The following is a 72,089-nucleotide window of genomic DNA, read 5'->3' on the forward strand; positions in this document are numbered from 1 at the left end:
TTTGTTGTCTCTGTGCCTCCATCTCTCTCATCTGAGAAATGGGGACAGAATAACTACGAGTAGCTTGTGAGGAAGATTGAGTTAACCTACTGAATGCATTTAGAACAGTGCCTGGCACCTAGTAAGTACTTGATGAATACCAGCTGCTAGAGGTCAGTCCTTTGCCCTTCACCTTCTAAACCCTCAAGTCTGATGCGAAGATAAATTCATCTGGCCTTAGGTTCTACAAGCTGGCTTCTCATTCTTTAAAACTCATCTCAAAAACAGAACCTCACCTCTGGCACTTCTGTAAAAAATGTTTATGCTAAATCTAATAATGAGAAAGCATCAGACAAAACCAACTTGAGCGACATTCTACTAAATAACTAGACTATGCACTTCAAGAATGACAAGGTCAGGAAAGACAGAGAAACCAGGTTAGACTGCAGGAGACTGAACACCTACCACAACTGAGTGCAGTACGTGAGCCGGGAAGTTCTTTTGCCATAAAGTGCACATTGGGACAGTTGGTGAGATCTGAGTAAGATTTGAGGTAAGATAGTATTAGAATAGTGTTAATTTTCTAAGTTTGCTAATTGTAGGCTCTAGAAGAGAGCCTTTGGATTTCAGAAACACACATTCTAGTATTTAAGAGTAAAGGGGACATATTCTCTGCAAGTTACATTTAAATTGTTTAAAAAAATGTGTATCTAATATAAAATATTAATGTGCTAACTTAGAAAAACCCCTCATGACCACTGCTTAGATGACTGCTTATGACTTTCTATACTTTTCAAGGATGAGTGCTCTTTTGAGGACTTACCATTGGTGTTTCTGGATACCATAGAAATATTTTGTACTTTCTGGAGTGTGTCCATCCTAATATAACAAAATATAAATTGCTTATTTACTAAAAAATTAAAAATGAGTATTTGTTTATAAACATTTATCATATTTATGAGAGAGCATATTTTGATATAATAACATTTGTTGTTGTTGTTCAGTTAGTTGCTCAGTTGTGTCCAACTCTTTGCAACCCTGTGGACTGCAGCAAGCCAGGCTTCCCTGTCCATCACCAGCTCCTGGAGCTTGCTCAAACTCATGTCCATCGAGTCGGTGATGCCATCCCATCATCTCATCCTCTGTTGCCCCCTTCTCCTCCTGCCTTCAATCTTTCCCAGCCTCGGGATCTTTTTCAATGATTCAGTTCTTTGCATCAGGTGGCCAAAGTATTGGACTCTGTCTAGGTATTTTATTCAAGGGAATCCCACTGTATGTGCTCAAGGCTAAATGTTTTGTAGTAAAAGAAATATTTATTTGTTACAACAAAGTCCCTGGATGCAAACCTTGATTTCCTCTGGTGTGCAACTGAACCAACAGCAATCTGATCTGAAATTGGAGGCAGAACTGACTGTAAGAGCATTAAGGAGAAACTCTGTGTATGTGTGTGTATTTCCTACTTGTTTCCTTTTTATGGATATTGTTGGGATTTTGTTAAGGTCTGGTTTGTCTGTATACAATGGGTTCATGTTGGAATGTAGTATCATAAAGATGCACCTCTTCCTTTGCTTGTGATCTCCATGTTAATTTGCTCTCATTAGAGGGTGTGCATTGTGGTCATCAGTTCACACTATTTTTATCTGATGCTAACTTCCAAGCTAGATATTTTGCCATTTGACCAAGATAACAATGCAACAGGAAATCAGTATAGTGTTTATCTTTCCTAGAAGCCATACAGGCCTGTCTAGAAAAATTTCAAGTGTGTGCACTCAACTCAGGGAAAGAACTCAGGTACAGATGGTAACAAATTTCTAACCAAGCCAGGTCTCCTACTGAGGTTCTTTATAACCTGGTGGATTAAAGCCATAGCATACATTGAAGCCATAGCATACATAGATCAGAATTGAATCTCTGTGAGGAAGAAAAATTGGGTGAGGAGGATCTGGTCAGTATGAATAGATGAGGAAAAAGTGTAACTCCCCTGACCTCAAAAATAACTCCCTCACACATCCTTCCAAATCAGACACACACGGAATAATAGATTCTCCTGAAAGCTGCCAGGGAGGTTAAGCCTCCTACCACGAATACTGAAAAGCAGCCTGTTTTGATCAGGCACTTGACAGCTTCTCCTTTAACACGTGGCTGAGAAGATGGACTGGTTAGTGGTCATGTTTTGAAAGAAACCTGAGAAGGAGGAGAAAAGGGCAATTACAAAGCAAGGGCTATTTTGGTAAAGGTGCTGACCAGGAGGCACGTGCTGAAGTGAGATGCTTGGGATAGCTGCACACAGTGTCCTGGTCCTTTGAAGTTGAGCATCAGAGACAGGGAGAGGAGTGGAAATGGCCATGGTTCCAGAGAGAGAAGGATGAAGTAGCTGAAACTGACACAGTGGTGGCAAGAATCCTTCTTACATCCTGCTGAGCAACACACAAGTCATGGTTGTGCAGTTGTCTGCCTTGAAGAATTACCTGACTTGTTTCCTCCCGAAGAATAAACTGTCTTATGCATCAGTGATTATCTGAGAATGGAGTATCCCCATGAGACTGTTCAATAAACACTCAGCTACTTAAAGCTGTAATGTTCTTGATGCTTTTACCATACCTACTGATGATTGTCCAGGACCTTACCACCTGGAACTTGATTTCTATCAAAGTTTGCAAAGTCCTTGGCCAAAACTAACTTCAACTGAACTTTAAAAATAAAATAGACCCATTCTAGAGCAACCACTCGAGTAATTCTGCTATGTGAACCATCAGGCTAAATGGCTCATTTATCTAAATGGCATTCAATCTCATGTGGGCATTCAAGAGTTTTAACACAGACCACAGCAATTTCTCCAGAAAAGTCCCAGAAAACAGGGGCAGCAGGCAGAAAGCTTTCATCCTTGTCAAAATCAGTCTTGACTTCTGTGCATCACTGTGGTTGTGTGTCAGTGTCACATTCTTGTTCACTCAGGCAGACGTGTCTGGGCCACTAGCCCATCATTCTAGATACAAAACCAAGAGCCGGAGAGCAGTAAAGGTCAGAGCTCCAAACAAGGAAGAAAGAAGCCAAGAAGTGAGGATGAAGAGGTCAATGATCATAAGGAAACTGATCTTGCCAAGGGCGTTGTTGGGAGGGAGAGAATGGGAGACCATCCCAGGAACTGAGTAGTCGGTCACAGCAGGGCACACATTTTTGCAGCTTTCCTAGTTATTTGTCCTCTGCTGCCAGATCTTCCCTGAGAAACTCCCAGGATAACTTCTTAGAGGAAATATACTCTTTTTATTTATTTTTTTTTGGTGGGGGGGGAGAACAAAGTTTAAATCAGGTGGATGAATAGATTTAAAGGCCACTCTGATCCATCTCAGCTGCTGCTGCCTGTATTCACATTCCCATTGTCTCAGATATGCAGATGACACCACCCTTATGGCAGAAAGTGAAGAGGAACTAAAAAGCCTCTTGATGAAGGTGAAAGTGGAGAGTGAAAAAGTTGGCATAAAGCTCAACTTTCAGAAAATGAAGACCATGGCATCCGGTCCCATCACTTCATGGGAAATAGATGGGGAAACAGTGGAAACAGTGTCAGACTTTATTTTTCTGGGCTCCAAAATCACTGCAGATGGTGACTGCAGCCATGAAATTAAAAGACGCTTACTCCTTGGAAGGAAAGTTATGACCAACCTAGATAGCATATTCAAAAGCAGAGACATTACTCTGCCAACAAAGGTCCGTCTAGTCAAGGCTATGGTTTTTCCTGTGGTCATGCATGGATGTGAGAGTTGGACTGTGAAGAAGGCTGAGTGCCGAAGAATTGATGCTTTTGAACTGTGGTGTTGGAGAAGACTCTTGAGAGTCCCTTGGACTGCAAGGAGATCCAACCAGTCCATTCTGAAGGAGATCAGCCCTGGGATTTCTTTGGAAGGAATGATTCTAAAGCTGAAACTCCAGTACTTTGGCCACCTCATGCGAAGAGTTGACTCATTGGAAAAGACTCTGATGCTGGGAGGGATTGGGGGCAAGAGGAGAAGGGGATGACAGAGGATGAGATGGCTGGATTGCATCGCTGACTCGATGGACGTGAGTCTGAGTGAACTCCGGGAGTTGGTGATGGACAGGGAGGCCTGGCGTGCTGCGATTCATGGGGTAGCAAAGAGTCAGACATGACTGAGCGACTGATCTGATCTGATCTGATCTGTGACTACTGTGGTGTTGGAGAAGATTCTCGAGAGTCCCTTGGACTGCAAAGAGATCCAACCAGTCCATCCTAAAAGAAATCAGTCCTGAATATCCATTGGAAGGACTGATGCTGAAGCTGAAACTCTGATACTTTGGCCACCTAATGCAAAGAACTGCCTCCTTGGAAAAGACCCTGATGCTGGGAAAGATTGAAGGCGGGAGGAGAAGGGGATGACAGAGGATGAGATGGTTGGATGTCATCACTGACTGGATGGACATGAGTCTGAATACACTCTGGGAGTTGGCGATGGACAGGGAGTCCTGGCGTGCTGCAGTCCATGGGCTTGCAAAGAATTGGACACGACTGAGCAATAGAAGTGAACTGTTACTATTGATATTTCTTGCATTGCTCTGCCTCTCCTGCCTCACCCCAAGCCTTAAAAGTCAGTCCTTACTCTGTTACAGGAAAACATTTTCCAAACTCAAGTATTACTTGACAGCCCTGCTTCAAAGCTTTCTGTGACTTTCCAATTTCTGCGGAATAAACCTCAAAGTTTGTAGCGGAAAGAACCTTCATATTCTATTCCTCCAACCTTCTCTTTCGTGACTTCCTTTTATTAATTCTAGCTTCACACAGTTTTTACAATTTCTATCTACAGTCTTTGTATTGTTTGACCTATCCGGCCTCTGCCAGCAAGCGCTCATCGTGTGTCCACCCGGCTTCCAAGGCTTGCAGGCCTCTCCCACTAAGCACGCTGGCTTCTCTGCGCGAATGGAAAACGCAGTTCCCTTCAGCACTCAAGCCCCAGGAGCTCAGCCTCCTCAGAACCAACCAGGTAGGCTTGTCCAGCAGGCCTAGCCACGTGGGACCAGCAGATACTGCTTCTCCCGACGGCACGGCAGCCGCTGACACTGCCAGCGCTCACCCCCTTAATGCGGCTCTGGCCCACGTGACACGACCGTGATCCGAGACCACGCCGACGGGAGGAACGCGCGTGCTCAGGCGGCAGTTACAATCCCGTCATGCAGCGGCCTGCGGTAGTGGCTGGTCAGGGCGCCGTCCAGCGCTCACCCCTTAGATGTGGGTCTGGCCCGCGTGACGCAGCAGCAGCCTGCGGCACCATCTCCTCCGGAAGAATAAACCTCGCCTGTCCTCGTGGGAGGCATCTCCACCTGTGAGGTGCCCTCCTCTCAGGCCGTGGGCTCCCCTCAGCGGTCCGAGCGCGTGGAGAATGCACCTCCGCGGGCGCCCTGGTGCACGCCGCCCCTCCTGCCGCTTGTCCGTCAGGGGCGAGGCGGCTGCCAGCACCACCGGGGAGCGGCAGCAGCAGACGACCGTCGCCCCACGGTCAGCGTCGTCCTCATCAGCAGCGGCACGGACGAGGAGGAGGCGCAGAAGCGCGCGCGCCCCATGTGAGGCCGCGCCACCTTTCTTCAGGCGCCCCGAGGAGCCGAGGCGGGGGTGCGTGCGTTCCGGCCCAGAGACCGTCGTGGGTGCGCCTGCACCCCTTCTCGTCGTCCAAAGTGGCGATCCCTCTCTCTCCTGGCCCCTGAAATTCTGGCCTTGCCTTCCCTGGAGCCCTAAAGTGATTTCAACAGAATGTCAAACAGATTTGGTTTTCCTTGGTGGCTCAGTCGGTAAAGAATCCGCCTGCAATGCAGGTAGGAGACGCGGGTTCGATCCCTGGATCGGGAAGATCCCCTGGAGAAGGGATAGACTAATCCACTCCAGTATTCTCCCCTGGAGAATTCCATGGACAGAGGAGCCTGGCGGGCTGCAGTTCATGGGGTCACAAAGAGTCGGACACCCGAGTGAGTAGCTGCTCCACTGTGTAGAGGCAAAATCAAGTGTTTCCTCATCTTTGGAGGCCCCCTCCTCATTGCCCCACCTCCAGACTCCAAAAGATCAAATTGAGTGTATTCATGGATGTTGCCAGTTTTTCGGGTATACACATTTATGTAGCATACACCTACTGTAGGTGTGTATACTTATCTCTCGTACTGGATTTTGACTTTCTTCGAGGTTGATACCTAATGTATTTATTTTTATAGATCTAGGATATGGCACATAATAAGTGCTTAACAGTTGTCTACTGGATAAATGAAGTTCTCAAGCATAAACTCCAGTGTTTAATCAGTTACTCAATAAGTAAAACTGAAGACAGCTTATCAGGAGTCGGCTCAGTACTAGGCTAGGTCACCTGTCAGGGTGGAAAGTGAGACAGGCACCGGTTGGAGAGAAGGTTTTGGGCCAGTTCAGGTGTCAGTTCACTTTGTAGGGAAGGTAAATGTAGACATACAGTAGCTGGTGGGAGGGTAGTTATTACTGGACGGGGGAGATAAACAGGATATTTGGGGAAAACATTGTTAGGTTAAGTGATACGAATGGAAAATGTATCAGATGTGTACCTATTTGGGGATAGGAATGAAATGTACTTAAATAGCCAGAATTGGATGAACATGAATTGGTCAGTGAGAGAATTCGTGTTGTGGTAGGTAGGGGGCTGTTACAGGTATGGTGATGGCAGGGGGTCTATGGCTCTGAGAGGCTGTCAGCTGTATCAAGAAGGAGAGGGAGGCAAAGATGGGGTCTGGGGCATTTTGTGCAGAGAACAAAGGCTGCGATCATGTTTTTCACTGTGTCAGGACTCTCCTCCTTCGATCTGAGGAACCTTCCCACGCCAGACAGCAAAGTCTCAGTGATGATGAGCAATAAAGATTCATGAATTTTCTAGTTACTGGTGCTGTAGCAGCTGCTACCGTCAGAGGCTCACAGCTTGGTATCTCAGCTGTATACAACTTTCTGACCCAGCGTGTGGCTCTTATGAAAAATATTTCATAATGAAAATTTCTAAATAAATAAAAATAGGGAGATTGCACCCTTGTCCCTATGACCTACTTTCAACAAAATCAATGGTTTGGGTCCTTTTTGATAGATATATTTTAGAGCAAATTCTAGACTCATAGCGCCTCACACATCTGTACATAGGGACATCAGCATGTATCTCTATCTGATAAGGATATTAAAAATAATATAACCACCAAGGAATTATCACATCCAGGGTTGCTTTAATATGCTTAAGGGACTGGCTCCCTCCCTTCCACCTCATCTCACTCCTCTATCAGGGGGTACATACTATTATTCCCAATTGTGCCTGAAGCTGTTGTCTTTCTGGGAGAAGGACCAGTCATTTTACCCGCTTTCCTTGTGCCAGAAGAGTCTTCTATTTGCAGAACACCATCTACAAAGAATGAAATTTCCTGTCCCGTGCCTTTGTTCAGCTCACACCTGATATTTTAAAGAGACGAGAGATGTGTCCAGTCTGAAATGCATGTAGCATTATTTCTTTTTTTTTTAAATCTTAAATCACATTTTATTTTTAATATAAATTTATTTATTTTAATTGGAGGCTAATTACTTTACAATATTGTATTGGTTTTGCCATACATCAACATGAATCTGCCATTATTTCAAGTGTCACCCCTCCCTATTATGTCAAAAGGATTCACTTTAAAAAATCCTGGCTTGAGAGTTCTTAGAGAAACACGAGCAAAGCAGGTATGCCAAGGGTTTATAGATGCTCATGGAGTTGCCTGTTATGCTTTTCAGTTTGCTGGGGAAATAAACTCATTCATGTATACACACTATGTATATAAAATAGATAACTAGTAAGGATCTGCTGTATAGCACTGGGAACTCTACTCAGTACTCTGTAAAGACCTATATTGGAAAAAAAATCTTAAAAAGTGGGTATATGTATATATGTAACTGATTCACTTTGATGTACACCTGAAATTAACATTATAAATAAGCTATACTCCAATAAAAATTAAAAAAAATACTTTGTTGCTGAAAAATAATAACTATCCTCTGAAAAAAAAAGAAGCTCCTCCACCTAGTGACTTTCCAAGGTAGTTTGAGATTGCAGCATTCATGGCAACCATCTACCTAGTTTCTGTCTTTGTCCTTCTTTGCTGCCAGAGAAGGTCAAAGCCATGTATATGGAGTAGGATTCATCAACAGAGTGGATACAAGAAACTGTGGCCTTCAAGTATTTATGATCTACTTGGGAAGGTAAATTATTCATATATGTAAAGATCTAACTATGCAACTCAGCAGTGGCCACAGGACTGGAGAAGTTAAGTTTTCATTCCAATCCCAAAGAAAGGCAATGCCAAAGAATGCTCAAATTACCGCACAATTGTACTCATCTAGTACAGTAATTTTGAGCTAGTAAAGTAATGCTCAAAATTCTCCAAGCCAGGCTTCAACAGTACATGAACTGTGAACTTCCAGATGTTCAAGCTGGTTTTAGAAAAGGCAGAGGAACCAGAGATCAAATGGCCAACACCCACTGGATCATCGAAAAAGCAAGAGAGTTCCAGAAAAATATCTATTTCTGCTTTATTGACTATGCCAAAACCTTTGACTGTGTGGATCACAATAAACTGTGGAAAATTCTGAAAGAGATGGGAATACCAGATCACCTGACCTGCCTCTTGAGAAATCTGCATGCAGGTCAGGAAGCAACAGTTAGAACTGGAAATGGAACAACAGACTGGTTCCAAATAGGAAAAGGAGTACGTCAAGGCTGTATATTGTCACCCTGCTTATTTAACTTATATGCAGAATACATCATGAGAAACACTGGGCTGGATGAAACACAAGCTGGAATCAAGATTGATGGGAGAAATATCAATAACCTCAGATATGCAGATGACACCACCCTTATGGCAGAAAGTGAAGAAGAACTGAAGAGCCTCTTGATGAAAGTGAAAGAGGAGAGTGAAAAAGTTGGCTTAAAGCTCAACATTCAGAGAAGAAAGATCATGGCAAATAGATGTGGAAACAGTGTCAGACTTTATTTGTGGGGGCTCCAAAATCACTGCAGATGGTAACTACAGCCATGAAATTAAAAGACGCTTGCTCCTTGGAAGGAAAGTTATGACCAACCTAGTCAGCATATTAAAAAGCAGAGACATTACTTTGCCAACAAAGGTCTGTCTAGTTAAGACTATAGTTTTTCCAGTAGTCATGTATGGATGTGAGAATTGGACTGTAAAGAAAGCTGAGCACTGAAGAATTGATGCTTTTGAACTGTGGTGTTGAAGAAGACTCTTGAGAGTCCTTTGGACAGCAAGGAGATCCAACCAGTCCATCCTAAAGGAGATCAGGTCTGAATGTTCATTGGAAGGACTGATCTTGAAGCTGAAGTTCCAATACTTTGGCCACCTGATGCAAAGAGCTGACTCATTTGGAAAGACCTTGATGCTAGGAAAGATTGAAGGCAGAAGGAGAATGGGACGACAGAGGATGAGATGGTTGGATGGCATCACTGACTCAATGGACATGAGTTTGGGTAAACTCCAGGAGTTTGTGATCGACAGGGAGCCCTGGTGTGCTGCAGTCCATGGGGTCGCAAAGAGTCAGACAGGACTGAGTGACTGAAGTGTACTGAACTGAAGTATCCATAAGGCATTGATTGGAGTTAAGGGTCCAAAGTTAAAGGTGTTCATGCTGTAGGCATTAAGAAGAGTGAGGGGCTCTTCTAACTGGAAATTTTCCTAGGTTTTTTAAGGGGTGACATTTCACATGGATGTTGACTGTTGGTCACAATGATGGTTTGAGAGAAAGGAGGGGTGTTTGGGAGTGTAGTGGTGGTGGGAGGAGAACAGGACGAGTGAATGGTCAGCAGGTGAAAGAAGAGGCCAGGCACTGGGATGTGTGTGTGACCTAATGTTTCAGTCTTTTATGAAACTACATGTCACCACCTTCCTGCCTGATGTAAGGTCAAGTGGGCTGGACAGTTTCACATGGTGACAAGGCCTCATCTCAGGTGTCTACTAGGAGGTCTCTCTGCTTTTTTTTTTTTTTTCTTTTTTTGCCTTCTTTGATGCCCAGAAAGGCTATTCAGCACAGAAAAGATGGTCCACAAATGTTGGAGGGTCAATGTCTGTGGAAGCAGTCCACAGCCAAGGGAATATGAGAATCAGTATGAATGTTCCAGAATTGTCACAGGGACAATTCTGAGACGCATTCTATGTGGTTTCACAGGCAGCCTCCAGTGGGACTGAACCACAGTGATCCATGGTGGTAACCAGCTCAGCCATGCCTCTCTACATTGGTGCTCCCTCCTTCCACCACCCGCTTCTTCTCCTCCCTGAGAATGGTCTCCACAACAAACTCCTTGAACCCAAAATCTTGTTGAAGACTCTGCTTTTGGAGAATTCAAAAATCATACAACCAGACTTGCAGAAATGAGGCAGTGTTCCAGAGACATACATCCAAAATGGATGAAGCCTTGTTACATTTTCTTCCTAGTTAGAGAGGATTATCCCTCTTTTCTATTTGCTTTTTGCTTGCTTTCTCCTCACTGTTATTTCAGAAAAGTGGAACTGTAAATCATAGGTTTAGATTACAATTACATGGAACTAGGCATGGCCTGTAGTCTGTAGTCCTCAAGGAGCTAAGTTTGAGGATTCTATCCCAGTGTCTCTCCTCCTTTCAGTAAATGACAATCCATTCTTCCTGACTACAGGTGTTGTGGGCATCTCAGACTTTCCTTTTTATCCCCCACTCCTGTCCATCAGAAAATCTGTCAGCTCCACCTTCTCGAAACATCCAGAAGCTGGCCATCCTCAGCACCTTCACTATTACTGTTCTGGGTTAATCCTGGGCTCCTCACTCGGGTTGTCCCAAGACCATCTTACTCTCATGATTCTTCCCTTAGTTCTCTGTGATCTCTCCACAGCAAAACAGCCAGTGATTCTATTAAAATATAGGCAAGATTATGTCTTTCCAGCCTCAGCAGCCTTTCGCGGTTTCCCATCCTACTTTGAAAGAAAGCCATCATTGTTACAGTGACAGAGTAAAGCCAGGTTTTCCATGATCTTTCAATCTTTTTCCATTTGTAGCCCTTTTTCTTACTACTCACCCCTTTGCTTATTTGACCCTAACCTACTAGCCTCATTGCTGCCCCTTGGACAGGCCAGCATGAGCTCTCATGGAGAGCTTTGCCCCTGGTAACCCACATGGCACACACCCCACCTCCTCAGCTGTCTGTTCACCTATTATTTTCTCATCAGTCCTTCCCTGTCTAAAATTGCATCTGACACTTCCTTTCCCCTTCCCCTCCTTTGTTGTTCCTTTTTGAACTTCTCACCATCTACTAAGCATTTATTTTATTCATGTAAGACTTTCTAAACTTATTTCCATTCTAGGAGGCAAGCCTTATGAAGGAAAATGTTTTTTTCCTTGGGTTTTGGGGTGAGGGTCTCCTTTGTTCATTGTTTTCTTTCCAGCCTTAATCAGTACACACACACACACACACACACACACCAATGGATAGTGGATGAACAATGAATTTGCTGGTGCCCACTCACTTTGCAGCACATACACTAAAACTGGAATGATACAGAGAAGATTAGAACGGCCCTTACACTAGGATGACATGCAGATTCATGAAATGTCCCATATTTTTATAGCTGATTCACACTGTTGAACAGGAGAAACTAACACAACACTGTAAAGCAATTATATTCAAATTAAAAAGTAAAAAAATAAATTTACTGGCTATCTGATAAACACGTAGATAGTTAATAAATGTTTCCCCAAGTATTTAGTAAATGCCAAAAATATGTGTGTAAATATGGATGTCTAACATAAACAAAAATGAAAAAAAGAGGTATATGACTTGGTTTAACCTCTCTGAGGCTTTTTTTTTTTTTTTTTAGCTGAAGATAGGGATCCTATTTTCCTATACCTAATTCATGGGAGCAAATCAGATAATGCATTTTAAAATCTTGAGAGAAAAGAATCTAAGTGGATGGTAGGAATGACTGTTTATCAGAACTTGTGTCTTGATTTTTAGTTCAAGGTCTCGAGATTTATATCTTAAGCCACAAGAGGACTTTTTTAGAGGTTTTTGAAGTGATGTTTAAGATAATGAGATTCACTTCTTTTGCAATTCCTTTTTTCTGCAGAAAGCAGGTGAGAATGAATCCCTTGGTACCTCTGACTTATTGAAAGTGTGTTGTGGAGTTTCTCGACTAGACCACAAGGACCATCAGAGCAGATAGCAAGTTATCTTTGCAACATTCCCAGTGACAGCACCTGGTGGAGAGTACACTCTCAGTGAGTCTGTGCTGAGTGAACAGATAGGTAATGTCAAGTTCTCCCTTCATTTAAGATGTCCCATTCTCGGAGATGCAAGCTAATGAATGTAGGATGGGTAAACAACAAGGCCCTACTGTGTAGCACAGGGAACTATATCAGTATCCTCTGATAAGCCACAATGAAGACATGAAAAAGAACACACACACACACACACACATACATATAAAACTGAATCACTTTGCTGTACACTAGAAATGTAACATTGTAAATCAAGTATACATAGATCAAAACAATTAATAAGATGTCCCATTAGTGTGACTGAGACCTAGCAAGACCTATGATCCTCCTCTTTGGCCCCAGCACCCACAGGTGCTGACTTCATCTCATCCTCTTGACCTGCCTCCTCCCGGTCTTTGGTTTGGGCTGGTTTCTCCTTAGTGTTTCCACTGAGCTGCTCCCCTTCATCCTCAGCACCAGGCTGACCCAGCATCTGTTCTGTTCTTACCTGAATGGAGCACTGGGAGAGAAAGGCAGGAACTGTACTGTTTCCACTGTGTCACAGGATCACCTTTAGGGAGAGATCGTGTGGGTACCAGGAGGCAGAGTGAGCTGAACAGAGGAATTTGGGTTGTTTGTGGAAGAGCTGCAGTGGCTATTGCAAGGGGAGGGATGCTGATATGGCACAGTGTTCTCCCATTTTAAGATCAGGGGCATCATCTACCATAATATCAAAAATGAGGTGCTCCTCCCATGGGAAACTTTTTGCTTTTCAGGGAAAAATTGTTCTCATTTGTGGGTAGCATGGATGGTAGAAATGAAGAATTAGTCCAATTCTTAGTTCATATTTCTATTAGTTTATTTCTTTGTTTCAGTGATTGCATCTAGCTTAGTTTCTTTTGTTTTCCTATCCTAGGATTGGAGCCTTTGTTAGTAAAATCAGCACAAAGTTATCTAAGCAGGTCAGCATCTGCCAGTTCAGATCACTTGGCTTTTTCTTTTCCCCCTGGAGGTGTGAAGAGAGGGGCTGATGAGTGACTGTGGGAGAGGCTTTTAACCTATTAACAGTAAATTTTAGAGAAATGTGTCATAACTTTTTTGTTTTGTTTCATTTACAGTTTTACAAATAAAATGTGGTTTCTAGTAGGCAGATGGAAAAAAAGAAAATGTGATTTACTGCCTTGGTGCTATGCCTTTTTTTTTTCTAGGACCTTAATCTTTACTCATTGTAGTTACTGGTTTAATGACAACATAAGTAGATTACCTAGGGTACGCTGAATGCATGAGCAATAGACCTCAAATATTTGCTAGTTCAAACAGGAGCTTATTTCCAGTTCATCTAATGGTCAAGGGATGGTTAATGGATCAGCAGATTGTGCTTCTCCACTGTCACTTAGAGACTCAGGCTCAGAGAGGCTCTGTCTTACACAGGCTTCTAAGTCATCCTGGTTTTTCCTCTCATTTTTCCTTTTCAGTTGGTAGGGAGAAAGAACAATTTTTTTTTTCAGTCTTTTGATGTGGACCATTTAAAATATCTGTTGAATTTGATACAATATTCCTTCTGTTTTATGTTTTGTTTTACTTGGTCGCTGGTTGTATGGAATCTTAGCTCCCTAACCAGGAATTGAACCCATGCTCCCTGCATTGGAAGGAGAAGTCTTAACCATTGGATCGCCAGGGATGTCCCAAGAGCAAAATTTTATGTCCCAAGTTTAGAAGTGGTATACTTGGTGTCTTCTTATATTCCAGTGACTAGAATTCGGTTGTGTGGTCATATATAACATGAGTGAAGTCTGGATAGTGTAGTTATTGACATAGGTTCCTAGGAAAGAGAATTTGAGCCAAGGACTAAGTTTTAATGTTTTATTTGAGAAGTATAAGCCCAGGGCATCAGGAATGAGAACAAGAGGGTGAGGCAATATGAGGTCACATGCTGACAGTTACTTCACCAAGAGCTGAAAGAGATGGCAGGTCACTGAACAGGTCCACCTGCTCTGGCGGGCTGTATGGTGAAATCATGATGCAGAACAGAAATCATGATGCAGGAGTGAGGAAGGAAAGAGAATTTATCTGTCTGCCTCTCTCCCGTCTCCTGGCTCTTACTGGTCAAAGTTGGCCCCACCCTTTTGCTCCTCAGCACAACTGGTGTGCACCATTAAACACCTTCAGTGGCTTCTCAGATGCCAAAGCAAAGGCTCTTTGATGTGGCATTTCATCTGAAGCTGAGTTGGAAAGGGGCAGGAGAAGACAGAGACTTGCATGTGGCTAGTTACCCTCAGGTAGCCAAGGCTCATGGGTCTGCACTGAGCAGGTTGGTTGTGATGGCAACCGTCTGCAGGAACAGTGAAGCCAATCCAGTCTGAAAAGTTCCACAAAGATGTCTTATAGTCTGCCCCTTGCACCGCCGGGACTCATTTATGCCCTCTAATTATATCTGGTTCACAAACTAAACCCTGGGAACAGCATGGTATCCTTAGAATAAGAGGACATCACATCTTCTGAAAAGTGGAGGTGCAAAAGTCCAGCTACTCACAGAGTCATCTTCAGGTTGTATCTTCCTGGAAGAGGTAAGAAGTGCAGTGAAAGCACCTACAGTTCCCGCTTCTGCTGCTGCTGCCCTGAGGCTCTGATGGATATTTATCATCTCTCTCCTCCACTTCTGTTGTAGATCTCCCCCACGCTCTGCAAGTACTTCCACTAGTCTGCTTCCCTAGTGGGCTGACCCAGACCTTCTTTCTGAGGATTCTAAGCCTTTTGTTGCCCTGATGCTTTTGTGTTACAATTGGCCAATGACAGTTATTACTGGGTATGGAAATACTAGGAAATGCCTTCATGAAGATCCCATATTCATAGATATTGTGTAGAAACATACCTAACTTCTCAGGGTCATCAAGGTTGATTATCTCAGCAGTAACTGACTTCTTTGATCGCCACTGTCATGAAGAGTTTGAACTATCCCAGTGGTAGATACAGCTTCTACTTCAGTGAAAGCAGCATCGCGTCTCCTGGGCTAGGTGCTCCTCCTTTGGGAACTGGAAATTGCAGCCCCACAGAGCCTAGGATTGTGGAAGTGGAACCACAAGCCCCACCATCAGATGATTGTGTGTGATGTTGAGAGGGGACACTTCTATTTCTACCACTTTGTTCTTGGACTTTTTGAGTTACTGGAGGCCTAGCATCATCTCTCAGGTGTTGGTATCGCACATACGCTGCCTCCACGGGTCGGAGTCTCACCTCCTCACCATGGTGTTCCTGAGCTGGCTCCTTGGCTGAGCCTTTAATAAATCATTCCACTGTTCTTTTGGTTGGCTGCTTCTGAGTGATGAACTCATTTGTTAGAAAGGCATGGATGATCTTGAAAATATACTTAAATCACCAACAAAATAAAAACACAGAACAGGGTGTGTCAGTATTTTCATATGCCTTAAGCTTTTATGTGAGGAATCTGAATACTCTTAGAGAAAAATATACAGTATTTTATTGGCTAGAAACTTAAGGGGTCAAATAATTCAGCAGTTCCATTTTACAAAAGAAAAAATGGAAGCCCCGAAAGAAAGAATGACTTTATGGCATAACAGCTGGTTAATGGATGGGTCTTTGCCGCATTCAGGTTTTCTGATTTCTGGGCTCCTGAAAATTCCATCATATCAAGTAATCTTTTGAACAAAGCACAAGGTTCATCTTTTGGAAATTTAGAGTGAATTTTTAAATGCAAATCAGATAAGTTTCAAGATGGCAATTGACTTTGTTCATCTTTTGCTACGATGTATAGGAGAATTGTATTTTTTTGTTCCTGGAAGGAGTGCAATTTTTCATGGAGAAGTAGGGGAACCATTCATCTTGAGGCGATAATTACTTTCCAGTCCTTCCAGGGCTTGTTCAAGCCTCACATCCTCCAGCATGTCTTCCGTAATTCTTTAGTTTATGGCGAGCTTGTCTTCTCCTTACTCCCACAGAAACTGTTGGTCATTTTTGTGTTTATTATTTTCACTGTAAACGAATTTTTACAAGATCACAATAAAATAAATGAAAAAAAACTTCTGAAATCCTGTCATTTCAACAAATTATACCATTTTCATTTTTAAAAATTGCACTCACCCTTTGCATGTGTCATTTGCTTTGTTGTTGTTTAGTCACTAGGTCATGTTGGACTCTTTTGTGACCCCATGGACTGTAGCCCGCCAGGCTCCTCTGTCCATGGGATTTCCCAGGCAAGAACACTGGAGTGGGTTGCCATTTTCTTTGCCATGGGATCTCCCAGACCCAGGGGTCAAACCCGTGTCTCCTGCATTGGCAGGCAGATTCTTTACCACTGAGCCACCTGGGAAGGCTATGTAATTTGCATATCCCTGGATATTTTTGTCATCTTGGTGCAGATATGTACGTATACATGTGTGTGTGTGTTTGTATTTATTGTCATTTCCCCACTTGACATCTATGCGTGGTCACTTTTTCAAGTTGCCACATGATCTTAACAATTATTTTGAGTAGTGTTACTCGCTACCTCTTGAATATATTCGAGAAATTTTACAGTTGACATGTCTAAGTGTAGACTTAGATTTTCCATTCAATGCTATGCAGTTTTAGACAGAAAAAGTTCTAAACCACTCTCTCTCACTTACTATGCCCTACTTCCATTCATTTACAAGTTGAGTCCTACTAGTACCTAAATATTTCTTTTTTATAAACCCTTTTGTTCAGTTTCATCACTGGATTAGACTTCTTGAGGCTCACTTGTCCACCCACAGTAGGCTAGTACTGGCTACTATAATAAGTGGTTAGGGTAGGTTTTTGCAGTTAGTCCTCTCTACAGATGCACACCTAGTCTTTCTAAAATAAAAATCCGATGCTGTGACACCTCTGCTTAAAAACAGTCAGTGAGGCTCCTTTGTCTGCGTGGAGGTTGTCAGTCCTTAAAACTGAAGTTATTTTGCACAAAAATGTAGCTTTTTGGTTTCTCTTGTGAAATTGGATATCTGGCCACAACGGGTCTGCATCCCAGCCTGGCACCAGAAGGCTGAAATGAATAGAGACTCTGTCTATAGACAAGGCAACTACTCTGCAGTCCGACATGAGGCCTCCTACATCTGTTTTATTGATTTTAGCTCTGGCTCTTTGGAGTTTTAGAGCCTGTACTCTCCAGTCTAAAGCCTAAACTCTGTTGAATGTCACCCAAGTTTCTTCTTGCTGAGTTCTTTAGCCTGATCTTCCACTTACAAAGAGTTAGAGAGTAGGTCCTCAAATGGGCCTTGAAATGTCCTCCTCACTCTCACATCTGAGGAAGCTCCTTTTTAAATTTTTTTTTCTTGTGTTTTAATTGGAGGATAATTGCTGTACAGTATTGTGTTGGTTTCTGTCGTACAACAACATGAATCAGCCATAAGTATACACATGTCCCTTCCCTCTTGAACCTCCTTCCCATTATAGTTGAAATGGAATATTTCTCAGCCATAAAAAGGAACAAATTTGAGTCAGTTAAAGTGATGTGAATGAACCTAGAGCCTGTTATACAGAGTGAAGTCAGAAACAGATAAACAAATGTCATATATTAACACACATATATATAGAATCTAGAAAAATAGTACTGATGAACCCATTTGCAGGGCAGGAATAGAGATGCAGACATAGAAAACAGACGAGGGTTTGAACCCACATCTCCTGCTTAGCAGGCGGATTCTTTACCACTGAGCCATCTGGGAAACCCATTTTTCAAAATGCTGTGGCTTAATTGTGACTATCATATGCTTTGCTGTTAAGTTAATTCCTCCTTTTTCCTCTTATAAAATTTTTCAAGATACTTTGAGAAAAAGTGAAAGTAAATCTGTTTGGGGAGAACTGAACCCAGTTTTTTTTTTAATATAAATTTATTTATTTTAATTGGAGGTTAATTACTTTACAATATTGTATTGGTTTTGCCATATATCAACATGAATCCACCACAGGTATACACGTGTTCCCCATCCTGAACCACCCTCCCTCCTCCCTCCCCGTATCATCCCTCCGGGTCGTCCCAGTGCACCAGCCCCGAGCATCCTGTATCATGCATCGAACCTGGACTGGCGATTCATTTCACATATAACATTATACATGTTTCAATGCCATTCTCCCACAGCAAAAGAGACACAGATGTCTAGAATAATCTTTTGGACTCTGTGGGAGAGGGTGAGGGTGGGAAGAGTTGGGAGAATGAACCCAGTCTTATGACTAAGTTGATATTACAAATCATGGAGAAACTATGAGCCTAGAAGGCAGAAGAGACCATGAGACAGGCCCATGGGAATTTGCAGAAACTTTGGAGCAGAACTTTGGCCTTCCATTAGGGAATGGAATTACTGAGAGCTCAGACAATTATTCCTAGCTCTCCAAAGAGAAGAAGATTCCTGGCTGACATTTGATTTACATTTGCATGTACACAAATGACAAAATGATATTTTGTGAGAAGCATCTAAGTCTAGAGTTTCTTTTCTTCTTTGTGAAGATAGTAAAGTAACTAATGTTTTCATTTCAGAATTGAATCAGAACTGATTTGGAAAATGCTTTCCAGTGAGCTGGATTTTATTCACAGTTCTGCCTGTTTACTGGGTGCCAAGGGACTCGCCAGTGGGTAGTGTTTTAACTTCTCTGTGACCTCATGGTTTTTTGTGAGTAAAATGAGGGATTACGGCCAATTGTTGTTTCCTGCACTTTGATCCATATAACAGTAGTTGTGGAATTTCCACATTTTTCTCCACTTCCTAATGACATTCACAGATAGGATAACTGTATGTCCACGTTTACCCTAAATAGTTGCAGTTAATGCCTATTTTCTGGTGTAATTAGTAATTAGTAACAGTGCTCCATTTCACTCTCAAAAAATGTTCTGAGCTGGAAGATTACATTTATAATTATGCTATTAATAGGAGTTCCTTGGATATAAAAGTTTCAGTTAAATAGTTTTAGGCAAGTTTCTTAACTACAACACTTTGCTGGTCCTTTAATATGCTGATATACATTGTTGATGTTGTTCAGTCCCTAAGTCCTGTCTAACTCTTTGTGACCCCATGAACTGCCACAAGCCAGGCTTCCTTTTCCTTCTCTGTCTCCCAGAGTTTGATCAAATTCATGTCCATTGAGTCAGAGATACCATCCAACCATCTCATCCTCTGTTGCCCTCTTCTCCTCATGTCCTCAATCTTTCCCAGCATCAGGGTCTTTTCCAGTGAGTCAGTTCTTAGCATCAGGTGGCCAAAGTATTGGAGCTTCAGTTTCAGCATCAGTCCTTCCAATGAATATTCAGGACTAATTTCCTTTAGGATTGACTGGTTTTAATCTCCTTGCCATCCAAGGGACTCTAATATACCTTATGATTTTCAAAGAGTATAGCTTTCAGAATTTTGGCTTTGGAATCCTTCTTTTGCTTCATATGGGAATAGATTAATGGCACTTATTTGGGGGAAAGAATATGAAATCATCTTAATTCAACAAATACTTATCAATTGCTAAGAGCCATGTCCTGAAAATGGCAATGGAGGAATAGTGATAGATAGAACCTAATTCTGCCCCAAAGTGGTTTATAGTCTGATTTATATGTAAGGTGAATGGCAGTGGGAATTAAGACTTGCATGCAAAGGATTCTGTAGGGGAGTAAAGTTTTCAATCCCAAAATGTATCTCTTTAGCATGTGGATTATTTTAGCTGAAAATAATCAAGGCCCAAAGGACCCAGGAAGAACCTTTGATCTTCTCCCTAACTGCATAAAGGAATGTAGAGAGAGGACCTGCTCCAGGAAGGGAGATGTCAGTGTAAATAACTGTGGTGTGAACCACATGTATGGATAGGGAGGAACCCAGTAAAGGCTGTTAAAATTCTGCTCTGTGTCCCATTGTCTCTGCTGGTCCAGCAAACATTTACTTTTCCATCTTTGTGTGAATTGCCTTCTTTCCCTGTGAAGTTCCAAACCCCTACCACAACATCCTCTTTTGACTTCAGCTGAGGATGCTTTTTAAGGTGAGGGCTTTGGCCATTTTAGCAAGTTCCTGGTTTTTCCTGAGTGTCTCCATGTATACATGGTATGAAATTTGGTTTAAATTTCTCTTGTTAATCTGTCTCATGTCAATTTAATTCTTAGACCAGCCAGAAGGGTGGAGGAAAATTTTCTACTCCTTGACTAGTACAGTTTAAGGTCATATTCTAGTTTTAATATTTTATTATGGTATCATGTAATTAGAAACCAAGATAAAACAGAATAAGTCTAAATCTTGAGTAGTATAATCTGTAAGACTTAATACAAATAAATATGTTTACCAAATCTTTCAGAATATCTATATAATGGTCCAAAGAACCATTATTTTCATGACCATGCAGAGCATCTTATTTTAAGATTCATAGTCTTAACAGTATCCAAGAGGAAGTGACTTTTAGGTTATTTCTAAAATGATACAAGAAATATTACTTTATGGAAAGACCTTGTGAGTTGACCCTGTCATTAACAAGTTACCCAGAGATTTATTTTCAATAGAATTGTATGGTAAACAATAATAGTCAGCACTTAGTAATACACATTCATTTAATAATTTGTTCACATTAATTTATAGTTTATAAAAGTCAGATTTTCTTTTCTAACAATCAGAATTCTCTTCTTACAAAAGAAAATAAATCACAAAAACTGAAGCCCAGACAGGGTGGATAACTTACCAAAGTTTTCATAGCTGAACCACATTTAAATCCAGGCAGTTTTTCTCCAAAATCTGCATGCTTTGTCACCACTAAACATAAATGTCTATGGATACATGTGAGGGCTCTTGGTCTGAGGGTTTCAGTGATCTCACATTAGTAGCCTGAAATCAGCCATGGTGCGAGTATTTACACAGTGAAAATCAGTAAATGCTACAACTCAAAGCTCCTCTCACCCCACAGAGCTGATGGTTAAACCTTTGCCAGCAGGCAAATGGTTATAGACACATTTGGAAAGCTGAGTTTTGCAGGTATTCATTTGGGGAATTGTTAGTACTCTTTATATATTGTCTTGGCATTTTCATCAAATCCAGATCTATTTAGAATAAATTGAAAGAGGATATACAAAATGAGAATTCTCATGATCATTAAATTATTGGATATGGGAGTCTTTTCAGAAAATTGAGTACTCTGTCCCTGCATTTCATTTCAAGAAACTTTGGTTAAGAGTAAGTGTCCAAACACAGTTCTGCTTATACTTTTGAATTTCTGAAGCCCATGATTAGCATATTTCTCATGACAATTAGGCTTTGAATTCATCCTAGTTAGTTATATATGCATATTTTCTCCCTATTAGGTGAAGATCCATGCTAGAGTCCACGTCAGATCAGCACGGCACACACACACCAGCACAGTATTTTTCCAAAGGAACTGAGTTAAAGATTGTTTAAATAAATAGCCTTCCCCCCTGTTTCAAACACCACTTGATGATTTGGATAGAGTGGTAAAGGAAACCACTTAAGACATCACTTTATGTAATTTTGTTACTGAACACAATTTCCTATTCCTGAAGCACAGTGATGCCAAACAAACTGAAACATCAGTTTGAAGCAGAAAAAGATTTATTCCAGGGCCAAGCAAGGAGAATGGGTGGCTTGTACTCAAAAACCTTGAACTCTTAACAGTTTTCAGGGAGACGTTTTTATAGGCACTATTTGGGTGAGTGCTGCAGGGTGTGTGGCTTTCTTCTGACTGGTTGGTGGTGAGGTAACAGGGTGGCACTCTAGGATATGTGCTCAGCCTGAAGTTACCATTCTCCTCCTGGGTGGGGCCCTCAGTTCCTGCAGAAGAACTGGAAGATACTGTTATGTTTATCTCTTGAGGAGGAACCAGGATCCTGTCTTAATTGCTACATTATAGTTTCTTGATTGTTTGTCCTTTGTTTCTCCATTTCCTTACTTCCCTGATTAGCAGCTGTCTCAATCTGCTCTTTGGTATTCAAGAAAGTCCAGGAGGCTGAAGTCTTTTCCCGAAAATAAGAAACAGGGGACTCAGAAAAACTTTGTATCCAGGAGGGCCCACAGGGTCCTCTTGGTTTCAATTTTGGAATATTGTTTTCAATAAGTAGTTTTTAGGACTGGTGAAGGGGAAGATTTGGCCTTACCCCCCTGCGGGTAGTCAGCCTGCATACACTCAGTTATGGACTACTGCACATCAGTGTAACCTGGGAGTTGGATAGAAATGCAATGTCTTGGCCCCCTCCCAGACATATTGAATCAGAATCTGCATATAACAACATCCCCAGGAGATTTGTATGCATATTAATGATGGAGAAAGCCAATTGAGTCTTTTTCCAAAATTCGCCCTGCTGCAAAAGCAGCTGACTATAACATATTCTTCAATGTTCAGAATTCTGATTCGTTTTATGGCTTAATGTGTATTGACTGCACCTGGTGTGCTAGATGTTGCAAAGACATTCCAGACCACCCAGCCATTGTTCTATACTTGTCTTACTCTAAAATCAGAAGATAAAAACAATATACTATTTTTTATTTGTGCTTCAAATGTATGTACACATAAAAGTATATATACATAAAGGTTGAAAGAAGAGAAAAAGTGGGTAGGGGAGACAATCAGATTAGAATCCCATTCCAGGAGATGTGGTTCATTGTTAAAATAAGAGCAGGTGAAGATGTTCATATACATACAGAGAAATAAAAGGAATTCCATCAACGTCTAGATGTCTGGGGAAAGGAAATGTCTGGATGGCTGAGTTTTGTGAAGACAAGGTAGCAGGATTATTGCTTGTGTTTTCCTCTCCTCCTCCAGATGTTTTGGTATTGTGTTGACACAGCCCAAGCCCATTACTCTCAGACATTTTATGAATTCTTAGTAGAGAAAGTTCTGAAAGCATTGATTTCATGTCTACATTCTATTCTTCATGAAAATTACAGTCTTTTAAATGTAATATTTGGTCAAGTTCTCTATTCTTGTGTTAAATTACCATTTTGTATAGTGAATGTAGAAGACATTCTCAGTCACTGTCATTAAGATATGGTGACATTGAAATCATGCAACTCAGATTGGGACTTGAACCCATGTGGCTGAGACTCGAACCTGGCCAAAATTCATGGTCTTCTGGGTAAGATCACCTGCCTGGTTTCAAGACTTAATGAAGCTCAGGTTCTTGGTGTATCATCCCAGAAAATAATTGAGTGAGAGACAAAGTGATAGGTAAGAAGTGGATTCATTTAGAGAGAAACATACTTCACAGACTGAATATGGGCTATCTCAGAAGGTGAGAGCAACCTCAAAATGTAGTGTAGTTAGCTTTAAGGGCTGGGTAACTTGACAAACTAATGTGTGGAAGGATTATTCCAACTATTTTAGGGAAGGGGCAGAGATTTCCAGGAACCGGGCTGTCATCCACAATTTGGTCATTGATAATCAGCCTTGTAACTTCCTGGTGCCTGTGGGTGTGCCACTTAGCTTGCCGATGTGTTACTGTGAGTGTTTACTGAGGCTCCAGGTCTAGTGGAAGCCGACGTGTCTGCCGTCTTGGACCCATTTGGTTCTAATATTCTGTCCTCATGTGTCATTTTTTTCAAAGGTTGAAACTGCTCCCTTCCTTCCTGTTTCAAAATGAAATTAAGAATTTTGAAGGGCTCTAGAATCTGTCTCCCAAATGTGCCACTTTGGCAAAATAACTATTTTGAGTTGAAGGCAACTAAACTGAAGGCAGTTGAGAACAGATACAGGAAGAGTTTTTTACCTTTCCTTAATCTGCCTAAAACAGATGTTTCCAACCATGTTCCCAAACTCAGGTTCAACTGCTTGTTGCTCAGAAGCCAACACTTGAGAGATAAGTGTTGATCAGAAAGGGAAGTTTGCTTTATTCAGGAGCCTGGCAACTTGGGGAGAAGCTGGACTTGTGTGCAAAAACCAATTCCTAAGATTCTGAGAAAAGAAGAGAACCTAAAGGCAAAGGAGAAAAGGAGAGATATAACCATTTGAATGCAGAGTTCCAAGGAATAGCAAGGAGAGATATGAAAGCCTTCCTCAGTGATCAGTGCAAAGAAGTAGAGGACAACAATAGAATGGGAAAGACTAGAGATCTCTTCAAGAAAATTAGAGATACAAAGGGAACATTTCATGCAAAGATGGGCACAATAAAGGACAAAAATGGTATGAACAGAAGCAGAAGATATTAAGAAGGGGTGGAAAGAATACACAGAAGAACTATACAAAAAAAGATCTTAATGACCCAGATAATCACAATGGTGTGATCACTCACCTAGAGGCAGACATCCTGGAATGCAAAGTCAAGTGGGTCTTAGGAAGCATCACTACAAAGCTAGTGAAGGTGATGGATTCCAGCTGAGCTATTTCAAGTCCTAAAAGATGATGCTGTTAAGTTGCTGCACTCAATATGCCAGCAAATTTGGAAAACTCAACAGTGGCCATAGGACTAGAAAAGGTCAGTTTTCATTTCAATCCCAAAAAAAGGCAATGCCAAAGAATGCTCAAACTACTGCACAATTGCACTCATCTCACATGCTAGCAAAGTAATGCTCAAAATTCTCCAAGCCAGGCTTTAGTAATACATGAACCATAAACTTCCACATGTTCAAGCTGGATTTAGAAAAGGCTGAGAAATGCTGGACTGGAAGGAGCACAAGCTGGAATCAAGATTGCCGGGAGAAATATCAATAAACCTCAGATATGCAGATGACACCACCCTTATGGCAGAAAGTGAAGAGGAACTCAAAAGCCTCTTGATGAAAGTGAAAGTGGAGAGCGAAAAAGTTGGCTTAAAGCTCAACATTCAGAAAATGAAGATCATGGCATCTGGTCCCACCACTTCATGGGAAATAGATGGGGAAACAGTGGAAACAGTGTCAGACTTTATTTTTCTGGGCTCCAAAATCACTGCAGATGGTGACTGCAGCCATGAAATTAAAAGACGCTTACTCCTTGGAAGGAAAGTTATGACCAACCTAGACAGTATATTCAAAAGCAGAGACATTACTTTGCCAACAAAGGTTTGTCTAGTCAAGGCTATGGTTTTTCCTGTGGTCATGCATGGATGTGAGAATTGGACTGTGAAGAAGGCTGAACACTGAAGAATTGATGCTTTTGAACTGTGGTGTTGGAGAAGACTTTTGAGAGTCCCTTGGACTGCAAGGAGATCCAACCAGTCCATTCTAAAGGAGATCAGCCCTGGGATTTCTTTGGAAGGAATGATGCTAAAGCTGAAACTCCAGTACTTTGGCCACCTCATGCAAAGAGTTGACTCATTGGAAAAGACTCTGATGCTGGGAGGGATTGGGGGCAGGAGGAGAAGGGGATGACAGAGGATGAGATGGCTGGATGGCATCACTGACTCAATGGACGTGAGTCTGGGTGAACTCCGGGAGTTGGTGATGGACAGGGAGGCCTGGCATGCTGCGATTCATGGGGTCGCAAAGAGTCAGACACGACTGAGTGACTGAACTGAACTGAACTGAACTGAACCGAGGAACCAGAGATCAAATGGCCAACATTCACTGGACCATTGAAAAAGCAAGAGAGTTCCAGAAAAAACATCTCCTTCTGCATTATTGACTCCGCCAAAGCCTTTGACTGTGTGGATCATAACAAACTATCGAAAATTCCTAAAGAGATGGGAATACCAGACCACCTGACCTGCCTCCTGAGAAATCTGTGTACAGGTCAAGAAGGAGCAGTTAGAACTGGAACAACAGACTGGTTCCAAAATGGGAAAGGAGTATGTCAAGGCTGTATATCGTTACCCTGCTTATTTAGCTTATATGCAAAGTACAACATGAGAAACACTGGGCTGGAGGAAGCACAAAGTGGAATCATGATTTTCAGGATAAGTATCAATAACAGATATGCAGATGACACCACCCTTATGGCAGAAAGTAAAGGAGAACTAAAGAACCTCTTGATGAAAGTGAAAGAGGGGAGTGAAAAAGTTGGTTTAAAACTCACCATTCTGAAAACTAAGATCGTGGCATCTGGTCCCATCATTTCATGACAAATAGATGGGAAAACAGTGGAAATAGTGGCAGACTTTATTTTTTGGAGCTCCAAAATCACAGCATATGGTGGCTTCAGCCATGAAATTACAAGACACTTGCTACTTAGAAGAAAATCTATGACCAACCTAGGCAGCATATTCAGAAGCAGAGACATTACTTTGCCAACAAAGGTCAGTCTAGTCAAAGCTATGGCTTTTCCAGTAGTCATGTATGGATGTGAGAGTTGGACTATAAAGAAGGCTGAGCACCGAAGAATTGATGCTTTTGAACTGTGGTGTTGGAGAAGACTCTTGAGAGTCCCTTGGACTGCAAGGAGATTCAGCCAGCCCATCCTATAGGAAATCAGTCCTGAATATTCATTGGAAGGACTGATGCTGAAGCTGAAACTCTAATCCTTTGGCCACCTGAAGCAAAGAACTGACTCATTGGAAAAGACATTGATGCTGGGAAAGATTGAAGGCAGGGGGAGAAGGGGGTGACAGAGGATGAGATGGTGGGATGGCATCACCTACTCTATGGGCATGAGTTTGAATGAATTCTGGGAGTTGGTGATGGACAGGGAGGCCTGGAGTGCTGCAGTCCATGGGGTTGCACAATCAGACATGACCGAGGGACTGAACTGGTGATTCTGCTCAGGGTTTCCTGGTGGCCCAGTTGTAAAGAACCTGCCAGCTATGCAGGAGCATGGGTTCCATCCCTGGGTTGGGAAGATCCCCTGGTGAATTGCATGGTAACCCACTCCAGCATTCTTGCCTGGAAAATCCCATTGACAGAGGAGCCTGGTGGGCTGTAGTCCATGGGTCACACAGGATTGGACTTGACTGAAATGACTGAGCATAAGTTTATGAGTTTTTAAAGGGAGAATCATTTGGGGAGGGGGTTAGAGTCTTTGTTATTATCTTTTACTGTATACAGGACTTTTTTTGATTGGCTGGTGGTAAGATCAGAGTGTTACTCCAGGATATTATGCTCAGCCGGAAGTTACCATTCTCCTCCTGGGTGGGAGTCTTAGTTCATGTAGATGATCTGAGAGATAGTGTTATGTATATTCCTTGAGGAGAAGCCAGGGCCCTGATTTACCTTTGCAGTATTGTTTCTTGACAGCTCCTTCTTTGTTTCTCTTGCATGATTAGCAACTGTTTAAATCTGCCCTTTGGAACACAGGGAAGGTCATGGAGGCTGAATGAACCGCACTTCTCACAAGGAAGACTTGGAGGACATAGAAAGGATTTGTACCCAAGAGTGCCCCACAGGTGTAACAGGGAAGAGTCTACTTCTGACTTTTTGTTGGGTCTGTTTCTTTGACCATAATCCTCATTTTTTGGTTGCTTTTGTTATTGTAATTATATATAACGTCCTACCTCAAAGGACCCTGCCTCTCTGCTTGACCATTAAAATAAAGGGCTTTTGTGTAACTCACAGGGAGTGACTCTGACCCTGCCCTCCTGTGAGTGACTCTAAGAAAGAAGCAGAGATGCAGCCCTCTCCCGGCTGGACCCTGAGGAGACCTTTGGAGATTGAAGGCCCTTTCACTGTGCTCGCTCACCTCTCCCTCTCTTCATTTCACGTCCCCACTGCCCCTCCGTCTCTGTTCTGCCTTTTGACCTTAGTTCCTTATTGCCTCTCTCTCTGGCTATAGAACAGAATTTAGCATCCAGACCTTGGCTAGATGGTTACTTTGAAATATTAGTCTGCTCTCTTCTCGGCTTTCCAAATAAAGTCATATTCCTTGCCTCAACACCTCAACCCTCAGATTCACTGCCTGCCATTGTGGCAAGCAGACTAAGCTTGGACTTGGTAACCCAGGGTCCTGTTCAGTTTTAAGCATAACTTTTTCTCAGGGAGGGACTGCATTGAGATGAATTGCATCAACAAAATTATTAAAATAACATTTCTCTTCCATTAGTTTTCCCTATATATTCCCTAGTAACTTTTCTGTAGTTTATTTTTCCTCAAAGAATAACTGCTTTTCCTTTATTAAAATGGTATATAAACACTTGAGTCTAACTGCTTGAATTTCATTTTTTTTTCTTTGAACGCCTGTGGATGCAGAATATTAATACATCTTTTTTTTTTTTAATGTTAATGTGTCTTCGGCCAGTTAAATTTACATGCCTCCAGTCACTGAATCTGAGAGGTAGAGGAAAACTTATTCCTCCCTAACAATTTTAACTCTACTAACACTTAAAAAAATTCATAAATCATTTTAAAGGAAGAAATGAAGAAAGAAGGATAAGGTAAGATATGAAGTATGTGGAAATTGTGAAACATCAATAGAAATGGAATGAGTGTTTTTAGGAATTAGCTATTTAATCATCTATTTCATCTAATCATTACTCAAGCTGTCAATGACTGCAGGCACACTGTATGGAGAGATTATTATTGTCACACCCTAAGCCTGCAGTGAGGTCAACTGTTGGATCAATAACAACTCTGCTTCATCAGATAGGGAATCCAAATGAGAATTGCCACTGTTAATCAGGTATCTTGAAATCCTTGAACAGGGCACTGTGATAAATGATTGCTGACTATTCTTCTCCTTTTAACCTTAGTGGACTTTGCTCACTCATATTTTTAATTAACTAATTTAGATCAGGGCATTTAAAATGCTCAAATCCTTTCAAAATTCTCCCTGGGGAGGTTATTCCTGGAGTAGACAGGAGGAAGAATGTCTTTCCTTTCTTTGTGGTGATATATCTGGCACATTTATTATTTTTTTCTCAGAGGCACACGTTTTCAAGGAAGACTTGTGTTTCACATTTCACTTAGTTCTTTACCTTACAGAGTGGTAGAATTTTAAATTCAGCAAAAATGTACAGAGTTCTTTACAGGGTATTAAAAGTTAAAGCTATGGAAAATTACAACCTTTGATGAAAAAGGGATACCTTTGCTTTTTTGAGAGCTAATTAGTAATGAAAAATATTTTAGAAATAAAATATTTGTTAAACTGAGATTATGGAGAAGTCTTAACAATTAAAAGATATTTTGTACATTAAAAAAAAAAACTAAGATTGTGGCTATTGTGAATATTATTTAGTTTTACCTTTTTGTGGTCTTTGTTCTTTAACATGTGTTAAGGTCTGAAATTTTAAAACTTAAGAGTTTGCATCTTCTCTCCAACAGTGAGAAAGGCCCATGATATTACATCTATTAAACACCTATGTAATATTAGGGTTGATATAATTTTAAATTTTTTATTTAAGTATCCAGTTCAGTCCACTTCAGTCACTCAGTCATGTCCGACTCTTTGCGACCTCATGAATTGCAACACGCCAGGCCTTCCTGTCCATCACCAACTCCAGGAGTTCACTCAAACTCATGTCCATCGAGTGGGTGATGACATCCAGCCATCTCATCCTCTGCCATCCCCTTCTCCTTCTGCCCCCAATCCCTCCAAGCATCAGAGTCTTTTCCAATGGGTCAACTCTTTACATGAGGTGGCCAAAGTACTGGAGTTTCAGCTTTAGCATCATTCCTTCCAAATAAATCCCAGGGCTGATCTCCTTCAGAATGGACTGGTTGGATCTCCTTGCAGTCCAAGGGACTCTCAAGAGTCTTCTCCAACACCACAGTCCAAAAGTATCAATTCTTCAGTGCTAAGCTTTCTTCACAGTCCAACTCTCACATCCATACATGACCACAGGAAAAACCATAGCCTTGACTAGACGGACCTTTGTTGGCAAAATAATGTCTCTGCTTTTGAATATGATATCTAGGTACCAAAGGAACATTTCATGCAAAGATGAGCTCGATAAAGGACAGAAATGGTATGGACCTAACAGAAGCAGAAGATATTAAGAAGAGATGGCAAGAATACACAGAAGAACTGTACAAAAAACATCTTCATGACCCAGATAATCACGATGGTGTGATCACTCACCTAGAGCCAGACATCCTGGAATGTGAAGTCAAGTGGGCCTTAGAAAGCCTCACTACGAACAAAGCTAGTGGAGGTGATGGAATTCCAGTTGAGCTATTCCAAATCCTGAAAGATGATGCTGTGAAAGTGCTGCACTCAATATGCCAGCAAATTTGGAAAACTCAGCAGTGGCCACTGGACTGGAAAGGGTCAGTTTTCATTCCAATCCCAAAGAAAGGCAATGCCAAAGAATGCTCAAACTACCTCACAATTGCACTAATCTCACACGCTAGTAAAGTAATGCTCAAAATTCTCCAAGCCAGGCTTCAGCAATATGTGAACCATGAACTTACTGATGTTCAAGCTGGTTTTAGAAAAGGCAGAGGAACCAGAGATCAAATTGCCAAGATCCGCTGGATCATGGAAAAAGCAAGAGAGTTCCAGAAAAACATCTATTTCTGCTTTATTGACTATGCCAAAGCCTTTGGCTGTGTGGATCACAATAAACTGTGGAAAATTCTGAAAGAGATGGGAATACCAGACCAGCTGATCTGCCTCTTGAGAAATTTGTATGCAGGTCAGGAAGCAACAGTTAGAACTGGACATGGAACAACAGACTGGTTCCAAATAGGAAAAGGAGTTCGTCAAGGCTGTATATTGTCACCCTGTTTATTTAACTTATATGCAGAGTACATCATGAGAAATGCTGGACTGGAAGAAACACAAGCTGGAATCAAGATTGCCGGGAGAAATATCAATAACCTCAGATATGCAGATGACACCATCCTTATGGCAGCAAGTGAAGAGGAACTCAAAAGCCTCTTGATGGAAGTGAAAGAAGAGAGTGAAAAAATTGGCTTAAAGCTCAACATTCAGAAAACGAAGATCATGGCATCCAGTCCCACCACTTCATGGGAAATAGATGGGGAAACAGTGGAAACAGTGTCAGACTTTTTTTTCTGGGCTCCAAAATCACTGCAGATGGTGACTGCAGCCATGAAATTAAAAGACGCTTACTCCTTGGAAGGAAAGTTATGACCAATCTAGATAGCATATTCAAAAGCAGAGACATTACTTTGCCAACAAAGGTTCGTCTAGTCAAGGCTATGGTTTTTCCTGTGGTCATGTATGGATGTGAGAGTTGGACTGTGAAGAAGGCTGAGTGCTGAAGAATTGATGCTTTTGAACTGCAGTTTGGAGAAGACTCTTGAGAGTCCCTTGGCCTGCAAGGAGATCCAACCAGTCCATTCTGAAGAACATCAGCCCTGGGATTTCTTTGGAAGGAATGATGCTAAAGCTGAAACTCCAGTACTTTGGCCACCTCATGCGAAGAGTTGACTCATTGGAAAAGACTCTGATGCTGGAAGGAATTGGGGGCAGGAGGAGAAGGGGACGACAGAGGATGAGATGGCTGGATGGCATCACTGACTCGATGAACAGGAGTCTGAGTGAACTCCGGGAGTTGGTGATGGACAGGGAGGCCTGGCGTGCTGCAATTCCTGGGGTCGCAAAGAGTCAGACACGACTGAGCGACTGATCTGATCTGATCTAGTTTGATCATAATTTTCCTTCCAAGGAGTAAGCATCTTTCAATTTCATGGCTGCAATCACCATCTGCAGTGATATAGTTGATATACAATGCTGTGTTTAATTTCTGCTATACAGTACAGTGATTCAGCTATACATATATATATATTATTTTTCATATTCATTTCTATTATGGTTTATTACAGCATATTGAATATAGTTCCCTGTGCTACACAGTAGGACCTTGTTGTTTATCTAGCTTGTATATAATAGTTTGCATCTGCTAATCCCAAACTCCCAATCCTTTCCTCCCCCACTTGGCAACTAGGGTTGATTAGTTAACAGAGCAAAGCCATTAACCTGAATTTTTGCTCTTCAGTTCATCTCTCTCATATCCAGAAACTGATGAAGACAGGACAATCAAAAACTGATACTTTCTTTGGTCTTTCTGATTTGACTGGTAAGTTAGCAAATGTAGTCAAAACACTATGTGTGCATCTTGAGGTATGTAGAGATAAAGTGAGTTCTCCAGCACCTCATTGAAGACTTTTCTGAGTAGTGAGTCCAAATTTCTATCTCCAGAAATCTTCCTGTCTATTCAGATGAGCTCTGTATAACATGAAAAAAAAAATATTCATCTCCTGTGGTTATCTAAATGTTAGATATTTTATTACCATTTATGGCATTTATGAAGCACCATTTCCAGTTACTTATTAAAATGTAGTAGTGTAAAATAACAGCTGTGGGTCAGAAATTCAGGATACCATAGGGGTGGTTTGTCTCTCTTGAACTAAGTGTGGCGTCTTATCCGGGGAGGCTCAGATGGTTGAACGGTGGCTCAGATGAACCGGGGCTGGACTTAACTTGCTGGCTTGTGTACTCACGTGTCTGATATGTGGGCTAGGATGATGCAGAGTCTGAACTGGACTGGAGCTGTTGACAGGCGCACGTGCACATGACCTCTCCATGTGTGTTATGCTTCTCATGGCTGTCTCTGCATGGGAGCATCCCGAGAAGAAGCATCAGGAGGGAATTCTAAGAGACCCAGGTAGAATCACATGGCCTTTTGTTCACCAGCCTCAGAAATCACAGAATTTCCCTTCTGTTCTGTTGATCAAAGCAGTCACAGGCCTGCTCTTATTCACGAGGAGGTGATATAGAGCTCACCCCTTGACGGGAGAAGTATCAAAGAATTTGTGATCTTTTTTAAAATCACTGCAGCATCAAATTCATAGTATTTTTTATTCTCTAGGAGGCTTTTCCTTACTAATTATTTTTAAAGTCAACAGAAGATATCTTGCACTTTATCAGCAGAAGCCAGAGGTAAGTCCAATGTTCTATGATAAAGTCAAATGCAGAAATCTTATCAATGAATTCATTTGCATTTCCCGATGTTACTTAGTTCATCATTCTGTACACAGTAGGTTCTAGAAAAATGTTAGGGGTAAAAATTAATTGTTAAGAGAATTTTATGTGAATTATGTTTCTTCCAAGACAGACGGGTCATGGTGGGGAGGTCTGACAGAATGTGGTCCACTAGAGAAGTGAATGGCAAACCGCTTCAGTATTCTTGCCTTGAGAACCCCGTGAACACTATGAAAAGCCAAAATGATAGGATACTGAAAGAGGAACTCCCCAGATCGGTAAGTTCCCAATATGCTACTGGAGATCAGTGGAGAAATAACTCCAAAAAGAATGAAGGGATGGAGCCAAAGCCAAAACAATACCCAGTTGTAGATGTGACTGGTGATAGAAGCAAGGTCTGATGGTGTAAAGACCAATATTGCATAGGAACCTGGAATGTTAGGTCCATGAATCAAGGCAAATTGGAAGTGGTTAAACATGAGATGGCAAGAGTGAACGTCAACATACTAGGAATCAGCAAACTAAAATGGACTGGAATGGGTGAATTTAACTCACATGACCATTATATCTACTACTGTGGGCAGGAATCCCTTAGAAGAAGGGATCATGATGTTGACCATCATGGTCAACAAAAGAGTCCAAAATTCAGTACTTGGATGCAATCTCAAAAACGACAGAATGATCTCTGTTCATTTCCAAGGCAAACCATTCAATATCACGGTAATTCAAGCCTATGCCCCAACCATTAATGCTGAAGAAGCTGAAGTTGAATGGTTCTATGAAGACCTACAAGACTTTTTAGAACTAACAGCCAAAAAAGATGTCCTTTTCATTATAGGGGACTGGAATGCAAAAGTAGGAAGTCAAGAAATACCTGGAGTAACAGGCAAATTTGGCCTTGGAGTACAGAATGAAGCAGGGCAAAGGCTAATAGAGTTTTGCCAAGAGAATGCACTGGTCATAGCAAACACCCACTTCCAACAACACAAGAGATGACTCTACACATGGACATCACCAGATGGTCAACACTGAAATCAGATTGATTATATTCTTTGCAGCCAAAGATGGAGAAGTTCTATACTGTCAGAAAAAACAAGACTGGGAGCTAACTGTGGCTTAGATCATGAACTCCTTACTGCCAAATTCAGACTTAAATTGAAGAAAGTAGAGAAAACCACTAGACCATTTAGGTATGACCTAAATCAAATCCCTTATGATTATACAGTGAAAGTGATAAATAGATTTAAGGGACTAGAACTGATAGAGTGCCTGATGAACTATGGACAGAGGTTTGTGACATTGTACAGGGGACAGGGGTCAAGACCATCCCCATGGAAAAGAAATTCAAAAAAAGCAAAATGGTTGTCTGGGGAGGCCTTACAAATAGCTGTGAAAAGAAGAGAAGTGAAAAGCAATGGAGAAAATGAAAGATATAAGCATCTGAATGCAGAGTTCCAAAGAATAACAAGGAGAGATAAGAAAGCCTTCCTCAGCGATCAATGCAAAGAAATAGAGGAAAACAACAGATTGGGAAAGACTAGAGAGCTCTTCAAGAAAATTAGAAATACCAAGGGAACATTTCATGCAAAGATGAGCTCGATAAAGGACAGAAAATGTACGGACCTAACAGAAGCAGAAGAAATTAAGAAGAGGTAGCAAGAATGCATGGAAAAACTGTACAAAAAAGATCTTCACAACCCAGAAAATCACGATGGTGTGATCACTCACCTAGAGCCAGACATCCTGGAATGTGAAGTCAAACGGGCCTTAGAAAGCATCACTATGAACAAAGCTAGTGGAGGTGATGGAATTCCAGTTGAGCTATTCCAAATCCTGAAAGATGATGCTGTGAAAGTGCTGCACTCAATATGCCAGCAAATTTGGAAAACTCAGCAGTGGCCACTGGACTGGAAAGGGTCAGTTTTCATTCCAATCCCAAAGAAAGGCAATGCCAAAGAATGCTCAAACTATCACACAATTGCACTCATCTCACATGCTAATAAAGTAATGCTCAAAATTCTCCAAGCCAGGCTTCAGCAATATGTGAGCCATGAACTTCCAGATGTTCAAGCTGGATTTAGAAAAGTCAGAGGAACCAGAGATCAAATTGCCAACATCTGCTGGATCATCGAGAAAGCAAGAGCATTCCAGAAAAACATCTATTTCTGCTTTATTGACTATGCCAAAGCCTTTGACTTGTGGATCACAATAACCTGTGGAAAAGTATGAAAGAGATGGGAATACTAGACCACCTGATCTGCCTCTTGAGAAATTTGTATGCAGGCCAGGAAGCAACAGTTAGAACTGGACATGGAACAACAGACTGGTTCCAAATAGGAAAAGGAGTTCGTCAAGGCTGTATATTGTCACCTTGCTTATTTAACTTATATGCAGAGTACATCATGAGAATCGCTGGGCTGGAAGAAGCACAAGCTGGAATCAAGATTGCCAGGAGAAATATCAATAACCTCAGATATGTAGATGACACCATCCTTATGGCAGAAAATGAAGAGGAACTAAAAAGCCTCTTGATGAAAATGAAAGAGAATAGTGAAAAAGTTGGCTTAAAGCTGAACGTTCAGAAAACTAAGATCATGGCATCTGGTCCCATCACTTCATGGGGAATAGATGGGGAAACAGTGGAAACAGTGTCAGACTTTATTTTGGGGGGCTACAAAATCACTGCAGATGGTGATTTCAGCCATGAAATTAAGATGCTTACTCTTTGGAAGGAAAGTTACGACCAACCTTGATAGCATATTGAAAAGCAGAGGCATTACTTTGCCAAAAAAATGTCCGTCTAGTCAAGGCTATGATTTTTCCAGTGGTCATGTATGGATGTGAGAGTGGGACTGTGAAGAAAGCTGAGCACTGAAAAATTAATGCTTTTGAACTGTGGTGTTGGAGAAGACTCTTGAGAGTCCCTTGGACTACAAGAACATCCAACCAGTCCATCCTAATGGAGATCAGTCCTGGGTGTTCATTGGAAGGACTGATGCTGAGGCTGAAACTCCAATATTTTGGCTACCTCATGCGAAGAATTGACTCATTGGAAAAGACCCTGATGCTGCGAGGAATTGGGGGCAGGTGGAGAAGGGGACCACAGAGGATGAGATGGCTGGGTGGCATCACCGACTCGATGGACATGACTTTGGGTAAACTCCGGGTGTTTGTGATGGACAGGGAGGCCTGGCGTGCTGCGATTCATGGGGTTGTAAAGAATCAGACACGACTGAGCAACTCAACTGACTCATGTTTCTTCCAAGGCCCACTGTAGTCAAGAATTAGTGTTCTTTCTGATTAGCCATCATTAACTATAGCTCTATTAGCTGTTCATTTGTAGCATAAAATAGACCCAAATGTGGAGGATTGCTTTTGAACTGAGCCATTGTTTCATGAATATTAGAACATAAATAAATGCATATTGACTATGTTTGTATAGATAAACACGATAGCATTGCCTTCAACTAACTGTAACTGGAGGGAAAGGGGCAGGGCACAACTTTTGAAAGAATGACATAGCCCAAGGACACAACATAAACTGATTAGAATCAAATGGGACCAAGATGGCAGACAAGACTAGACCTTGATCCTGAATCAGCAAATGAAATGACACACCCCGAGGTGCCATGACAGTTCCAAGGCACTGTTAAAAGACCAAGGAGTGGGTCGTGACCCAAATCCAGGAAATCTCCGCCCCTTCCTCAAAATAGTTGGAATAGTCCTCCCACTCATTAGCATATGAAATTACCCAGCCTATAAAAACTAACCATGCCGCATTTCATGGCAGCTGCATTCGTCTTCTGCAATGGCCCACCCTTTCTCTGTGGAGTGTGTTTTTCTCTCTGTATCTGAATAAATCCACTTCTTAGCTATTACTATTTCTCACTGAATTCTTTCTGCAATGATACATCAAGAACCTGAGCTTTATTAGGTCCTGAAACCAGGTATTGTGGGTTTTGGCTTGGTTTGAGTCCCAGCCACATGGGTTCAAGTCCCAAGCAGGGTTTTGCTGGCTTTGAGTCCCAGCCATGTGGGTTCGAGTCCCAATGGTAAATGGTTTCAAAACTGTGGTTCATTTCTTCGAAAAGATGCATAATGCTAGAACAAAATTAAGAAGGCACTCAAAATTTTCAAGATATTGAATTTTAGGTACTGAGCTAATTATCCAGTGTTTCAAGTGTTCAAGTAGTATATGAACATATACTACACTTTCTGAAGTATGTGTCTCTGTATGGATGATGGTGGGCAAGATGTCAGAGAAGGAATAATAACTATAGGGAATACTCCCATGACACTTGAGTGAGTATATATGGTGTGTGTGTGTGTGTGTGTGTGTGTTAGTTGCCCAGTTGTGTCTGACTCTTTGTGGCCCTATGGACCAAAGTCTGCCAGGCTCCTTTGTCCATGGAATTCTCCAGGCAAGAATACTGGAGTGTGACTAGCCAGATCCTTTTCTATGATATCTTCCTGATGGAAGGATCAAGCCTGGATCTCCTGTATTTCAGGCAGATTCTTTACCTTTTAAGCCACTATCACCTCTATTAAGACTCAAAAGAACATTGTGAGGCAAGTTTTATCATCCTAAAAATACAAATGAGAAAACTGATGTCAGAGATTTTCTGCAGCATGCCTAGTAACATTCCCTTGCAGTGGTGGAAAGATTTAACTCTTCAGACATGGTCCCCTTTGGAAAGTCATACCTGGTCATCCTCAGCCAAATTAAAGTACTCCTCCTCTGTGCTCTTTTAGTGTTTTGAAATCTATCCATAACCATCAATTTGCCTTGTAATTATTTTTTTAAACTTTTAATTTTATATTAGAGTATAGCTGATCTGGAGAAGGCAATGGCACCCGACTCCAGTACTTTTACCTAGAAAATCCCATGGACGGAGGAGCCTGGTAGGCCGCAGTCCATGGGGTCTCTAGAGTTGGATATGACTGAGCAGCTTCCCTTTCACTTTTCACTTTCATGCATTGGAGAAGGAAATGGCAACCCACTCCAGTGTTCTTGCCTGGAGAATCCCAGGGATGGGGGAGCCTGGTGGGCTGCTGTCTATGGGGTCGCACAGAGTCGGACACGACTGAAGCGACTTAGCAGCAGTAGCAGCAGCATAGCTGATTTACAATGTTGTAATAGTTTCAGGTACACAGCAAAGCAACTCAGCCAAACATATACATGTATACATTCTCCCCCAAACCCCCTCCCGTCTAAGCTGCTACAGCCACATAACATAGAGTAGAGTTCCCTGTGCTATACAGTAGGTCATTATATGTATTAGTGTGTATATGTTAATCACAGTCTGCCAATTTACCCCTCCTCAGTCCTTTCCCCCTGGACTTATAGATTGTCATAGTAAGTGAAGTAAGTCAGGCAGATAAAGACAAATATCATATGATACTGTTTATATGTGAAATTTAAGAAAAATGATACAAATAATCCTATTTACAGAGTAGAAATAAAGTCACAGATGTAGAAAGTGATCCTTTTAAAACCTATGATAAGAATAGATAGGGGCTGGGTAAAGCAGAAGCAAGGAGAGCTGTCAGGATTGATTTACTGTGGTGATCGAAAGGCTATGGTTGCTTGGAGAAAAGTGAGAAGTGGTTGGATTTAAGTTCAAAAAGGCTGATTAGATACAGAGGGAGAGAAAGAAAGAGTAAAAGATGAAGTCACGATTTTCAGCCTGAACAGCTGAAAGGATGGAATTACCATGCGTTAAGATGGAAAATGGATGACAGCCTTGTCTAACTCCATGAAACTATGAGCCATGCCATGTAGGACCACCCAAAACTGACTGGTCATGGTGGAGAGTTCAGACAAAACATGGTCCACTAGAGAAGGCATTGGTAAAACACTTCAGTATTCTTGCCTTGAGAACCCCATGAACAGCATGAAAAGGCAAAAAGATATGACACTGAAAGATGAACTCCCCAGGTCAGTAGGTGCCCAATATGTTACTTGAGAAGAGTGGAGAAATATCTCCAGAAAGAATGAAGTGGATGAGCCAAAGTGAAAACAACACTCATCTGTGGATCTGATTGGTGATGGAAGTAAACTCCAATTCTATAAAGAGCAATATTGCATCAGAGCAGTCGCTCAGTCGTGTCTGACTCTTTGCAACCCCATGAATTGCAGCATGCCAGGCCTCCCTGTCCATCACTGATTGCCGGAGTTCACTGAGACTCACATCCATCAAGCCGGTGATGCCATCCAGCCATCTCATCCTCTGCCATCCCCTTCTCCTTCTGCCCCCAATCCCTTCCAGCATCAGAGTCTTTTCCAATGGGTCAACTCTTCGCATGAGGTGGCCAAAGAACTGGAGTTTCAGCTTTAGCATCATTCCTTCCAAAGAAATCCCAGGGCTGATCTCCTTCAGAATGGACTGGTTGGATCTCCTTGCAGTCCAAGGGACTCTCAAGAGTCTTCTCCAACACCACAGTTCAAAAGCATCAATTCTTTGGCACTCAGCCTTCTTCACAGTCCAACTCTCACATCCATACATGACCACAGGAAAAACCATAGCCTTGAATAGATGGACCTTTGTTGGCAGAGTAATGTCTTTGCTTTTGAATATGCTATCTAGGTTGGTCATAACTTTCCTTCCAAGGAGTAAGCGTCTTTTAATTTCATGGCTGCAAACACCATCTGCAGTGATTTTGGAGCCCAGAAAAATAAAGTCTGACACTGTTTCCACTGTTTCCCCATCTATTTCCCATGAAGTGATGGGACTGGATGCCATGATCTTCATTTTCTGAATGTTGAGCTTTAAGCCAACTTTTTCACTCTCCACTTTCACTTTCATCAAGAAGCTTTTGAGTTCGTCTTCACTTTCTGCCATAAGGGTGGTGTGATCTGCATATCTGAGGTTATTTATATTTCTCCCAGCAATCTTGATTCCAGCTTGTGTTTCTTCCAGTCCAGCGTTTCTCATGATGTACTCTGCATAGAAGTTAAATAAGCAGGGTGAGAGTATACAGCCTTGATGTACTCCTTTTCCTATTTGGAACCAGTCTGTTGTTCCGTGTCCAGTTCTAACTGTTGCTTCCTGACCTGCATACAAATTTCTCAAGAGGCAGATCAGGTGGTCTGGCATTCCCATCTCTCAGAATTTTCCGCAGTTTATTGTGATCCACACAGCCAAAGGCTTTGGCATAGTCAATAAAGTAGAAATAGATGTTTTTATGGAACCTGAAATGTTAGGTTCATGAATCAAGGTAAATTGGAAATGGTCAACAGGAGATGGCAAGAGTAAATATTGATGTTTTAGGAATCAGTGAGTGGACTGGAATGGGAGAATTTAATTCAGATGGCCATTATACATGCTCCTGTGGGCAAGAATCCCTTAGAATAAATGGAGTAGCCCTAATAGTCAATGAAAGAGTCCAAAATGCAGTACTTGGTTACAATCTCAAAAATGACAGAATGATCTCGGTTCGTTTCCAAGGCAAACTATTCAGTATCACAGTAACCCAAGTGTATTCTCCAGTAATGCTGAAGAAGCTGAAGTTGAACAGTTCTATGAAGACATACAAGACGTTCTAGAACTAACATGAAAAAAAAAATGTCATTTTCTTCATAGGGGACTGGATTGCAAAGATAGGAAGCCAAGAGATCCCTGGAGTAACAGGCAAGTTTGGCTTTGGTGTACAAAATGAAGTGGGGCAAAGGCTAACAAGAGTTTTGCCAAGAGAATATGCTGGTCATAACAAACACCCTCTTCCAACAATAAAAGGGACAGCACTACACAGGGACATCACCAGATGGTCAACACTGAAATCGGATTGATTATATTCTTTGCAGCTGAAGATGGAGAAGTGTTATACAGTCAGCAAAAACAAGACCAGGAGCTGACTGTGGCTCAGATCTTGAACTTCTTATTGCAAAATACAGACTTAATTGAAGAAAGTAGGGAAAACCACTAGACTGTTCAGGTGTGACCTAAATCAAATCACTTACAATTATATACTGGAAGTGACAAATAGATTCAAGGGATTTGACCTGATAGACAGAGTGCCGGGAGAACTATGGATGGAGTTTTATGACATTGTACAGGAGACTGTGATCAAAACCATCCCCAAGAAGAAGAAATGCAAGAAGACAAACTGGGTGTCTGAGGAGGCCTTACAAATAGCTGATAAAAGAAGAGAAGCAAAAGACAAAGAAGAAAAGGAAAAAGATATCCATCTGTATGCAAAGTTCCAAAGAACAGCAAAGAGAGATAAGAAAGCCCTCCTCAGTGATCAGTGCAAAGAAATAGAGGAAAACAATAGAATGAGAAAGACTAGAGATCTCTTTAAGAAAGTTAGAGATACCAAGGGAACATTTCATGCAAAGATGGGCACAATAAAAGACAGAAATGGTATGAACTTAACAGAAACAGAAGGTATTAAGAAGAGGTGGCAAGAATACACAGAACTATACAAAAAAAAAAAAAAAAAGACTTCATGACTCAGATAACCATGATGGTGTGATCACTCACCTAGAGCCAGACATCCTGGAATGTGAAGTCAAGTGGGTCTTAGGAAGCACCACTATGAACAAAGCTAGTGGAGGTGATGGAATTCCAGCTGAGCTATTTCAAATCCTAAAAGGTGATGTTGTGAAAGTGCTGTGCTCAATATGCCAGCAAATTTGTAAAACTCAGCAGTGGCCACAGGACTGGAAAAGGTCAGTTTTCATTCCAATCCCAAAGAAAGGCAATGCCAAAGAATGTTCAGGCTACTGCACAATTGCACTCATCTCACACGCTAACAAAATAATGCTCAAAATTCTTCAAGCTAGGCTTCAATGGCATGTGAACCAAGAACTTCCAGATTCTCAAGATGGATTAAGAAAAGGCAGAGGAACCAGAGATCAAATGGCCAACATCTTTTGGATTATAGAAAAACCAAGAGAATTCCAGAAAAAACACCTGCTTCATTGACTATGCCAAAGCCCTTTTGTGGATCACAAGCAACTGTAGAAAATTCTGAAAGAGATGAGAATACCAGACTACCTGATCTGCCTCCTGAGAAATCTGTATGCAGGTCAGGAAGCAACAGTTAGAACTGGACATGGAACAGCGGACTGGTTCCAAATTGGGATAGGAGTCATCAAGGGTGTATATTGCCACCCTGCTTATTTAACTTACATACAGAGTACATCATGGTAAAATGCTGGGCTGGATGAAGCTACAAGCTGGAATCAAGACTGCTGGGAGAAATATCGATAATCTCAGATATGCAGATGATATCACTCTTATGGCAGAAAGCACAGAGGAATTAAAGAGCCTCTTGATGAAAGTACAAGAGGAGCATGAAAAAGCTGGTTTAAAACTCAACATTTGAAAAAATCATGGCATCCAGTCCCATCTCTTCATGACAAAAACATGGGGAAACAGTGGAAACAGTGACAGACTTTATTTCCTTGGGCTCCAAAATCACTGCAGATGATGAATGCAGATGAGACAGTTGGATGGCATCACTGACTCAATGGACACAAACTTGAATATGCTCCAGGATGACAGGGAGGCCTGGCATGCTGTAGTCCATGGGGTTGCAAAGAGTCAGACACAACTGAGCGACTTGGCTGAACTGAAAGGCTGACAAACATATGGAAGCAAGTTTGGGGAAACAACATCAAGAATTCATTTTTGGACAATGTAATGCTTGAGGGGACATTGGACATCCAAGGGGATACTATTATGTAGGCAAAATGATTACAGTTTATAATGAAGTTGTTGATATGATTCTTTGGAGAGAGGTCCATGTGAGAGATATAATACAGAGATGGTAGTAAAAGCCAGGAGACAGACATCACCAGAGAAATAAGTATATACAAGGAGAAGAGGTCCAAAGATTAAGCTTGAAGTCCTCCTGTTAACAGGTCCAGGAGAGATGAGTTTTCACAAGAGACTAACAATTAACTTGCAGGGAAAGAGGAGCATGATGCTCGAGTCCAGGTGAAGAAAGGATGACGAGGCGGAGGAGTGGTCAGACATCAGTGCTCCTGTTGTGTTGCAGTGCTGTGGACTTAGAACAGATCATTGGTTTTAGCAATTTGGAGGACATCGGTGACTTAAATAAGCATGGTTTTGGTGGCATGTTGGGGATGAAAGTCTGACCAGAAGTAGTTCAAAAGTGAATTAGAGGAAAGGAATTGAAGCCAGCAATTACATGATGTTTTCTGGAAGTTTTGCTACAAAGAAGAACAGTGAACAAGCTGGAAAGTAGGGCCTAGCAAAGTATTATTTAAAAAATTTTGAGAATATTTAGCCTTGATTTTAACCAGTAAAAATAAATTTAAATGTAAGATTAGATTTAAGTTAAATATTTTTGTCAATAATACTTCATGGGTGATGTTGTGTATTCCATATTGCATTTCATTAGGAGGCATGAATATCAAATTGTCTTAATAATTCTAAATTTCTGTTTTATTTGGTTAAGATTGTTTCCAAAGGATATTTCTGTTTGAAAGGTACAGTTTCTCTTTGGCAATTAGCAAATAATCTGTGTAGTGATATTTTGGCTCTGTGTGGATATTCCGTTTCTGTATTTTATTTAGTGCCTTAATCAGTTATTTAATTGGAATAATTTAAATGATGATTTTCAAATTTTAACACTTCCCCCTACATTCTTAGCTGGCTTTTTGTTTTGTTTTGCTGTTCAGTAGAGAATAATTTTTATTCATCAATGGGTGATCAATTGTACTTTATCCTTAAAGCCTAATTCTTTCCCTTTAATTAACAATTATCAAAATAAGTAATTTCCAAATATGGAAAATGATTTTATGTAAGATAAGGTTTGTGTGTGTGTTATTGTTTCAAGGAGCTGAAATAACAACTTGTTGACAAGTTGAGGGGCATGATCCAGCAAGAGGAACTCATCGATGATACAGGAAGGAGAACAGAAAACTACTGGAGTGAATCCTTGAAGTGGAAAGGGAGATAGACTTGGATACAAAATGAAGGGGCTATCTGTCTGGTTCCTTTATAGTAACGTTTAGAAATGAAGAGGAGACAGTTCTGAAACTAGTGGGTAGTTAGATGTGGTTGGGGAAAAAGCCTCTGGTAGTTCTATCTAACAGAGAAGGCAATGGCACCCCACTCCAGTGTTCTTGCCTGGAAAATCCCATGGATGGGGGAGCCTGGTGGGCTGCAGTCCATGGGGTCGCGAAGAGTCAGACGGGACTGAGCGACTTCACTTTCACTTTTCACTCTCATGCATTGGAGAAGGAAATGGCAACCCACTCCAGTGTTCTTGCCTGGAGAATCCCAGGGAAGGGGGAGCCTGGTGGGCTGCCGTCTATGGGGTCGCACAGAGTCGGACACGACTCAAGTGACTTAGCAGTGGCAGCAGTTCTGTCTAAATTGCTTCAATATTCTCAGTGAAATATGAAGCAAGGCAAAGAATGGGATGCATAAAATAGAGATATGGATAGGGTGAGCTGTTGTAATGACAAATTGTAGGCAGGACACTGCAGCAGTGGGGGATATAATCTATGATAAAGAATTGGTCAAGCAAAATGAAAAGCCAACAATCAATAGGAGAAGATATTTGCAAATGATATAAGTGATAAGGGGTTAATATCTAACAGAGGTTAATATAAGTAGCTCACACGACTCAACGTCAATAAAACAACCTGGTTAAAAAATGGACAGAACTCACTAGACATTTTTCCATAGAGGAAATGCAGATGGCCAACAGGCACATGAAAAGATGCTCAGTATTGCTAATCATTAGGGAAATGCAAATCAAAACCACGATGAGATGTCAACTTCACACCTATCAGAATGACTACAATCAAAAAGAACACAGATGGCAATGTTGGCCAGAATGTGGAGCAAAGTGAACCCACCTAACCTCTTGGTGATAATGTATTAAATAAACTGATGCAGCTACTGTTTAAAGCAGTGTGGGGCAATTTCTTAGAGAATTAAAAATAGAACTACCATATGATCCAGCAGTTCTACTCCTGGGTATATAACTGATTAAAAAAAAAACAAAACATTAATTTGAAAACTTATATGCACACCAATGGTCATAGGAATGTTATTTACAGTTAGCAAGGTATGGAAGCAACCTAAGTATCCATCAACATATGAATGAATAAAGAATATATATGTGTGTGTGTGTGTATGTATGTGTATACACAAATATATATACACTGTATATATAGCATTCCATTACATCTACAGTGTAATGGAATACTCTTCACCCACAAAAAGAATGAAATTTTGCTAATTGCAACAACCTGGATGGACTTGAAGGGTATTATGCTAAATGCAGTAAGTCAGACAGAGAAAGACAAATAGTGTATGATGTCACTTATATGTGAAATCTAAAAAATATGCAAATTAATGAATAAAACAAAAAAGGAGACTAAAATGGGGAAAACAGATGTTGGGAATTAGAAAAGGTTATTATGGGATTATATGAGATCACCTGTGTGAAATTTTGAAAATTGTGAAGCACTATAGAATTTAAAACTTTAATTAATTTAAAATAAAAGAGATTTTCAAGAAATTGAGCGGTCAAAGTGTTAGATTATTTATATATTGACATTGCTATGAAATAATGCACTAGCAGTCTTGGGGAGAGGGACAGTGAAGTGAGAGCTGAAAATGTTACGAAGAAACAGGGAGAGAACATGATTCTGTAAAGCGATTCTCCTTCAATTTAAAAAGTGAATTAATTAAAAAAAACAAACAAACAGGGAGTATCCCATGGGCAGTAAATTACAACAATACTGAGGGTTAGCAGGTAATTTACTGTGATAACAAAGTTCGAAGCTGAGAATTCCAAGGGAAATGTAAGAGTGAATGGTCCAGAAGTGACCATGAATGATAAGGATGCCTTTCCACTTGCAGTTTTTCAGTAGTTTGGTTATGATGTGCCTTGGTGTAGTTTTCCTCATGTTACTTGTGCTTTGAGTTTTTGAGTTTGAATCTTTTGGGTTTTTCATTTTTTTTCAAATTGGGAAAATTTAAGGGCAGGTATTTTTTCTGTCTTTACCCTCTTCCACTCCTTCAGGAACTCCATTTGCGTGTATATTACACCCCTTAAAGGTTTCCTAAAGCTCACTGATGCTCTTTTGTCTGTCTCTCTTTTATGTATTCTTTTGCCATCTAATTTTAGATATTTTCTTTGTTATATCTTCAAATTTTCTAGTTTTTTCTTCTGAAATGTATAATCTACCTTTAATTCCATCCATTTTATCTTTTATCACTCATATTACAATTTTCATTTCTAGAATGTTGATTTGAATCCTTTTTATACCTTTGATATCTCTTCGACCACATATTCTAGTGTCTTGAACATGTGGAATATTGTTACAATAATTGCTCAAATGTCTTTGCCTACTTATTCTACCATCTGTGTTGTCCCTTAGTCATTTGGATTGATTGACTTTTCTCCTTGATATGTGTCATATCTTCCTGATTTTTGCATGTCTGATAAGTTTTGATTGTATACTAGACCCTTTGAGTTTTACCTTGTTGGGTGTTGTATGTTTTCCTACTCTTGTAAATATTCTCAAGTTTTGTTCTAGAACTTGGTATAGTTACTTTATAAACTGCTTGATCTTGTCAGGTCTTGCTTTTAGGGTTTGTTAGTGGGCTTCCAGAACAGTGTTTTGTGTGGAATTAATTTTCCCCACTAGTGAGGTAGAACCTTTTGAATACCTTATGGAATGCTCAGTTACCTGTGGAGTTTTCCAGTCTGGATAGAAAAGCTGGCTGGAGTGATCAGGCACTGTTTCTGTGCTGTGTGAACACCAGCCACTACACTCCTGATCCCTTTAGGTGATTCTTTCCCCGATGTGGATGGTTCCTTCACAGGCATATGCTGATGAGTACTCAGCTCAAGACTGGAGAAGAACCCTCTGAAGATCCCCATAGTTCTCTCTATGTGTAGCTTTATCCTCTTGGTATCTGCCATGTGACTCTAGCCACCTGGGTCTCCCTGGACCCACAACTTCAACTTCTTTTCTTCAACACAGCTTCCTTTTTCAGTTCACCTCTGCTGTACTTGGAGTCTCTCTCACTGGATCATAGTCTGAAAAATTACTGTAGGCAGTAATCTGGGGATGTACTTCATAGATGACATACTTGTTTTCATTCTTTCAGAGATTTTTGTCTTTTGTTGCCTGATGACCACTTTTGGTTTTTTGTTTTGTTTTTGGTTGTTCCAGGCAGGAGAGTAAATCCAGTCCCTGATACTTTATCTTGGCTAGAGTAGAAGCCCAAGTAAGTCTGTTACAATTCAACTATTTCTTAAATTAGAATATTATATTAAAATGATTATGATTAGCTAATCAGATTGTATGACAGAAAGCAGGATTTTGAGAGAATAGGATCTAGAAAGGATAATTCTGGGGAAGACAGTAAAGCTAAAGGTGAGGGTGGGTGTCACTTAGGTCAACACAAGTTCTCTGTCAGTGGGAGAGGGCTAATATTACCAGTCTACATGCCATTAGGGCAGACTGAAAAAGAGCATATATTTCTAAATCTTTACTCATTTGAAAAGATGAAAGTATTAATGCAGCAAATGAAGTTACTAGTGTTAAGATGTTCACATATCTTTTATTTGCCTACCTCAAATCTAGACAGACAAATCGTCAATTTTTTTGTTTGGTTTTAGCAGTGGTCTTTCAGTGGTATGGTGAAGAGAAGTATTGCAGTTATAATCCATATAATACTTTTATTATAATCCATATAATACTATATACACCTGCAAGAAACAATTTTCATGAAATGGAATAAATTTAAGCTTTTAGATAGTAAAAAAAAGGTTGGATTTGTAGTAGAGTCTAATATTTTAATAGAAAAATAAGACTGTTCTATACATCAGTGTCTCTTATGGACTCTGAGAGAGAGGGAGAGGGTGGGAAGATTTGGGAGAATGGCATTGAAACATGTAAAATATCATGTATGAAACGAGTTGCCAGTCCAGGTTCGATGCACAATACTGGATGCTTGGGGCTGGTGCACTGGGACGACCCAGAGGGATGGAATGGGGAGGGAGGAGGGAGGAGGGTTCAGGATGGGGAACACATGTATACCTGTGGCGGATTCATTTGGGTATTTGGCAAAACTAATACAATTATGTAAAGTTTAAAAATAAAATAAAATTTAAAAAAGATATTAAAAAAAAAGAAAAGAAAAATAACTAGTAGAATAAGTTCTACTGATGAAGAAAAATGCAATCACAAATTTACATTGTGTTTCTTTAATTTTTTTTTTCAATTGGAGGAAAATTGCTCTACAACGTTGTGTTGGTTTCTGCCATACAACAAGGCGAATCAGTGCTAGATCTCCCCTTCCTCTTGAACGTCCCTCCCACCCCCCCATCCCATGCATAAAGTGTTTCTAATCAATTATTTCTGTTAGGATAAAGAAGCTTCTCTCCTAAACCCCATCTTTACACTTTTATCATTCAGTTCAGTTCAGTTCAGTTGCTCAGTCGTGTCCAACTCTTTGCGACTCCATGAATTGCAGCACGCCAGGCCTCCCTGTCCATCACCAACTCCCGGAGTTCACTGAGACTCACGTCCATCGAGTCAGTGATGCCATCCAGCCATCTCATCTTCTGTCGTCCCCTTCTCCTCCTGCCCCCAATCCCTCCCAACATCAGAGTCTTTTCCAATGAGTCAACTCTTCTCATGAGGTGGCCAAAGTACTGGAGTTTCAGCTTTAGCATCATTCCTTCCAAAGAACACCCAGGGCTGATTTCCTTTCTAATACCTTAGACAGATTAATTATAAATTCCAATAAATTGCTGCATTTTCTTTGAAGACCTGGGTGTTGCACAGAAGGATTGGTGATCCTGTTATATTTACATGACCAAAATCTGCCCAGAAGACTATAGCATGCATGTTCTCTTGATTCTTCTCTGCCCATACTTCTTTAATATCAGAACTTCCCACTCACATGTTACATTAATAATTCATAGGAGAGAGCTGTGATATGGCATCTTCCTTTGGTGACATAATGAACTATTCCATTTACTTTTTTAGTAGAGGAATAGGACAGAAGGGAACAGAAACTAGAAGACTGGATTGAGTATACTAACACACAATTTTAATGATGTGTTAATAAATATGTTAAAAATGAAAGTTAAAAATTAAGGGAAAAGGGACTGGTTTTCTAACTCATAGTTTTATACTTGGTGAAGAGGAAGTGCTCAGACTGATACTGACCAGGATTCTTGGCCTTTCCAACTATCAATAGAAATTGACTAGAGTTCAGACAAGAAATTCAGGGAAGACTTTACTGGGGCCCTTGCTGCAGCAGAGAGGAGCGGGAACAAACAGTAGGTTCCCTTGGTTGCTTGTTCCCTGAGGTAGAGCGAACTGGTTCCTTAAATGGTGTGAGGGTAGAGGTGTGTGGAGGGGTTGGGCTGGAGGGGTAGCTTAGATGGTTTGCCCACCCCTTAAGTGGTGTTGAGTACAGAGGGTATGTGCAGTACCCTGCTTTTGCTCTCAACATCCAGTTTTTTGCTCCAGGCTCTTCAGAAGTGGCAGTTGGAATTTTTAGTCTTTTGTGTCTTTTTGTCCAGAATTTGCCCTAACTGTGCATGCATGCATTTACTTTTAATCCCACATAGTTCTTTGTATTTTGTTGCTTGAGGAGAGGTGTGTCCAGGTACAAGCACTGCAGTGGAGGGTCCTGGGTCCCAGTCTGTCTCAAGGCCATGTAGATGGTCACATGGCAAGTGGTTGAACTGGTGGTTGTCACTGAATGGCTCCCATTCCCACTCAGCAACATGGGCCTCATCAAAGTATGTGAACCTCTGGATGAAGCTGAACATCTATAAATCTGGTGATATAGTAGCTTGTGATGCTGGTATGGAAACCATTCTGAAAAAGAATTGCCAGGGAGATTTTCCAAGGCAAAGATGACCAGATGTATATGACCAGCATCCTCCACTACATAAAAAGAGGGCTTCCAGTTGGTACCATGAGGGCCATGTCTCCATTCCTACACAGGATATGAGACAGCATTACATGGGGCAAATGCTGGGTTTGAGCAGTATAAAAGTTGTGTACCATGTGATGTTCTGGCCTGGCGTTGACAGTATTCAATTTATCATCATAAAAATATTGAGATCTCAGCATGAGGTCCTTCTATTTGTTCTGAGCTGACCTGCTAAATTGTTGGTGTTCTTACAATACCAAAGGCAATGATTATACAGGTATTAGCTCTTCTGCCAAGGTCTGTATATTTGCTTTTATTTTTTGATGGTACCACATGCCTTGTGCGGTCTTAGTTCCCTGACCAGGGACTCAATTTGGGTCCTTGGTAATGATAGCATGGAGTTCTAACCTCTGAGCTGCCAGGGAATTCCTCAAGGTCTGTATATTTGATACAGAGGAAGGATGCAATTTGTAGGGAGTACCATTCAGGCATGAAAAGCTGTAGCATACTACAGTAAGCAGTATGATTGATGTTTCTTTCTCTTTAAGTGTACCAAATGTACCTGATAAAAATTCTTGATTCTGTTAAAATATTTTTTGTATGTATGATAAATGCTCATGCAAGTTCTATAAGAAATGAAGGTTTGGTCTTAGGTAACCTCAACCTCAAATGTCTAATTATTTTGAAAAATTGCCCAGGATGTACACACACACACACACACACACACACACACACACACACACGCACACACAGATATGGGATTTCATTAGTCATTCATTCAGCTATTATTTATTGAGCTTCTATTTTTGTACTGTGCTAAACATTAGGAAAAGACAGATGTATAAGACACTGACTTTTAATGTTCTGGTGTGTAGTTGGATGGAATTGAAGTAGTAATTTTCATTTGCTACATGGATTTTGAAATTACATTAGCTTCATTGATCAGAGTCATAGAAAAGAAGGGGGTATGAATTATGAAGTGAGTTTCAGACTGTCTTCAGAGAATCAGGACCAACATAGATGTGAGAAAAGGCTTGGAAAAACTGTTTTATTAAGAATTGAATTCTCACTGACTTTTTCCCTTCGAGGGCACAAATAATTTGCTTTCAAGGAGCGGGAACAGACCCACCTTCCACTCTCCTGAATTTTTTTTCCACTCAGGCAGCCCCAATCACTTTGAAGTTATGCCAGATGTTTAAGTGGTGCTTTTCATATCCCAGATGCCACCAGAGGTCACACCTTCCCTGTCAGTGTGGCTTGGCCAGTAGTGGTTTTATTTCCAAGTTAGACTGACATTCAAACAGAGCAAGACATTTGTCCAGGGTCACAAGGCAGCTACTAAGGGTTGGAGCAAGGACTCAGTTGACTTCAATGCCCAAAGCCCACTACTCATGTGAAACAAACCACAGTTTTCTTGGGTAGGCATTTTTCCAGGGTTGTATTTGCCCTTTCTAAGAGCAGCAAACAAGTGTTCCTCCTGCCATACCTTACCAGCTTCCAGTCTCCAGACAACTTGGGATGGGCAGGGTGGGCGATAGGAGGGGACATGACAAGCCCAGAGTGCTTGGTTCTCACCATAGCATTTTGGTTCTGCAAGGGGAAACATTTTCTCAGCTGTAGACACCACCGACTGTTCCCACGCCCTCCCTGCCTCATCTCACAGTGAAGAGGGAGGTACCAGGTTCTCCACTTAGAACTGAGGAAACTGAGCCTTAGAGGGTTGAAAGAACTGACTTGTGGTCCCATAGCTTGTAATTGGTCATTTTTATTGAGGTTACATCAGCCTCAAAGGTCCGTTATCCTTTGGTACTCTGGGCTCTTAAGCATGAGTGCAGCAGATAGAATATGAAGATGGCTGGGTGGTTCAAGGGTGTGAGAAGAGGTGGGTGAACGGGCACTGGTCCAAGACAGCGAGAGGGTGGGAGGAGCTGCCGAGGGGGGCGGGTCGGGCCTGCAGAGTGCCTGTGGTCTGTGTGAGTGCTGGACACTGCGGCTTCGCCTGCACACAGATCCCTTCTCTAGCTCTTCCTTCACCTTGAAGGTTATGTAGTTCTCTCTGTACTCTTTACATGAGTATAATTGCAGCAAACTTCTTAAAGCTACAATTTATTGGAAGAAAAATTAAATCGTATATTTGTAAAACATACATTGTCTTAGTGATTAAGTCCTAGAAGTAAAGTTCCAATGAGGGCTTTTATTCACAGTGATAGCAGGACTTTCCACATAACTGGCGCTGCTTCTCATGCCTTGAACCCACACTGTACCTTTTTAGTCAGGAACTCAACTTATTCCAGTGGTTGCCTTCTGAGCAGCACAGAGGGTAGGAGCAGATGGATTATCTTTGAATTCTGGCTCTTGCACATGTAACCTTGGTCAGGGTTCTTAACCTCTTTTAACATAGGTACTTATCTACGAGTTGGGGGTAATTTCTACCACACAGAGATGTCATGAGGATTAAAGGATGCACATAATGTAAGGTTCAATACAGGGCCTCGTGTCAAATGAAAGGTCAGAAAACACTAGTTTTCTTTCTCTTTCCTCCCCGCAGGACAGAGCATTGGCTTCAGTCTTATCGCCTCATTCTGCATTTGGAGAAATAGCACAAAAGTGAAAGATTTACCAAATTTTCCAATAGAATCTAGTCCTATTAACTGAATTTGCTGCTCTCACTACTGACTGTTAACCTTGGATCTGCAGGAAGGAGGAAGCCCTGCAGGAAGGACTCACCCTGTTCTGGGGCTGTTGGCAGATGCCCATGCTGTCACACCGACGTCCTGGGGTTGGTGGGAAAGCAGCTGCTGTGCTTTCAGTTCTCTCGGTGGGAAGCTGCGTGCCTTCAGTCGAGTCATTTGACCACCCTGGGCTTTGATGCTTTCATAACGGCTGGATTTTTACCTCTCCTCTTGGACTTATGTTTTTTCCTTCTACCATCATTCTGTGAGTACTTGCCTGCCCCCACTGTTAGATTCCAAGTGTGTGGAGCACAGAGGAACATCTTACCTAGGAATGCATCTGTGTCTCTTCCAGTGCCTCATCTACTGCTGGTCAGAGAAACTAGAGCAGCTTTGCCATGAGATGGTATGACCAAGCTGCAGTGTAATGACCATAACAAAGTAATACGTCTGTTACAATAACCGAATACACAGACATGCACACACTCACACACTTACCCACTCAAATTATTGCCATGCGAAGGCAGTATGATTGTCTTTCTCAAATGAGCTCTAAGGTGAAATCTTTGGCATTATGAAAATAGCCCTTGTCAGATGTATTAGTTTACTTGATGCTATTTCTCTTTCCTGCTACTGTGTGAGCACCATGAAAATGGAACCTCTCTGTCTTTTGTCCACTGTACCTGCTACTGAACTCAGGTCCAGCCACTCACCCTTGAAAGCTGATGCTCAAGAGGAAAGTGTTGGTAGGAAAGGAAAGGTCACTTTATTCAGGAGCAACTTGGGAAGAAGGTAGACTCATGTCCGAAAGCCAACTCCCCTCTTCTGATCATGGGGCGGGACTGTTACAAGGGGACTTCCAGGGATGCACAGGCCGAGGTCGGGGTGGGGGCGACACGCCAAACAGCAGTCAGCTCCGATAGTCATGAAATTGATTGGATCAGCTTCATCTCAGTTGTTTAAATGTCAGTTAATCTTCAGTTCCAGAGTTATTTTGTTCCTATTTCCTTGAGACCAGTCCTCAGAATTGTGTAACACGGAGCAGCTTGTTCAGTGGCTCAGCCATGTCCGACTTTTCACAACTGCATGGACTGCAGCACCCCAGGCTTCCCTGTCTTTCACTGTCTCCCAGAGGTTGCTCAGATTCATGTCCATTGAGTCTGTGAAGCTATCCAACCGTCTCATTCTCTTCTGCACTCTTCTCTTGCCTTCAGTCTTTCCCAGCATCAGGGTCTTTTCTAGCGAGTCAATTCTTTGCATCAGGTGGACAAAGTATTGAAGCTTCAGCTTCAGCATCAGTCCTTCCCATGAATCTTCAGGACTGATTTCCTTTAGGATGGACTGGTTTGATCTCCTTCAGTCCATCATATAGTTAACTTCTCCCACTTAATGAGGGTTTCAGTATCTGCAAAAACAGCTTACAGGACAAGGCTCATGATACTATCTACAGCCCTTGAGGAAGAATTAAAGGTTATTGACTTTGTTTAGTTACTATTTGTTTTTGACTGCTTTCCATTGCTTCTGCATTATCTCATTTGTCTGAATAAATTTATTCCTTGGCAAAAGTTTTTCTGCAGACAAGAGACAGACAGAGGACTCGGGGATGGAGGAGTCTGTCCTGGGAAGGCTCCATAGGGTCCAGCTCGGTGGCATAGACCCAGTGCTAGAACAGTGTCTAGAATGGTGAGGTGTCAACCTACATTTAATGACTTGTAATGAATATAAAAAATCATCATTCCCTTCATATTTTTTGCTTACTGGGCAGGAATACCAGGAAGATGGCAAGGTTCTAACCATTGTTCTTCAGAGAAATTACTCGATCCCTTGTGAGGAAAGAAGGGTCTGTGAGGACTGTTATGGGTAGTGGGGTCTACAACACCTAAACATGGCCACCTTAACAAATGAAAGAATTCCAGTAAGATTCCTGTTATGGGGCCTCCCACGTTAACACAAGTTCAGTTCAGCTGCTCAGTTGTGTCCGACTCTTTGCGACCCCATGGACTGCAGCAAGCCAGGCCTCCCTGTCCATCACCAGCTCCCAGAGTTCACCCAAACCCATGTCCATCGAGTTGGTGATGCCATCCAGCCACCTCATCCTCTGTCTCCTGCTGTCCCCTTCTCCTCCCACCTTCAGTCTTTCCCAGCATCAGGGTCTTTTCCAGTGAGTCAGTTCTTCACATCAGATGGCCAAAGTATTGGAGCTTCAGCCTCAGCATCAGTCCTTCAAATGAATATTCAGGACTGATTTCCTTTGGGATTGACTGGTTTGATCTCCTAGCAGTGTAGGGAACTCTCAAGAGTCTTCTTCAACACCACACTTGAAAAGCATCAATTCTTCGGCACTCCACTTTCTTTATGGTCCAACTTTCACATCTATACCCAACTACTGGAAAAACCATAGCTTTGACTAGATGGACCTTTGTGGGCAAGGTAATGTCTGCTTTTGAATATGCTGTCTAGGTTGGCTGTAGCTTTTCTTCCAAGGAGCAAGCATCTTTTAAATTTATGGCTGCAGTCACGATCTGCACTGATTTTAGAGCCCCCCAAAATAAAGTCTGTCACTGTTTCCATTGTTTCCCCATCTATTTGCTGTGAAGTGATGGGACTGGATGGCATAATCTTAGTTTTCTGAATATTGAGCTTTAAGCCAACATTTTCACTCTCCTCTTTCACTTTCATCAAGAGGCTTTTTAGTTCCTCTTCACTTTCTCGCATAAGGGTGGTGTCATCTGCATATCTGAGGTTATTGATATTTCTCCTGGAAATCTTGATTCCAGCTTGTGCTTCACCCAGCCCAGCGTTCCGCATGATGTACTCTGTATATAATTTAAATAGGCAGAGTGATGATATAGAGCCTTGACATACTCCTTTCCCAATTTGGAACCAGTCTGTTGTTCCATGTCCAGTTCTAACTGTTGCTTCTTGACCTGCATACAGATTTCTCAGGAGGCAGGTCAGGTGGTCTGGTATTTCATCTCTTTCAGAATTTTCCAGTTTGCTGTGATCCACACAGTGAAAGGCTTTGGCATAGTCCAGAAACAGAAGTGAATGTTTTCCTGGAACTCTCTTGCTTTTTTGATGATCCAGTGGATGTTGGCAATTTGATCTCTGGTTGCTCTGCAATTTCTAAATCCAAGTTGAACATCTGGAAGTTCATTGTTCCTGTACTGTGGAAGCCTGGCTTGGAGAAGTTTGAGCATTACTTTGGTAGGTGTGTGAGATGAGTGCAGTTGTGTGGTAGTTTGAGCATTCTTTGGCATTGCCTTTCTTTGGGATTGGAATGAAAACTGCCCTTTTCCAGTCTTGTGGCCACTGCTGAGTATTCCAAAGTTGCTGGCATATTGAGTGCAGCACTTTCACAGCATCATCTTTCAGGATTTGAAATAGCTCAACTGGAATTCCATCACCCCCACTAGCTTTGTTCGCAGTGATGCTTCCTAAGGCCCACTTGACTTCACATTCCAGGATGTCTGGCTCTAGGTGAGTGAGCACACCTTCATGCTTACCTGGGTCATGAAGATCTTTTTTGTACAGTTCTTCTGTGTATTCTTTCCACCTCTTCTTAATATCTTTTGCTTCTGTTAAGTCCATACCATTTCTGTCCTTTATTGAGCCCATCTTTGCATGAAATGTTCCCTTGGTATCTCTAATTTTAACTCTTAACTCTTAACTCAACTCTTAACTCTTATCACAAGAGTTGATGGAAATAGTTATTTGATAGAATAACTCCAAATCAGTGTGACAGAAGCTATATTTAATAGCCCTAAACCTAGATTACAGAAGCAGATAACCAGATTGTTTACCTTTCAATTTTATCTTCAATTTGCCTCCAGTCCTGACTGAACTAGATGTTGCCTTCTTCCTATCTTATGTTTTTCCAGCTTCATTCATATAATTTCTCATATCTTTTGATCTACTGTTTACTTGCTTATCCAAATCTTCTTTCTCTTAAGTCCCAGGTTTCATTCCTTACTTTTATATTCATCTTATGCGATGGAGGGGCCTCACATCTAGGATGATGCCTTCTTTCTAGCCCCAGCTGTTCAAGGCTCAGCTTGGACCCACTGATTATAAAGAATATACCTCTGTTTCTTCTGCCTGGGAATTATGCATAATAAATTCCTTCTGCTGGGCATGTTAATTTCAGATTATTGATCTGATCATTATTTTAGTGGATATAATTCTGGATGAATGAAACTTAAGAGAGAAACCAGGACTGTCTACACTGCCATCCTGAAAGATTCTCACTGTAGAGATGAAAGTGTTTCAGCTCAACTGCTTTCTTCCATTTTTTTCTTTCCTACCTATTTGCAAAGTAGCTCCTGTATTCCCTTTATCTTCTTGAAATGAATCAGTTTAACCACATCTACATTTGTCAAAGAGGTGATGCCATTGTCTTGTGATGTGAACTCTTCTACTGAGAGACAGTCTGTCCCCAAGTAACTTGTACCTTTAGGAATTCATGACTTTGAAATCTTTAATAAGTCATGTCTCATTAAAATTTTGAGGAAAGGAAATAATAAGATATTAAACAATGGGCCATTGTAAAGTGTTTGTCTTTTTTATGTTTCTTTAAATATAATTTACCCCTAATTTCTGTTCATATTGCTTTATTTAACATTGTTCAGTTTGGTCACTCAGTCTTGTCCAATTGTTTGTGACCCATGGACTGCAGCACGCCAGACTTCCCTGTTCATCAAGACCTCCTGGAGCTTGCTCAAACTCGTGTCCACAGAGCCATTGATGCCATCCAACCATCTCATCCTCTGTCATCCCCTTCTCCTCCTGCCTTCAATCTTTCCCAACATCGGGGTCTTTTCCAATGAATCAGCTCTTCATATCAGGTGGCCAAAGCATTGGAGCTTCAGCTTCAGCATTAGGCCTTCCAATGGATATTCAGAACTAATATCCTTTAGGATTGACTTGTTTGATCTCCTTGCAGTCCAAAGGACTATCAAGAGTCTCCTCCAACACCACAGTTCAAAAGAATCAGTTCTTTGGTGCTCAGCTTTCTTTATGGTCCAACTCTTACATCCATACATGACTACTGGATAAACCATAGCCTTGACTAAATGGACCTTTGTTGGCAAAGTAATGTCCCTGCTTTTTAATATGCTGTCTAGGATGGTCATAGCTTTTCTTCCAAGGCGCAAGCATCTTTTAATTTTATGGCTGTAGTCACCATGTGCAGTGATTTTGGAGCCCAAGAAAATAGTGTGTTACTGTCTCCATTGTTTCCCCATCTATATGCCAGGAAGTGATGGCACCAGATGCCATGATCTTTGGTTTTTGAATCTGAATTTCAAGCCAGCTTTTTCAGTCTCCTCTTTCTTTTTAATTAAGAGGCTCTAAAAAGCCTAAGGAACTAAAGTTCCTCTTTGCTTTTTGCCATAAGGGTGGTGTTATCTGCATATCTGAGGATATTAGTATTTTTCCAAGCAATCTTGATTCCAGTTTGTGCTTCATCCAGTCCTACATTTCATGATGTACTCTGCATATAAGTGTAATAGCCTTGAAGTACTCCTTTCTCAATTTGGAACCGGTCTGTTGTTCCATGTCCAGTTCTAACTGTTGCTTCTTGACCTGAATACAGATTTTTCAGGAGGCAGGTCAGATGGTCTGGTATTCTAATCTCTTGAAGAATTTTCCACTGTTTGTTGTGATCCACACAGTCAAAGACTTTAGCATAGTCAATGAAGGAGAATTAGTTGTTTTTCTGGAATTCTCTTGCTTTTTCTATGATCCAACAGATGTTGGCCATTTGACCTCTGCTTCCTCTGCCTTTTCTAAATTCAGCTTGAATATCTGGAAGTTCATGGTTCACATATTGTTGAAGCCTTGCTTGGAGAATTTTGAGCATTACTTTGCTAGTGTGTGAGATGAGTGCAATTGTGCACTAGTTTTAACATTCTTTGGCATTGCCTTTCTTTGGGATTGGAATGAAAACTGACCTTTTCCAGTCCAGTGGCCACTGCTGAGTTTGTCTTTTTATTTATTTTTTTTCTTTTCTTTTTTTATTTATTTATTTATTTTAAATTTTATTTTATTTTTAAACTTTACATAATTGTATTAGTTTTGCCATATATCATGATAAATATCATTTAGAAAAAAAAATCAATGTTGAAAAGTAAGGTGGAAGAGCAAAAATATTCATCCTGAATCCCACTATCCTTATGGAGTTATAATTCATATTAGGTGGGTGTTATTCCAGGTATCTTTCTATGCCAATATAGGGAGAAATGGAAGTACTGTTGTGTAAATAGTAAATGTCTGATTATCCTCGTAAGTTAGTTTGATGCAGCTCCCTACATGCGGATCCAGGAGCCTTGGGTCTCAGGGAAGAAAAGGCTGAGCTCTGTGTGGTCAGCCCTGAGTGTGTTCTGGAGTCACCTCATAAGTTTTTAAGATAATACACCTGATGAGGCACCCGCTTCAGAGACGTTTAAAGGCTTCAAGATGAACCCTTCAGCTTTGAGTTCCAGTGTTAATATTTCTTTTAAAACTTCCACAGTTATGTAAAGTTTAAAAAAAAAAAAAAAAAAAACTTCCATAGCAAAATGGTAGTTTTGAAAGCTAGGTGGTATTGAAAGAGGAATTTTACAACATGTCAAGGTCCAGGTGTAATGGACCTGTGATGGCAAATGTGATATGGGGAAAGAAATGGGGGCTACATGAGAACGAGTAAATGGGCACTCTTTGTGTTCCCTGATTTGACCGTTATGGCCTTCAGCTCCCTGTTACTTGATGTGAGACCAGACAGCAATGGTAGAGGTAATGGCAGGAGACAGAAAAATGGATGAGCTTGGACACAGCTCCCAGTTTTCTGATTTCTATGCTTGAAATCAGAGGATCAAGAATATTCCTGAATTTTCTGGGAGGAGTGCAAAAGAACCAAGAGTGCCAAGAGTCTTCAGTGGAAGAGGCTGCAGGAGCAGAGGAGAATGGTCAGAGCTGTGGACTCCATCCAGGGTGGATGTGTGTTAGTTCCTCCCCATCCACAGCCCAGTTTCACAGGGGATCAGTCCCAAAGTACTGGGAAACACAGAAACCAGCTCTGGATGTCACAGAGTCTTCAGATAACAACTGGAAATTCGAGGACTTCATCTCCCCCCCTTCACACTGCTACAAGGTCATCCAAACCATACTTTAAAAAATATATATTTATTTAGTTGACTGTGGTGAGTCTTAATTGCAGCATGTGGCATCTAGTACCTTGACCAGGGATTGAACTCGGGTGCTCTGCATTGGGACCACAGAGTCTCAGCCACTGGGCCACCAGGGAAGTCCCCAAGCCATATTTCTAATACACCCAACCCCATCTTGGAGAGCTGCAAAGGGAGAAGAATACAACCTTAAACATTTGAGTATTTATATAGATCATCTAAGCTGAGGCTAGATACAGACTAGTAGAGTTTTTCTTTTGTAACTGGATCTCACTAAGTGATACAGAGAATCAGGTGAAATATCAGGCTGGATGAAGCACAAGCTGGAATCAGGATTGCCAGGAGAAATATCAATAACCTCAGATATGCAGATGACACCACCCTTATGGCAGAAAGTGAAGAGGAACTAAAAACCCTCTTGATGAAAGTGAAAGAGGAAAGTGAAAAAGTTGGCTTAAAGCTCAACATTCAGAAAATGAAGATCATGGCATCTGGTCCCATCACTTCATGGGAAATAGGTGGGGAAACAGTAGAAACAGTGTCAGACTTTATTTTGGGGGGCTCCAAAATCACTGCACATGGTGACTGCAGCCAGGAAATTAAAAGACACTTGCTCCTTAGAAGAAAAGCAATTACAAACCTAGACAGCATATTCAAAACCAGAGACATTATCTTGCCGACAAAGGTCCATTAAGTCAAAGCTATGGTTCTTCCAGTAGTTATGTATGGATGTGAGAGTTGGACCATAAAGAAAGCTGAGCACTGAAGAACTGATGCTTTTGCTCTGTGAAGTTGGAGAAGACTCTTGAGAGTCCATTGGACAGCAAGGAGATCCAACCAGTCCATCCTAAAGGAAATCAATCCTGAATATTCATTGGAAGGACTGATGCTGAAGCTGAAGCTCCAATAATTTGGCCAGCTGATGGGAAGAACTGACTCATTTGAAAAGACCCTGATATTGGGAAAGACTGAAGGCAGGAGGAGAAGGGGATGACAGAGGATGAGATGGTTGGATGGCATCACTGACTCAATGGATATGAGTTTGAGCAAGCTCCAGGAATTGATGGTGGACAGGGAGGCCTGGTGTGCTGCAGTCCATGGGGTCACAAAGGGTTGGACATGATTAAGCAAGTGAACAACAACAACACTAAGTGAACTGGGACTCTAGAAAAAACCTGCTCTTCAGCCCACAGGCTAGTAAACCCATTTCACATAAAGAGTGTTCATTGTATCACACAGCAATATTTTTTAACCATCTGCTAGATGACTTCTGAGACTGGCTTCAAGTCAGTACTTGTAAAGGTCAAAGAGTTTTATAAATGATATGTTATGATTATTTCCTTGGGGTTGATCTATGTCTTTGTATTCACAATCCATTTAACGTTTAAACCTAAAATATTCACTAGAACTGAGAGCAAATAGATGTTTTTGCCATTTGGCCTCTAGAAAAGCTACAATTTCCCTTAGATGGTTTCTTTATGCCTAGATCTGTCACTTTGGGATTGAGTTTCTAATGCGCTCCAGTTACTCTTCTTAAAAAGCACCAGTTCTACAGCTACCAAAATGCTTTAGCTTCATGTCTAAATGACATTCTTGTTTTAGTATAACTATTGAGAGCAGGGGTTATTATCCCAGCTACCCTGCAAAGTTTCAAAGATTGAAAGAGATTGATCTTTGGAGCCCTTTTTCCCTTCTTACTCGTGAACTAGTTGCAAATGTTTATGGACTATGTAATTGTTTCTTAATATTGTCAACATGCTTTCAAGCCCTTTAGATTAGAAACTTCTGGCATTAAATCGCCTAACGTACACTTAAGATTGGAGCTGAAGTTTAATGAGCAGCCTATGACCCCCCATTTCTGGGTCACACTTCCCAGGCCACATCAGGGATGACACAGGGGCAATAGGAACCTGGCACCTTGAGGGTCCACACTGGGGTCTCTCCTCTGCTCAGCGGTTCCAGCCCCCCTCCCCCACCGGGGCTGGTACAAAGCATATGTCCGTGTAGCAGAAGCATCACGGATGAAAGACTCAGGCAGGCATCACCTTTAAACCCCAAGGGAGAATGGAGGGGACAGTGCAGTGGCACCTAACCTGGTGATGCTCTTTTTTTGTAAGTTTTCGTTTGGGTATGAAGAGTCCATGCTGGCCCCTGCCCCAGTACAGATTGAAAACTGTGGCTACTTGTGTGATTATGACTCTGGCTTCCTGTTATGAAACTACCCGAGAACCTTTTCTGATAAAGTTCAGATAAGTTCAGTGAACGGCTCCATGGAGTGCCAAAGGGGGGCAATTTGTCAAAGCATTTCTCAGGCAAGGGCCTGGAAGGCCACAACCCAGACTCTGAGATGACTTTTTCCTGGCCATCGATCTATAAAATTGGAACTTGAGTTATTGTTGCTTTGTCTTATTGCAACAAGTTTTAGGACATGCATGACATATTTTCTTCAGAGTTTGTAAAAGCTCAAGTTTCTGAAAGATATTATATGATGGATTCAGGATAGATTGTATTTTTATATGTAGATAAGGCTTGTGTTTGAAGACAAAGACAAGATAGAAAGTTGACTTAGCTGAGTCTCACACACAATATTTTTTAAATTATATTTTTATTTTATATTGAAGTATAGTTGATTAGATGGTGTTAGTTTCCAGTGCATAGCAGAGCGACTCAGTTATACAGTTACATGTGTCCATTATGTTTCAAGTTTTCCCAGTTAGGTTATTGCCGAGCATTGAGCAGAGTTCCCTGTGTGGATTCTTGTTGGTTCTTTATTTTACATACTGCAGTGAGAGTGACATGAACACGATATGTTTTATTACTACCTAAATGTATTTAATATTTTCTGTTCTGTTATTTTTATGTATTTTATGCATTGAATGGCATACTTAAGCTGCATATTCAAAAATTATCTCTATATTAATAGTCTAGATATGGCATACTGTATTTTTTTAAAGATGGCTGTACAAATACATGCATATTATATGTGTATGTGTGTCTGTTAAGTCACTTAGTCATATCTGATTCTTGGCTGCCCCATGGACTATATAGTCCACCAGGCTCCTCTGAACATGGGATTTTCCAGGCAAGAATACAGGAGTGAGTTGCCATTTCATACTCCGGGGGAACTTTCCAACCAGGGATTGAGCCTGAGTCTCCTGTGTCTCCTGCATCAGCAGGTGGGTCCTTTACCACTAGTGCCGCCTGGGAATATAACTGATATGAATATATGTGCAGTGCATGTACAGAGATCTGCCCCATGCCACATGCGATTCTTACCATGTGACTAACACTTCTTTCACCAAAAGGGAGACTTTCTTCCCTTGAATCTGGTAGGAAGCTTGAGACTGCTCTAACAAATAGCGTGTGTCAGAAGTGATGCTACCTGACTTCCAAAGTGAAGTTATAAAAATAACAGACCATGTGCCTGGCTCTCTCCTTGGGATGTTACCCTGGGAAGCTGGCCGCACTGTGAAGAACTCCGAGACATGCACGCCAAGTGACCGCAGAGAGGCGGTCTCTGGCCATCTCTGACCACCATACTGACCACTGACCTGGTGGGCTTAGTCCATAGGGTTGAAGAGCATGCAGTGGAGGCGATGGCCCCGGCTGGAAACTAGCGGTCACCTCCACGTGCACTGGTGCCTGCAGGTGCCCAGCCGCCACTTCCTCTGATGAGACCTCAGACAGACCTCAGGCACAAACAAGCCTGCCCTGCCCACAGAAGCCACAACAGGGAAAATGCTTCTTGATGATTAAGCCTCTGCATTTGGTGTGATTTGTTCGGCAGCACAGTCTTTGGACCAGAGCTTTTTGGAGGCTTTTTTAGAATGCTACCTTGGAGAACTCCATCTTACTCCCAACACGGTTTTTGCATAAATGTCCTTCCTCACATGGAATGTGGGTAAGTCCTCCTGTCACCTGCCCTCTTCCATGTCTAAGAGACAAATTCTTTTTCTTGCTTCTATGTTGTTCACGGGCAGGACTCTTTCCAGGAAACTTTCCCTGAAGCTGCTGGGTTGGCTTAGACGCCACTTCCTGGGACGCTTAGCATCTCTGTGACGATGCTGTGCTGTCGCCATCAGTCTACTTGCCTTTTCTTCCTGTTCGACTGGGACCCTCGAATTGGATCTTGGGCCTTTTCTCCTCATTTTTGTGCTTGACACCATTTCTGGCATGCGGTGGTGTGGCAGTGGCTCAGTCATATCTGACTCTTTTCAACCCCGTGGACTGTAGCCCACCAGGCTCTTCTGTCCAAGCAATCCTCCAGGCAAGAATACTGGAGTGGGTAGCCATTCCCTTCTCCAGGGGATTTTGCCAACACAGGCATTGAACCTTGGGCGTGGTAGGTGCTTAATAAATTTTCAGCATAGAATTGTGCAATTAAGACTTCACTTATCTAGGCCTTAATTCAGAGGACAATGGAGGGGAGTTGAAAGACTTTCCAGAAGTGGGGTGGCATGAAATAATATTGATATTTCTTAGTGAAATTCTACTTACAAGAGTTTTTTTAACAATGTTTTAAAGAGGAGTTTTCCTGCTTGGAAAGTGTGCAAAGCTTTAGCCACCTTCAGAGAACATAAAGACATCTTTATTATGAGTTGGCATCTAGAGGGAAAATAATCTGTCCTGCTCTTGGTGGGCCTCTTCAGAAACATCAGAAACCTTATGAGACACGATTCCTGGGAACTGAAAGGAGCAGGTTTGTTGGGAAGATTAAAGTCCCTACTCTTGCCTTCTTGATTTTGGGGTCATTTGGAAGGGAAGTCTTAGTCTTCTGTTCTTTTCCATCACAATGATTTATAAATTTATCATGCTTCAGATGTACTTGGAAACCTTGTTATGAATGCAGATCCCCAGGTTCAAAACTCTGAAGCCTTAGATGTTGGGTGAGCCTGGAACATGGCTTTTAAATAAGCTTCCCAGTGGATTCAGATACTGAAAATCTAATGATCATACTTTGAGGAAAAGAAACAAACAGCATGGTAAACTGAAAAATAAAAATTCCCTCTGGACACTTATAGAAATCAGGGCTCAGAAACCCTGGAAGGTACTTGAGCCAATTATATAAATCATATGCAGAGACTTGATCCCCTCAAATTCCTAGCTGGGGATATGTTAAAGATGATCCTAGAACATACTACAAATATCTGACTTTTCTGGGTTGAAATCAGGATTTATGCTGGTCTTCAGATAATGTGTAACATAGTCAGGGTTTGCAGTGAGAACAGAGAATGGGTCCTGAGTGCATGTATCCTTGACAGCTGAGCGTTGGTTCTCCAGCTCCTTTCGCATGGCCCCCATCCCATGTCACTGCTGCTCTGCATCTCACTGTTCTCCCCACCCGCCTTGTATTTCCTCCCAGCCTTAGGGTACCTTTTGTGTGTTAAGTCCAGCCTGTTCATTTCCAGGGCCAATTTATCCCCAAAAAGATGTGACTGTGTTTTCCAGAATTTCAGCCTCACCAGGGTATACAAATAGATTCCCAAGGTAAAGGACTTTGTCGTTTATGCTATAGTTGCTTTGATAGCATTTGGATTTTAACCTTACTCATTGAAAGTATGGTTATCAGGGGATTGGGGGAAGAAAAAATTGGGAGATTGAGATTGACATATACACACTATTATATGTAAAATAGATAACTAATAAGGACCTACCGTGTAGCACAGGGAGCTCTACTCAGTACTCTGTAATATGCTTTAGGGGAAGATAAACTAAAAAAGAGTGGATGTATGTGTATGTTCAGCATTCACTTTTCTGTGCGCCTGAAACTAACACAACATTGTAAATCGACTACGCTCCAGCCAAAGTTTAAACAAATCATCCAAGTCAATGATGATTAAACCACGCTTTAGCTCTGTTGGGAGTCTCCATGGAACTGGTCTCCTCTTATGATGGCCAGTGCACGTATCAAATGTCATATTTTCAAATAGCATGATTCCTAAGTGGTTGCATTCCCCTTGATATGGTTTCTAAGCTTTATTTAATGTAATGCATGATAGTTTCTACGTTTTTCTGGGAAATGTTTTAGAAGCAGTGCTTTAGCTATCTGTCTGTCCTGGCTCCACTACAGTGCCTGCCAAGAAAAAGTTTGTTCACCAGCTGGAGAGTGTATTATTACATCAAAGAAGTCTGAAACCCACATTTAACTTTTGGTGCAATATCTCCCTGAGACTTCTGTACAGGAAGGATATAGAGATTTTTCACCACCCCTCCAAAGATGAACAGGTTAATGTTTTTTAAAATTTACTTATTTTTAATTGAAGAATAATTGCTTTACAGTATTGGTTTGGTTTCTGCCATACTTCAGCATGAATTAGCCACAGGTATACGTATGGCTCTTAAACCTCCCTCCCACCTCCTGTCCTTTTCCACCCCTGCAGGTGGTACCGAACCCTGACTTGAGCCCCTGCATCACGCAGCACAGTTTTATTGGCTGTCAGTTTGCACATGGTAGTGTACGTGCTTCCGTGCTCTCTCCTTCCTCCCCTGGCCTATGTCCGTAAGTCTTGAACAGGTTAACATTTTAAGATTGAACTTTGTATGAAGAATACAATGAAAACTTGATTTATTTTTAAGCTGAGAACTGTCTAACGTCAGATGGGTATGTTGGGAAGATGAAGAAAGGCTGGTTCTTTCCTGGACCCTGGGAAATGCTGGTGTGCAGTTGCCTGGGGCAGTGGTGACCAACAGAACGCTGAGATCATTCCAGATCATCCAAGGAGGGGAGCTTGCCTTTGCTTTCGTGTCATACATTTGTGAGATCTGTCTTTGCTTTCATTTTCTAGAATGGGTTCAATTTAATAAAAATGCACCTTAATTTTTGTCCCATTTGTCTTAGGTAGGGGTCTCTAAGAGCAGAGTCAGGTTGAGGGTTCTTATGCAAGTGACTCATTGAAAGGAAACCTTTAGGAGAAGGAGAATGAAGGATGCATGACAGGGCAGGAAAAGAAAACTAAGTAAGGATGTTGTCTTGACTCAAGTTTAGCTGTAACCTTGCTTCACGGGCTTGTGCACAAATTTCGTGACAAATGTGAGTCCCCTTTCTTTCTTGAAATCCTACCTTTTGTATTCCTGAGTCATGCCTAACCTCCATCTACTGGGGTGTAGCAGTGGTCAGTGATGTAGTTTGGATGAGGTTGATACCAACCAGGATTCTTGGTCTCCTTAATAGAAATTGATGAGAGGCCAGAGAGGAAATTCAGGCAAGGCTTTTTGGGGGCTCCTGCTGCAACAAGGGTGAGTGAGAACAAGTAACAAGTTCCCTTGCTCACTTGCTTCACAAGATGCTGAGAGCTAATTCCTTGTACAGGGTGAGGGTAGGGGGAGTGTCCAGGGGTCAGGCAGGAGGGGTGGCTTAGGTGATTTGCCCGCCCCTTAAGTGGTATTGAGTTTTGGGGGCATGTGCAGTTTTTGCTTTTGCTCCTGACACCCCGTGTTTGTCCCTGGCTCTTCAGAAGTGGCAGTAAAGGATTTTTGGTCTTTTTGTATCCTTTGTCCATAATGTGACCCAACTGTGCATGCATGCAATTATTTTTAGTCCCTTATGGTTGCTTTGTGTTTTGTTGCTGGAGGAGTGGTATGTCCAGGTGCCAGCAAAGCAGGAAAGGGTCCTAGGTCCCAGCCTGTCTCAAGGTGGCTTCCATTCTGCTGCGGACAGCCCTCTGGAGGAGGCAGCTTCTGACAGCCTAGTGCTTATGTCAGGGCGGGTTCAGTGGCCTTCAGAAGGGCGTCTGGGGCATGGAAAACAGCCACTCCATCTACTGTCCTTTTAAATGTTGTTTAGTATGGGATATTTTCCACCAGCCACCATGAGCCAGAACTTTTCTGGTCACTACCACACAGCTGAGCGTCCTAAAGTCTCTACGTTGAATGATGGCATTTTGATTAAGAAGTTAGACTGTCAGCATCATGTAACCTAACAATTCGGACTTTATTCTAAGATAGCTCTTCTCTCTCCAGCACCCATGCCAGCTTTTTCTGGTGAGGGTGGCATTGTGAAGCTGGCTTATACCTTCAGGAGAAAAAGGTAGGATGACATTGACTTGCTCACTACCTTCCCTGAGCAAGCTGCTCTTAAAGATCACATAGGGCTGCAGTGGATCAGAAATCAGGGGAAAGATGGAAGATGCTTTTCCTTGCCAGTAGTCATATAAGATGACTATGTTTTCTGGGCTTGGCGCATGGATATTTTCAGTCAATCATACTTGTGTAGGCTTTTCAGAGGCTTTCTTGCTGGATCCATGTGCCTATAACCTCCCTTCTTGGGGATAATGCCTTCTATTCCTCTAGCCTCCCCTCGCTCCCCACCCCCACCCCATGGTCCTCTTGTGCAGGAGTCACGATGCCTCCAAGTTGGTCTCTTTCTTGTAGAATACACATCTGGTCCACAGGAAACACACTCATGCATTCTTTTTCCTTGCAACCCAGATGGGCAAACTGTGCACAGCAGCAACCTTTTCTCCCCTGCCAACACATCTGGCCAGCCTGTCACTTTTGCTGTCTGAGTTTGCAGACCAGAGATAGACAGTCCATTGTGCTTGTATAACTTCAGGATGCTGATATCAAGTTCTGTTGGGAGTCCTTTTGAAGCCACTATCTTATTTTTCCTCACTAGTTTATCATCAGTTCAGTTCAGTCGCTCAGTCATGTCTGACTCTTTGTGACCCCATGGAGTGCAGCATGCCAGGCTTCCCTGTCCATCACCAACTCCCAGAACCTACTCAAACTCATGTCCATGGAGTCAGTGATGCCATCCAACTATCTTATCCTCTGTCGTCCCCTTCTCCTCCTGCCCCCAATCCCTCCCAGCATCAGGGTCTTTTCCAATGAGTCAGTTCTTCGCATCAGTGGCCAAAGTATTGGAGTTTCAGCTTCAGCATCAGTTCTTCCAATGAATATTCAAGACTGATTTCCTTTAGGATGGACTGGTTGGATCTCCTTGCAGTCCAAGGGACTCTCAAGAGTCTTCTCCAACACCACAGTTCAAAAGCATCAGTTCTTTGGCACTCAGCTTTCTTTATCATGGCAATTTTCTTTCTTTTTTTTTTGGGGGGGGGGGTTATCTTTCCATTTATTTGTGTTTTCTTTGATTTCTTCCATCAGTGTTTTATTTTTTTTAATTTTATTTTTAAACTTTACATAATTGTATTAGTTTTGCCAAATTTTCAAATATGTAATAAAGTTAAAAAGTTTTCCATGTAATAAAGTTAAAAAGTTTTCAAATATGTAATAAAATTAAAAAGTGAATATTTGTACACCTACCACTTACTACAGCATTGTACAGTGCTCATTTTATTGCACAGGTGTCCATTTATTAATCCCTTTATTCATCCACCAATTCATCTTATTCTGATACATTTTAAAAATAAATTTCAGACAATCTGTATATGTCCATATGAACAGCTCAGCATGTATATCATTATCAAACGTTCAGCATATGTTTATGTTTTTTATTGTAAAATTTACATGCAATGAAATGTACATATCAGATGTACTTATATTGAGTTTTGAGAAATGCATACACCTGAGTGATCCAAAGTCCCATGAAGATATAGACATCATCCAAAAAATTTCTCTCGTATTTCTTCAATGTTGATTCCCACACAACTTGCCTACCAGAACCAAACACTTTTTTGTTTTATTTATCCAATATAGGCCAGATTTGGTGTTCTAGAACCTGAGATAAATGAAAACATCCAGTATGTATTCCTTTGTGTGTGGATTCTCTTACTTAACATGTTTCTGAGACACACATTGTTGTTTTGTGTCATTAATGAAGCGTATTTTCTTTTATGACTGTAGCATATTTTGTCTTCTGAATGATGGGTGTGTAGACTATTTTGTTTTTGACTAATATGAATAAAGTAAAGCTTCTGTCTTGGCTTGAGCTGAAGAGAGAAGCTTATTTTAACCCTTCTGTCTTAGTTATGGGAGAATAAAGTGGGGCTGAGTTGCAATATGAGAACAGTTCTCCCCAAATAAGTTTCCTTACAAGCTCCATAATCCCTAAGTTGTGCAATCCTTTTAAGCCTTCATTGAGGGCCAGTCATCAGATTGATTCTATGCTACGTCCTTTGAAAACAACATTCATTCTGTTTGACAGCCCCTTTGTACCTGATATGGTATCTTGGTTCCTCAGTTGAAAGTTCCCATTTAGTAAATTCTGGGACTCATTATTCCTTGAGTTTCAACAGAAATAAAGAGCTGCTTTGGTAGAGAGGGACTAAGGAGGTTGTAGAGGCTGAATGTTTCAGAGAATCTGGAGAGCAGGGATTTTCTCACAGCTGCCATGCCTGTCAAGTTGTACCCTAGGCATGAGTTTCTCACATGGCGTCAAACTACAGAACCAACTGAGGGGCTGCTCGCACGTCTAGTGTCTTGCTGGAAGAGGCTGTTGAATTCCTTGCATCATGAGTTTTTTGATGAGAATGACCTCCATCAGTCACTGCCAGGGAAGATAGCCACGAACAGTGGGGTAATGGATTGCATGATTTTCTTTGGCCCTGTGACAGGCGTGGAAGTGGTGCCCTTGCCGCCCTTGCATAGTGAATGGCTGCAGTGCTACTCTGGAGATGAAGATCTATGGAGGTACAGATGCAGGCATCCTCAACGGTGCAGCGTACGGACGGGACCATGCTGAGGGAAGTTTGCAACATTACCGTCTTATTTTAAGTTAGAAGAAATTATAGATTCACGTCCCATTTTAGCATGTAAATTTGCCAAGAATTTCAGTTAACCTTGTAAACTGGGTTCACTAATCCCAAAATATTGGGATAGTTAGCTAAAGTATATTGAATATAAAGAAATACAAGAGCGCATTCAGATTTAGATGTTCAGTAAAAAGAAGAGACGAAGAAAGCTGAACAAATTTAGCTGAAAAGCTAATAAAATTATATTTCTTCTGTGATAGGATACAGGAAATGGAATGAGACTTTCAAGCCACTGGAGGATGGGATCAGAGACTTAACTGCTAAATTAAATACTCAGCACATTTGCTATTGACAGAGAATGTGGTTCTCTTTAAAGCCCAGTTAATATCAAGGAAATAACTCAATAATTTTCTCTTTTTCTTAGTCCCAAATTTGATCTGGTGAACATTTGATCAAAAGTTGAGTTTGTCTCTCAAAATTTCCCTCAGTTATTGTGGAACAAGATTTGATTTCATTTATTTTTGTAAGTTATGATTTATTTTTATAAATATACAATTAAATAAAAATGTACCTAATATGAAAATCATGACTCATATAAACCTATGTTTCTTTCAGGGAGAAACACTAATAAGGTTCTAAATATTCCCAGTGTAGCCTCATTTATAATCTTGAAAATCCTTAGACAATTTCTCATTGTTTTTGCTATTGATAAATGCTTGCCTGGGTTTAAAATAAATGTCCAGATCCTCAGTAAGGTATTTGGATTAAAAGATAAGTTATAGAAAAGTTATCATGGTGCCTAAGAAAACGGTATGAAAATAACAGGTACTTAGTTAAGTGAATTGTTATTTTTAAAATCTTACCCTTCTCAAAATTAAAAATATTGACAACAAGCTATACAACAGATAGAAGTAATTAATCAGAGAAAACCACAGCAGCAATACAAATGAAGGTATAAATACAAGGTTAAGCTAAGTGTAAAATTAAATGCAGAATGTACACTGTAAGATCCTGGGTGAATGGTGCCAATATTTACCTCTGAACTGTCTGGCAACCAAAAAAGAGAAAAACAATCAAGGCACAAAGTTCATGTATCTGTCAAATTAGACAAATCAGTTGTTCAAAGGAAGAAATCTCTTATTAATCGGTGAGATTGATTTTTACCCACAGGTTATTCTTAAGTTGACATAAAGTACTGTTATGAATGATGTTCTCAACAGTAACTGTATAAAACATTTCTCTGTGTAAGGGGATGGTATAATAATATGTGACTTAGTAAAACAGTTTTTAATTTTTCCTTGAGGAAATAAGGTGCAGAGAAGAAGTTGGCATATATATATGAAAGTTGTTCAGTCGTGTCTGACTCTTTGTGACCCCATGAACTGTAGCCTGCCAGGCTCCTTTGTCTATGGAATTCTCCAGGCAAGAATACTGGACTGGTAGCCATTCTCTACTCCAGGGGATCTTCCTAACCCAGGGATAGAACCCAGGTGTCCGGCGTTGGAAGTTCTTTACCATCTGAGCGTCAGAGAAGCACCCCCCACACACAAATATGCATGCATGTGTGTGTGTGTGTGTGTGTTTATACTTCTGTAGCGGAATGGTTCAGCCTGAGGATAAGTTGTTTTGAATGTTAGAGGAGTAGATGGTTTACTTTTTCTTCATGCAATTTTCTAGAAATACTTCCCTTGACCAAAATTTTGGTAAGTCCTGAGTGTCAGTGCATTTGA

General features: G+C 41.3%; 1 non-coding gene across 1 annotated transcript; it reads left to right on the forward strand.

The window, feature by feature from the left end:
• The first annotated feature begins 11,508 nt into the window (after positions 1-11,508).
• On the forward strand, positions 11,509-11,618 carry LOC112587351. Its single transcript, XR_003111846.3, has one exon. It is a non-coding gene; the product is annotated as a U6 spliceosomal RNA (small nuclear RNA).
• The last annotated feature ends 60,471 nt before the right edge of the window (positions 11,619-72,089 follow it).

The sequence above is a fragment of the Bubalus bubalis genome, chromosome 1 (assembly GCF_019923935.1).
Source record: "Bubalus bubalis isolate 160015118507 breed Murrah chromosome 1, NDDB_SH_1, whole genome shotgun sequence".
In the NCBI taxonomy this organism is placed as follows: Eukaryota; Metazoa; Chordata; class Mammalia; order Artiodactyla; family Bovidae; genus Bubalus; species Bubalus bubalis.